Here is a 72,089-nt window from a genome sequence, read left to right as displayed (position 1 = left end):
TTGTTCAAAACTTTAAACACTGTTGATACATAATCGAGACAAGGGGATCACTTAGCTTGAATGAGCTGATAAAATAAAAATAAAAAAAGCAAATTTCCACTGCCGGTCCGTGTTTATACATATGCCTTTCGCTCAAATACACCTGTATCAGTATCTGTTTAAAAATTAAAGAACCGAAAAGGAGGACATGTCCGGGAAAAAGAGGACGTTTGGCAAACCTAGGCAACATCTACCCAAAAGAAGAGACAACCGCGAAATACCCTAATCTGAACAAGATATTTATTTTAATTCAATGAGCATAAGAAATGTCCTATTTAAAAAAAAAAAAAGGCTTACACTCACTTCCACAGGCAAATCACACTGAAAAGAGTTCCATCGCGCTGACGGAGAAGTCGAAATAGTTAATTTGCTGTTGTAGGTGGTGATAGTAACAGTGGTTTTCAGTAGCAGAAGTGAAGGCAAACTGTACAACATGACTGACCGGCCAATTACACGGATAGATGCACTCCTTTCCCTGTATGGTGTTTTTTTTTTTGTTTTGTTTTTTTCTTCAGTTCATGTCAAGGCATACTTTGGTCTGCTCTATTTTAAATAAAAGAAACTTAAAATGCAACAAACTTACATTTTTTTAATGTTGTCAGAAAGTGTCCTTTTTAACCTTTTTATAATAATTAAATTCCTCTATGTGTGCTTGAAGCAGTTGTTTAGTGCACGGGTTTTATTTAATTTATCTGATTAGATCATGAAAATATTAGAATAATTGAAAGACCCCCAAAAATATGTTTCCAGTCGGCCGACGTTCCCTGTTTTTCTTTGCCGAACCTAGCACTCCCACCTCTCGCCAGGTAATTTAAAAAAAAAATAATTAAGAAATTGATTTGTGCATTTAACTGAGCTGGTTAGCCCAGTACTTGAAGTGCTTAGCACATTATAGATACTAATCATTATAACATATTTGTTTTTTTAAAAAATGAAAAAGAAACAAATTCCCGCAATTCATGTTAGCATCATATTGAGCTGGCATATCCCAATATTTGAAGTTATTAGTACTTAGTACATAATATATATGAAGTTAAAAACTACCTACCTATCCTAATTTTATAAAAAAGTGCAATAGCAAATACATATTCGTTTTGACCCATAGAGAACAGTCCTTTGTAGATAATGTGTCTCTTAATTTTCTTCAAATATTCCAGTATTTTCAAACTCATGATGCATTTTAGAAGGTCCGGTACGATTCACTCGCGGACACATGACACATATACAGAAGATGGTCTGGGTACGAGAGACAAAATATATCTGTATCTGTTTTAGCTGAACCTGACCGTGGACACATTAAAACAGATGCCTTGCCACAACCTAATGTTTGCGCATCATTAATTACGTATGCAAAATAAAAAAGAACTAAGTGTATGTTTGCTCCTTAACATTAATCCCCGCAGCAACGAGAACATATTTCGGGTAGTGGACTTGAAGATAAAACTGATATAGAGGAAAATACCAGTCACGCCTGAAAATTAGGTTAGAGTGACTACCGTTTGGTCTAGTTAAATTATACCAGTGGAGATGCCAAGTTTCACGAGTGTGGACGGAGTAGGATCCAAGAAAGTGAGAGTGTAACAAATGAATAGCTGAAAATACAAAAGTCACTCAAGCATGATCTATTTTTGTACTGTCGAGTCACTGTCGTCGAGATGTATTCACATACCGGTTGTCGTCAGTGTATTTTGAATACGGTTCAATAACATTAGCGTGTAACGAACGAACAAATAAAAATGCCAAAGTCACTCAAGAATGCAAATTAGGTCACACCGACCTGTTTTATGTATCGTTCAGTTACGTTCCTCTCAATGTCTATCTTTTCCAAGATCCATGTGGGTGAAATAGGGTCAAGATACTGAGGGTGTAACAAAACTAACAACTCAAACTTCTTTCTAGAGTACATATTAGGTCACACTTTCCCATATTTTTTTAAGTACAACTGAGTTTTTTTCTCTCCCTGATATGCATCCATATACCACTTTTCATAATTGTAAGTCAAATTTGGGCCCGATATATTGAGAGTCCAACGAACAAAACAAACGAACTAAGAAGAGGCAAAACGCTTCATCTCCTCCAAACTTCATTGGTACGGGGATAAGAACAAAGACACGTGATACGAAGATCACTGTTTTATTCCTTATACAAGTGTTTCCAAAGTATTATATACGGTACGCTCTTCGACTGTTTCATGCACTATGCCACGCAATAGTATGGATCTTAACAAACACTCCTACATGGGTAACAAATTGTTTTTTTGTGTGTTCCGTTTCCATTTTGCATGCTATGCTTTTCAGCACAGCGTGGCAGACCTGTCGAATGGTGAGCTGCGGGAAAATTAGTACATATACAGTATAAATAACGTACAGTTAGAGGACCTGAATTTACGAAGAGGAGGGAGACTTGGGGTGGGGTGAGAAATCTAAATGGCTGCCAGCCTGTTTAGCGACAAGAATGTTGATTTCAAGTAATGATAAAATGCTTTCTTTGCAAATATCCACAAAACTGGGACTTTTAGTCGTCAAACCTAGAATAATGTACAAACCACATGACATTACATCTACCGACAATCTTATCACAAGACTTCTTTTTTGTACTAAATTAGTACGTCTGCGTGCATAACTATTTAATCTCATTAATGATGATGCCACAATTCACAAACGAAACTCATTTTCCTCAAAATAATACTACCAATAATAATCTGCAGCCAGAAGTGCTTGATATCTTTATGCAACGTAATACAGCTAGTTCTCATTTTCCTCGGGGGAAAAAAAAAAACATAGTATATCTGTGGGCAGAAGAAGAAAAAAAAAACACTACATAGTAAATCTGTGGGCAGAAGAAAAAAAAAACACTACATAGTAAATCTGTGGCAGAAGAAGAAAAACATACATATTAAATCTGTGGGCAAGAAAAATCACTACATAGTAAATTTGTGGGCAGAAGAATAACACCACATAGTAAATCTGGGGGCAGAAGAATAACACCACATAGTAAAGATGTGGGCAGGAAATGAAACATTACATAGTAAATGTGTGGTCAGAAAAAAGAAATACTTGGTTTCTTTATGCTACAATTTAAAGGAGGTGCATATTTCATTCGAGTTTAAAAACACTGATAATTTTTAAAACGAAATCCCCAAAACACCAATAAAAATCATATCCATTTTATCATTAGTTACATGTTTGACAACTTGTAAAAAGCGTTTTCGAAGACAAAAATTGTAGCAGGAGGCTTGCCGTCGCATCAAGCGAAGGTGGAGGAGAGGTCTTCACTTCCCACACCGTCGTCAAAATGGTCCAAAATGACGTCGAATAATCCGATTCAAGAAACACCACTGAGTAGTCCAAAGAACATGTACAAATGACGGTGTTGATGATATGACGTGACACTAGTATAAATCAACTGAACAATCGAGAACGACCAGCTACCTTTAGCATAACTTGATGATGCAAGATCAGGACAGAAATAGCTCCTGGGGGAAGGGGCGCATACAGAAAACTTAGTGGCTCGGGTCATTAAAAAGAACCGGTGTTCTACAAATTCGTAACGAAACCGCAGTTAAACAATAAATCAGTTGACAATGTATTCTCGTGCGATACACATGAGGCGCCATAGCGGACAAAAACAAAAGCTGGTCCAAAGATAAAGCTGCAGTTGAAATTTCGATGTCGCATGTCGAGAAATTCAATATCACGTGTTGGATCAAATTGCATGACCATAACATTCCATTTTCCAGATCGACATTTTAGGTTTTATATGTTGAATTATATAGTGGTGGTTTAAAGTTTTATTTCCTATGTCGACGTTTTACAGTATATATTTTGAATTACACAGTGGTGGTCGAAATTACAATATCATATGTCGAGAATCTCTATTTCACACGTTGTATGTAACTGTTTGTGATGAAGGTTCCTTTTCATATGGCGAATATTTAGATTTCATCTGTTGAATTTCACGGCAACGAGAAGCAGCCACCCTGTTTAACAATAACACGGTCCGTTCACGAAAGCGACCTGTAGCTAAGAAATTTATAGTAATTCTCAACCTGTAAATGGTAACTTTCAAACTGTAAATGCAAGAAATGTAATGGCGCCTCATAATTGAATACACCAATGATGTATCTTAATACTCGATATTATTTTGAATTGTTAAAGTGGACATTCTGTAATGTTACTTTTAACACCAACACATCATTTCACCATATAAAAATAGTAATTCTCACAAGCACAATAAAATATCCAATCACCGCTGTGTAATTCAACAGATACAATTGAAAAACTCAAAATACGAAATGGAAAATTTCATCACAATCAATGTGATTCAACATGTTAAATTGAAACTCTCGACATATGACATTAAGATTTCAACAACCGCCATGTAATTCAGAAGATACAATCTAAAAACTCGACATTGGACATAGAATTTTCAACCAGCGCTGTAAAATTTAACAGATGAAATCTAAATACTCAACATTTGAAACGGAACTTTCAACATAAACTCTTTGAACCAATAAATAAATTTGGAATTCTCGACGTATGACATTGCAATTTTAACCACCGTCGTGTAATTCAAACGACAGAATCTAAAACCTCGACATTGAAAATGGAACTTTAAGGACAAGCATTTTTGATGAACATGTGAAATTGGAATTCTAAACATATGACATTTAAATTTCAACGGCAACGTTCTGATTGGACCAGTTTTTGTCCACTGCGGCGCCTCATAGATACCAGTTACATTGTAAAGTGGGGGATTCAAAGGGTATTGGCTAAAACGGCTTCGATTTCTTTACCATTTTCGTCGCCTCACCTTACGATATATATTGTAACATATGGTCTAATACATATACTATGACATATTTGCCATAACACATATCGTATGGTGTATTTACGATAGTACATTTGTAGATACAGAATGAAAACAAAAACCGTGGATGACCACCATTATACATGCTGTAACCCATGATCAAACACATATCTGAAGAGATACAAAACAACTTTGACGGGGCGATGTCAATGCTGTTTAAAGTAACTGTTATTTTGCAAATGGATGCGTGTCACGTTCAAAGGAGAAAAGGGCCCGCCCCATTCGTTCAATAAGGAAGACTCGACATTATAAATCTAAAGAAAGTAAATTCTGTAATTATGTTTACGTGTGTGTGTGTGTGTGTGTGTGTATACACACACACACACACACACACACCGGGGGGGGGGGGGCTTCACGTTCTGCTAAATGAAACAAAATTATTTGGGAAATGCTCAGACAGGTCACGCTATTCTAATGAATGTTATGTACAAGTATTATAAAACAGGAAAAGGTGTATGCATATATGGACATTTATGCACAGATATTGACTGAATATTCTGTATGCATCTGAACATCTATGGACAGTCAATAATTATTGGTCATGTGTTCGTGTCCCTTCAGTAAGAAAATGCCACTTACACTACACACAGAATGAGGTCCCTAACTTGACACGGCCATGTTTAAGTAGCCAAACCATTAACACTTCGTTTAATTTGAGATTCAGTACAACCTTAGTTATCTCCTTCATTCATATGCATCGAACTATTAGTTAACGAGATAGAGATCGAATAATGGCCCTGAGTAAGGAACCTCATTAACGGACTACAATACGTAGGCCTTTGTTAACTTAAAAAAAAAAAAAACACACAACACAAATTTTCGCGTTGTTCTAACGAGTTCTCATCATTTTAGCATTTGATAAATTAAGTATATACCACGCTGCGTATTTTTTTCTGACATTTTAGTATAAAAGTATTGCCTATTGAGATCAGATTTCTCTACCGACCATCAACTTGTTCATATTGTGCAATTATTTTGTGTGCTAATTTAACTGTCTATCCTACGTAAAATCTCTCCGTTTTCTGTAAGAAATCACTTTTGGGAAATAACATGTCGTTTCTGCTTTCGAAAGACAAGTTACGACATGTGGTAGTTTAGACGGTATAAGTATAAATAATTTTAAAAAATCAACTCGATATAAAGAAAAAGAAAAGTTGTGCATCACAAGTAACATAGCCATGCCGATCGGAACATCGTTCTGCTATTTCCATCAGGTCGTGAATAATCACACACACACACACACACACGCATAATTCATTTCCTACTCACAAAGACAATGTTGTATTCATCTTCGTATTCGAGCCCAAATGCAAACAACGCAGACTCTGATCTGCAGAATGCACCGGCAGTTCAGGGTCTGTATTGTATGTTCTACTGCGTACTCCTAACAATTGCATAGAGCCAGATCAGCCGGCACATTAATCGACGACAGATATGAGTCTGCGAAGTTTCAAGTTGAACTCGATTTAAGGCGAGTATGTACGATAATAACAAAATTTACACATGTCGGTTAGGATATTCGCGTAATTGTCAAGAATGTTTTCTTGCGACAAGAATCTATTTTCATTGGTAACAATGTCCCAATTCCCCCTCAGTACTAAAATAATCTCGTTTATCCTGATCTCTTTCCTAGTTTCGTATGTACATGGTATATATTTCTACCGACGGGATAAATAACTTGGCAGTATTACAACATGCATGTACAACACTATTGTTTTTCCTCTGTTAACAGAGTGAGATCAGGCATTGAGTACGAAAACCAATGGCATCGAGCCATAAACAGAAATCCCACATGGCAATATGTTTTAATATTCAAATCTATCTAGATTTAAGGAAAATACTTAGTCAATATTTTTATCTTCGAAATAATTAAGCTTAAAATCTTACATTGGTTGTTTTCTTTGGGGTTTTTTTGAGGGCTGTTGGGGTGGAGTAAAAGAAATATGAATTCATTAATTGGTCTTCAACCGACACATAACCTGAAATGAGTTATGAAGATGATGACGCAAATGAAGACGACGATGCAAAACTTTCAAATTGCACGGTTTCACATATGATTACGAACAAGGTAGTAAAATCAAAACTTTTCTTAAAAGGGTTGCTTAGTATCGTATGGATACTATGCAATCCCGCAAACAGTCGTTCTTGGTGATGCAATAATAAGCACTATTTACGATACTAGAACTCCACAGCTCATGTGAAGAGAAAGTTCTCCTTACAGTAAGTAAACAAGACGGAGAACAACTTCTTGGTCTATAGGTCTTTTAGATAACAGTAAGAGGATGATGGGAAGACAGGTTCTGATGATGCGTGTTAATACGAGCTGGTAGAAAATTAGCATGTCAACGAATAAAACGACGATTATGATCAAATGGTATTCAATTAATTCATGCAATTATACTTACTTTTTCAGTCAACAATCAACGACGCTAGCTTATTAAACCAAAATAAATGCTTTGATTTTGAAAATTTACATTTTAAAAAAATACCCGTAACATATATGAAATGTGGTTGAGATTTAATTTTTTTTTTTTTAATTTAAAAAAAAAAAAACGCGTCAAAACAAATTTTACAGATCTGATAGATCTAAAGAATATATTTTAAAATAAGACAGTTGTATGAATATCAATTTGACGTCTTTGGTAATGCGCCTCCGGCGGAATGCACCACATATGTTACGACTGTAAAGTCCCATACGCTTCCGATTGTATCTTTTGTTATCTTCCGCTGTCTTTTTTTGCATATGACCGAAAGCGAGAATTTCTAAGCCTCTGGGTACAATACTGATGCACATAGCTCTTTTTACAAACCCTTAACAAAATCACACTTGTCCTCTTGTGAACCTATGTGCCATTTTCACCTAACTTGTTAAAAAAAACACTTGCGCTATGTGGACACACCTATTTAAACTACACCTTGGAGAAAAGTTGAGACAAAACATGTCTGTACATTTTTCTTGCTGACTGAAAGACCTATAATTTCGTAACCTTTTCCTATGCTCAGTCATCCATTGTGCACTTAGCAGCTGTGTGAATAATCTTGTATCCATTACACGAATACTTTCCATGCAGAAAAAAGTTAGTATCTCGTAATGTTTAGTATTGAATTGCCAGTTGCTGTAAATTAATATCGAAATTATCAGTTTTAGGATGGTACTTTTGATAAGACCCACTGGCAGGTGCAACGAGAAGGCCAGGAGGTATAATTAATCAATTACGATATTGTTTCCGATCAGTTCATCATTACTCCCTAAATGAACATCACTAACAGCAGGAGTTTTGTCCTACTGCATCCATCTAATAAGAACGATGTTGGCATTTTTTATTTTTATATATATATTTTTATCGATACATTAAAAATATTGGCAAACTCATGCAGAGAAAATGGAAGCTAAGTGCCTTTCCAAAGGAAACACGGAGTCAGTCTGGGCTGACCTGGGACACAGGGGCTCGTATCTTTACTTACAATTTACCTGTCATACATGTACTATATAATAACTACGAAGTACATGAATGACAAATAAATTGTAAGCAACAACACCAGCCCCTGTGCTCTATAGTGCCTATTTTTTCCTATGATTCAAATATGCATCGAGTAAACACAACATGCAAGCCCTATTGTTTTGTTTATATACATAAAATGTATCACTTATTTGTATATTTGTTTCATAACAGTCATTATATAATAAAATTACTTAAAAGTCCCATCGTGAATGATATAGCTAATATGGTCAAAATAATTCCAAAACCAGGTGTAAAATTTAAACCTGTATGACTATCAATTATGGACGCTTGGTAGGCCTACACTAGTTCTACAATGTAAGACATAGCAAATGTTTTTGTTTTAGTGCCATCATCCCCAGAACAAAAGCATCGGGTAATGTGTCTTACGTTGCAGGACTAGGCCTACACGGCCGTGAATTACAATGTATGCAGAAGAAAAACTGACAACAACAAAATAAAAATGAATATTATTGATTTCATAAATAACTCAAACTTAATTGCAACTATGAAAGAGCAAACGACATGAAACTTAATTTTTTTTTAAAACTTGAAATCTCAAATCCATATATCAAACGCTGTAGACTTGTTAAAGTTCTTTAAAGTGTCCGACTCCAAGTGACCTTCCAAGATTCTGGTGTATACCAGAATTGAGAAACAAAACAAAACAACAAAACAAACAAGAAAAAATCATAAAATGCGTGTCCCGCTTCGTCAGTAGTTTTAGACTGGCTTTTGGCAACTTTATATGTCCATAGTTATTTATAAAAAACATATCTAAATGATATGGACCTAAAATTTAAAACCCCAAAATAAATACTAAATACATCACATTACTAGCGGAAAAACAAGGTACTAAAAAATTAGATTGAAAGTACGGATCTCCAAAACGTTAAAGTCTAATTTGAAACGGATACAAATACTTACTAGATTTTTATCGCAGTCAAGTTTGCATTTTTCTTCGATATTATTAAAAAAATATCCGTCAACAAAAGAATCAAGCACAAACAAAGAAATTACACAAAATAATTGTCCTAACTTATAGTGTCTCAACATTGTGTCTGTCCGTAACACTCCATGATGTGTAAATGAGTAGTGTGGGAATGATCTGGCACTAAGTCAAGCTTCCCTCCTATTGGTTGAAAAGTGGTACGGCCAGAGACACTGGCTGCGGGTGTTGCAATGGACCCGTTACTAGAGCTTTACTGTCAGTACAAGCACACGACACTGCATGCGTTAGCATTGGCAACAGCTATGTGGCGCGAACAGAAATATGCGAACTCTTACGTGAAACGTACACCAGTCCAATTTTTTACTTTCTGCGGCTCGTTTAGTGATTTGGTTTTCTTCTGCACTGTTGGTCTATTTCTACAGGAGCATTCATTACGTCAATCAGTGTCTATGTGTTCACCCTTTTTATTAGAAAGAATAGTTATCTTGTTCAATAATGTCGATAAACACAAATGAATTTACTTTTCCTTTCTTCTTTTGTCCCATTAGATTTGTAAATATTGCACTTGTTCTACTTTCTCCCATGATTCCCCACCTGCAATCGCTAATGATTTTGTCCTCTCTCTCTCTCTCTCTCTCTCTCTCTCTCTCTCTGTACGTGTGCAGTCTAATTAAAATCAGATTGTGTATGTGTGTGGCCACTCCCTGTACATTATTCGCCTTTTTTAAAAATAAATCTGAGGGATAGTTCCCTATTCACTAGTGTCTAAAAAAAAAAAACGTAATTTTTCTCAGGTTTTTCTTCATTTTTAAGAGAGAAAGATATTTTCCAGGTATATATCTGACCAAAGTAATTATTAAAGATATTCCCCACCCCTTCTCTCTAAGTACAGACCAGTTAAAATACTTCGAATTGATATAGTGATTGATAAGGTGAACATACCCAGTACAATATAATTAACATTCATGTACCTTGTACAATAAACTGCCAGCTGCAGACTAGCAAACATACTTGTATATAAACGGATACTTTCCCCTCGTAAATGTAAAACGTAAAAAAGCTGTACTTAAATTCTTGTATTCAATCTACCTTGATATTGTTACTAACGCTTTGTTTCGCAGCCTTCATTTGCTCACTAGTCAATAACGTGCCTGCCTTCTTCATCAGCCAAGAGCAAGAAGGTTCCTTGTATTACTACTATATATTAATTTGTGAAGATAAAGTTCAGTATGCCGTACTTGCACTTAGTTTTGAGCGGGTTTCCGCTTTGTCAGACCGCTATCAAACTCAGATACTCACCATCCAACTGATTTGTTGTTGCTGTTTTTGTTTTTTTGGGAAGTGGTGGTGGGGTTGTTTTTTATGATGAGGTAAAGATCAAAGGTTTATGTACTACAGTATCATTAGTGTTTAGTGTCATGCAGAAATGTGTAATTCCTGTGTCATTTAAAAAAAAAATATGTAGCGGAAATACCCCATATTTTACGCTCACACCCCCGGTATACAATCAGTTATACAGGTTCCATCATTCATGTTCATTTCGAGTTAAACACACACACACACACACACACGCGTACACACGCCCACCTCTGTTTATAACGACTAAAATACAGAAATGTCCCAACTTTTCGAGCTAAATAAGCTCGTCATAAGGGGAAAACGTCAGAGGAATACACAATTTATATGTACCAAACAAATACTGAACAGAAAGACCAAGATAAATTCTTGACTTATAAATATAAGAGTGATACATAAACAAGAGTAAAATGGAGAAATATATCAACAAGAGTAAAGAAAAATGTATATAAAAACAAGAAGAAATATAAAAATGGTCCCAAAGTGGGTAAATTAAATGTATTTTATGCTGCCATCAGCCTAAACATTTTTTTATAGCACAATTTAAAGAAGGAAGGCTTAAAGAAAATACATTATAAACTACTTTCAAGTGAAACCAATATTGAAAGCCAATGGCGCCGCAAAGGCTTGAGTCGCTCAGGAATAATATTCTTTACTGGCGCCCCAATTTTACTACTGAGAACAGTTGTCTTTTTAATGTTACTTGCCCCTTCCCCCCAAAAAACTTTGTCAAGAATTGACCAAAGTGAACACGAAACAGGATAAAATTTTCAGTTTCCGTAAGTAAGGGGAAAAATCAAAACGGAGCCCAGTTCGCCTGAAATCAGGAGGAAATCCAACATCCCCTACCCTACCCCCATACCGTTAACGTCAAAATATGTAACTTTATAAAACACTACAATGAAGGGTTTGGGTCCAGTATCTAGCCAGTAAATTTGGTTTTCTCCCTGAAATGGTAAGACCACATTACACACAGCACTATCATGAACGATCTGCACGAACCTGAAATTGTTCACGAGATTGAAAACGCATTTTCTGACTTCTCTTTGGGGTATTGAAGTTTACCAACATTTTTTTCCTTGGACATTAATTCGAAACAATTCCCTTTTTAAGAAGGTTGTGGTCAATATAATTAATGCCTATATATCAATTAAAAAATAAAATGGACGACACGAATAAAGTTGGTTCAGGGAATTATTACAAACGACGTAGGCCGTACAAGCGAACAAACTAGCATATGTATCAGGGGAGGTAAGAACCACTCTAATAGACTGGTTCTAAACCCGGAGATTTAATTAGTTATGAGAAAAAAATCTTCTGAAATCCAGTATAGATGTAATGTAGACGTAAACAGCGAAAATGGCTGCTACTGTATCATTTCGGTGGCTGGAATTGTTAGAAAAAGAATTTGACAAAGCTTTTGTTGATTTGGACATATTGCTCGGAGAAATTGATCCAGACCAATGTGATCTTACTTACGATGGGAGACAAAAGATGACAGCCCTCAGCGCTGCATTTGCGCAACTGTGTCACAAAGCACAAACAATTTTTCAGAGCAATGCAAAACTTGAAGTGAGCATCTAGTATATACATTAGATTTAATTTTCTTTTGATGACACGGAGGTAACACTTATATTGATCCGACACGCATATTTTTATACTAATTTAACTGGATTAAGTCTAATAAATGTACAACTTAGCATGCGTATATCTGCAGCCTCCCCCCCCCCTTTCATGTGGGTGGGTGGATCAGTTTTCAAGAAAAGTATCTACCATCATGTCGGGTAATTCTGCGCAACGTTACGACATTCCTGTAGGCATTGGATCATGTGTTGTTTTTGGTCAAATATCCAATTTGTATCAAGAAAAAACGACCGTCCTTTAAGGAAGTAATATTCACAAAGTGTCCAAAAATAACCTACATTTCTACCCTAAATGCTAGTCCTACATGTAAGACATAGCACATTTTGATTTTGTTGAGGTGCTATGTCTTACTGTCCAAATAACGGCCTTGTATAGTGTGTTCCGATGTCGTTGACATCGGAATGAGTAATCAAAGTTTCAGAAACATCTCACACATTTGGCAGCCTATATCGACATTTTCTTACTAATTTATGTGTAATTAATATACTTACTGTACTGTCTTTATCCTGGTGGAATGAAAATATGACACTAGCAAAAGGGTGCATTTTCATGTTCCGTTGACATACATTTGAATTTGTTGCAATGCGACGGTAGTCGAGGTATGCCGAAGTAAGTTCAGGTAGGTTGATGTTTGGGATTTGTTTCTTGAACGAAACGAACCGTTGCTTATAGTTCCAATAGGCATAATATATTTTTTATTCATTTCGTTAAAAAATAATGTTTCAACTTTATCCGATTTCAGCATTCTCGGCTTTCATCGCTTTCCAGCCAACTGAAAAGTAGGCCAAAGAAACTTGAAAACGGGTCCATTTCTTTTGTGAGAATTTGAATTTATTAGAGAAAAGGCATCATAATAAGTAAAGTCTGATAAAACATTATAACTTTACTCTGTAGAAAAGCGTCATTATTTTAGTTGTCAGTTGTGTGAAATATTCCTGAAAAATTTACTTTCGATACGATGTTAGTCGACATCAAATCACACTACACAGCGCCATTATTTAGGCTGTAAGACCCTGACGCCCACAACATAAATATCAGCGTCGGGTCTTACAGGTAGGACAACACTAAATGCATATGAAAATGTGATTCTAAATGTCAACATGAAGACCCAAGGCATGACCTTCTAGAACTTGTAACCCAGAAAATCCTATTACTATGTATCTTTTAGAATCATACGAACGAATAAAATACATTATATATAAGATGGAAATTTATACCTTAAAACAATACTGCATTTTAATCCAAGTTTCCAATTTTGCAAGAAGTTGTCCCACACGTATAAAATTGTCTGCTATCTAAAATGTAAACTTACTGCTTGAATGGGAATCTCAAGAAATTCCCTGACGTATAGTATGTTTCTAACTTCTTTAGTAATTTTTTTCCAATAAATGAGACATTGTAAACACATTACATCCTATTCATTACTGTTTCTCTTCAATGGAATAGCTTTTTTTATATATAAAATGTTGGACTTTGCTAAAAAAAGTTTTACAAGATTGGTTTAGTTTGCTTAATATCTCTTGCCATTTATTGGCATTGTTACATTGAATTTTGTAAAACTAGCTATAAACCTGACCTAATTATTTGACTGAAATGCTGACAGAATGAGACCAAAGTAATGTATTTTACTTCCATAGCCTGAGGAACAAACATTGCATCTTTTCAAAGCTATGCACAGAATAGGCTGACGTATTGCGAGTCATGAAAACATAAGGGTGTTATCTTGGGTGTCAAAAATCAATATTATTTTGAAGAGAATATTCAGGTGACAATCGCCTCTTTTCAGTTGGTAAGCATTGTTGAATTTTATTTTAGTCTGTCAAATTCGGTGTGTGTTTTGCTTCAGTATTGGTGACAGAAACCTTACATGTGCAGAAATGCCCAATAGCAGTGTATACCATCACGTCAGCCAATTCTGTGTGTCAGGTAATTCTTCACAGTGATGCATCATTTCTATAAACATTGGATCTCATATTGTTTTTGGTAAAACAACCCAATTTGTATCACGAAAGAACAATTATCCTTTAATTAACGAAGTGATATTCATAAAGTGTACAAAAATATCCCACATTTCTACTCTAAATGCATATGAAAATGTGATTTCTAAATATCAGCATGAAGACCCACTCCATGACCTTCTTGTTCTTGTAAACCAGAAAAACATTTGATATTTATATTTTAGAATCGTGCAGATAAATACTGTAATTAAAATATGGAAATGTTTACCTAGAACAATTCTGCATCTTAATCCAATTTCTAGTTTTGGAAGAAGTTGTCCCACACTTACTTTATTGTCTGCTATCCAAACTTCAGCTTGCAGCTAGAACAGGATTCCCAAGAAAGTTCCCATTTTATAGCCTGTTTCTTAATTCATTAGTAATTTTTCCGCATAAACAAGATGTTGTAAACACATTACATCCTATTCATTGTCGTTTCTCTTCCACATAATAGCTTATTTTTTCAGAAATGTTGAACTGTTACTAAAATATTTTTACAAGATCGGCCTAATTTGCTTAATATCTCCTGGCATTTAGTGGCAATGTTACGTTGAATTTTTGTAAAACCAGATATAAACCTGACCTAATTACTTGACTGAAATACTGACAAAAAGAGTCCAATGTAATGTATTTCATTTCTATAGCCCAATGCATATACATTATATTTTTTCAGAGCCATGTGCAGAAAAGGCCAACATGTTGCGAGTCATGAAAACATGGGTGGTATCCCATGTGTCCAAAATTAATATTATTTTTGAACAGAATGTTCTGGTTACAGTTGCCTCTTTTCAAATGTTAAGCATTGCAGTCTTTTATTTTTGTCATTTGGTTGAATTCAGTATGCGTTTTGCTTCGATATTTGTGATGGAAATCTTATGTGTGCAGAAAAGCCTGACAGTGGTATACAGTTGAATGGAATTAAATTTTGAATGGGTACTTAATATGATGAGTTGAAGTATGACAGTTGTTTTACCCCAAGATCAATATTAAGAGATATTTTGTCCATCCAAATTTCTTGGTTATCTCCATCACTTTTCAAATGGTTCATTGTTTTTTTAATTTAGAAAAAACGCTTTATGTAGGAAGGTGGGTTATTAGCCCATCAACAGGTGCCCATAGTTCTCAAATGTAAGACGCCTCCCTTGATATTTGTGTTGTTTAAGTTGCAAACTTACTGCCTAAATAATGGTGCTGTATAGTGTGTTCAAAGTCAACTAACACTGGAACAAGAAGTCAGATTTTCAGGAGTATCTCACAGACTTGGCAGCCCATATTGACACATATGTACAATTAAAGTCATCTTGCTTTTGATGGACTTTACTTACTCCTATTTCATGAATGTTTCATATTAATTCTAGGGTCATTGCAAATATTTTCAGTCTGTTCATTTTGATTATTACAGAAATACTGTATTTTAAACAGGTTAGTACCTGGATACCCACTGGCATCTGTACTAATTGCATAAATTCTTTTTTAAATACAAAAATTATTACTGAGCAGAAATTTTCTTTTTAACTTAATGAATAAAGAGCAGTACTAAAATTTTATTTGTACATGTAGTCTGTATATTAAGTCCGACAAGAAGATAATTGAAGCACATTCCAAAAATGTATACTGACTAATGATAATTGACATTTTCCAAGGAAGCAAAAAACATCACTGGTTATATCAATCTCTCTGTATAATATGTAAACTCATTATTACAAAGAATGATGTATATAAAAAAATTGTTTTATTTTTTTATAGTTTGTACTATAGAACAGTTTTCATTAAAGATGTCATAGGTACCGGTATATGGTGCTAAGATAGACTTCTGTTCTAGGCACTGTTTCATATGGTTTGCTTTATATACTGCTAGAAACCAATTTTATGTCAAAGTATTTAAAATTTACCTCATTGTATTTCTCAGTCCATATTATAAATCCAAAATTTGGAATGTTTCTTTTGAGACATTATTGTTAAAAATAGCATCAAAGCTCAACACCTTCCAGACTGACTGTTGTCAACAAGTGTTGCAACTGACCCTGAGTTTCCATTAGGATTTGAAAGTGAAGGGTCATGGACTCTTGGGCTGAAAATTCCAGATGAAAAAGAACAAGAGAACAGCATGGAGAAAGAAAATACAGTATTAAAAAACTAGTTTACATTTATTGATAAACTCAGAAATCATCAGAGTTTTGTTTACTACACAGATAATGCAATTACAACAAAATATCAAGAGGAGACCATAAGGATATTTGAACAACACATATTACATTGTTATGCAGTATTTATAAGCCTTAATAGACAAATATTACAGTTACTTCATGAAATGAATTACATAATCGTTTTGGCATTCAGATTGTTTCAGAACTATGTTTACATTGAAGTTACTCGTGTCCAGACCGCCCTCCATTGTTCAGATCAATTTGCATAATTTGGCATGATCCCTTCATAATCTAGATTTGGTTTTTATGCACATATTAGCTTCCCATTGAATTCATTCAGCTACACAATAGCAGCAGGTAACGTATTACTGATATTAAAATGTATGTTTTTTTTTTTTGTGGGGGGGACGGGGGTAAACTAATTTTAATGATGTAATAATTAAATGATGCTATTGCCAGATTCCCTCTTCCCACCCAGCACTGGTGTCGTGCTAGTGGTCTCCATTCTTGGAAAAGGATGAGGATTACTGGGCATGTGCTGGGTCATTTTGGAAGTCACCCTATGAGAGGATGAATTGTCATCATACAAATGAGGATAACATCTGTTTTAGAAAGGGGTAACCTATCTGGCAACAGGTAAGTACTACATCATTAACATAAGTTTACCTCCCCTTTTAAAAACAAAACAGCAACAAAGTTCTTTAATGTTCCACTAGTGTTTGGATGTAACCCTTCATTTTTAATTACTAGTGAGGTCACTCATGAGGTATGTGTAGATTTAATATTTTTGTTTGAGTTGAGCAGTTAAAGTAGTTATAGAGAGTATTACAAGTTAATTTTACATGGAAACAATATGTCTGACACTTTTTTCAAGAAGACATTTTAGGAAGATGGTTGTTGTGGGGTTTAACGCCATTTTTCAGCATACGATAGGCTATGCATGGCGGCTAGTATTAATGGTGGAGGAAGAACCTGGGAAGAACCACCAACCCACGAAAAGCTACTGGCAAGCTTTCTCACATACCCACATTGTCAGAATCCTAGACTCGATCCCATGCAGACAGGTGAGATGGCAGTGATCCGTAACGGAGAATTCTTTAGACCACTCGGCCACTCAGGGCCACTTAGGAAGATGGTACTAAGAAAATATAAACGCATGACCATTGCAATTTTGTCAGCAACCTTTTCAGTAGAAAACCAAATATGTTTACATAGATTGAGACAATTTGAACATGAGACAAGAATGAGATTTTTAGATTTGTAAATTGTGATTTTATTTGCTGTTGTTCAGCTTTTATTTGATTCATTGGAAGATATAGAAGATATGAATCCAGACTGATTTTATGTGAATTTTGTACAGAATTTCATGCAAGATTCCCACCATTGTTTTATTAACTATACTGATTTTGTTGCTTGTAAAGAGAATAGGAATCCAGCCTCGTCTTATGTGCCTTTTTATAGAGAATCAAATGCAAGATTTTCAAATTTGTTTCATTATCTACTGCCCTGGGCCCAGGTGGCAGAGTGGTCTGAGGTGCTCATGATTAGAGATCACTGACATATCACCTCTGTTTGCATGGGTTCAAGTCTCAGCTTGGCCAGTGTGGGTATGTGAGAAAGTTTACCAGTAGCTTCCCATGTGTCTTAGGTTCTTTCTGCATTCTTCCTCCACCAAATATACTGGCCACAATGTATAGCCTATCCTGTGCTGCAAAATGCTGTTAAACTTACAAAACCGAGATCCGCCACCAAATTTGATCTAGGTTTGTTCTAGGTATGGTCATGGCAAGATTTGTAAAAAGATTTTGTTTGAATGCTAGCAACTGTTTATTTGTCTAACATTTCTTTGTAACAATCCTTTTTCTTAAAAGAATTGTAGAAGTTTGTCATGCAGCTTTTGATCCTGTTTATTGAAAATGGCCCCTGTAATAAGTTCAGAGACTTTCTGAGTCTTTTACTTGTACCAGTAACAATATTGCATTCAAGGAAATATTCTAAAGTTTACCCCCTTCCACTCTTAACTGCCATGCAGTGTAATATATTAAATACATTAAAAAAAACTGAAAAGAAAAGAAGAGATTTAGAAGAGAAAGGGATATATATCTGCCACTCTACTTACGTAAACCAGCTTTTAGTGTCAAACTTGATCATGTTAAACACTTTTCTCAGATTCCTTGGCACAAAAGTCAGGTATAACTTCCATCTCATCTCTCTTGAACACCAAGAGTACCACAGTGCAAGATCATTGGCCAAACTGTTAGATGAGGATACCGACCTACAGCATTGGAGAAGAGGAAACATAGTAGTTTTTTTAATATACTGTTCTTACCATACATACTCAGTCACTTATAAGTCAAGTCAAACTGCAAGCAACAATATCCTGATGTGCCATAGCATAATGCTCCAGCAGATCAGGGTCTGTGTAGTTTTGTTAATTACTCCTATCAAACTGCACAGGTACAGATCTGCCTGTGCAATTTGCAGTTTGCAGTTGTATAATATATATAAGGTATGTTGTAACAACTATCATTTGACAAACTTCTATCCTGCATGTAATCAATCATGTCATGTCAGGTTCCTTCGTACAATAATGTCAATTGTAATAATCTGATTGGTTTTACATTTGTTATGCATATTTGATATAATTATATCTGATTTAATATATATTTATTTCAGTTTAATTGTTTGTTTGTCAGTTTTAAATTTTATTTATTTTTCATTACATGCTATTGTAATGTAAATTTATTCACTAGAGATGATACCTTTTTCAGAAAATAGTTTGACCTTGACTGTTCATTTTGTAAACACCAGGTGTTGATCTAGATCCTGACCTTGATTCAGAATTAGTAGCAACCATGTAAATAAGTTCTATTTTTTGTTTTAAAATGATTGGTTGTTGTCGAGGTCATGATGGGACTACTGATTTAAGATGTAAACAACTTTTTTATTTTTTAGAGTAAAATTAGTGTTTTTCCTCAGGACCACACTGGGTGTACATGATCTTTAACAAGTATATAATTTTGACGAGGTTCTGGAAGATGATCACGTGACCCCCTTTTTACTTTTTAGAATACAATATAAACGTTGTTTTTGAGAGATATTCTCAATATTAATAGGGCTATTGCACTGGATGGTGACTGTTGTGCCGTTTGGTGTTATTTCACATTACTTGGATTCAAAAATATTCATTTCTTTTCCCTGGAAAATACATGTGCTTATATTAAATTCCTGAGGAAAGACAGCTCTTATATATTTCTTGTTTTCTACAAGTAATTATATACTTCAACACTACAGATTACAGCATAAGTCATCATCTTCCATCTTGGATTTTTCATCGGGACTTGAACTTGAAATCATTAGAACATTTTGTTATTAGGACTTCTAAAATTGTATTTGTGGCTTATTCTTGGATTATTTTTGGATTTGATTCTGTCAAACCCTAAGTTTATATTTGTTCATTTTTACAGAATTTCTCCAGGGAAATAAATTATTATATTTTTCAAAGCTTGTTGTTTTCTCTTGTGTTACTGTTTATTCGAGCCTAAACACATAAGACATTGGTATGTCAGTTGTAATCTGATCTGTTTTACATTAGTATGTCAATTGTAATAATCTGATCAATTTTACATTGGTATGTCAATTGTAATAATCTAATTGGTTTTACAATGGTATGTCAGTTGCAATAATCTAATTAGTTTTACGTTGGTATGTCAGTTGTAATTGATTTGTTTTACATTGGTATGTCAGTTGTAATAATCTGATTGGTTTTACAATGGTATGTCAGTTGCAATAATCTAATTAGTTTTACATTGGTATGTCAATTGTAATTGATTTGTTTTACATTGGTATGCCAGTTGTAATAATCTGATTGGTTTTACATTGGTATGTCAGTTGTAATAATCTAATTGGTTTTACATTGGTATGTCAGTTGTAGTGATCTAATTGGTTTTACATTGGTATGTCAATTGTAATAATCTAATTGGTTTTAATTGGGGTGTCAGTTGTAATAATCTAATTGGTTTTACATTGGTATGTCAGTTGTAGTAATCTAATTGGTTTTACATTGGTATGTCAATTGTAATAATCTAATTGGTTTTACATTGGCATGTCAATTGTAATAATCTAATTGGTTTTACACTGATATGTCACTTGTAATAGTCTAATTGGTTTTACATTGGTATATCTAGTATAATAATCTAATTGATTTTATATTGGTATTTCAATTGTATTCATCTAATTGGTTTTATATTGGTATGTCAGTTCTAATAATCTAATTGGATTTACACTAGTAGGTCAGTTGTAATAATATAATTGATTTTACACTAGTATGTCAGTTGTAATAATTGGTTTTACATTGGTATGTCAATTGTAATAATCTGATTGGTTTTACACTAGTATGTCAATTGTAATAATCAAATTGGTTTTACATTGGTATGTCAGTTGTAATAATTGGTTTTTACATTGGTATGTCAACTGTAATAATTTGATTGATTTTACACTAGTATGTCAATTGTAATAATCTAATTGGTTTTACATTAGTATGTCAGTTGTAATAATCTAATCTACTTAATCTAATTGGTTTTACATTGGTTACATGCATAATAATGATAACCTTTTTATACAGTTACTTATGAACTTTCAGTTAAGAAATTCATCTTACAGCATTTTCCTTTTTGTCACTGTCAACATTTTCACAGAAAGAAAAGAATGTAACCCACATGACCTTTTCTGCTTCTAATAGAGACTAGAATGTGTTCATGTAACACAGATGCCCCACTAATTTGCTGCATTGCAAACCATAAAAATAGAGTGACAAGATGGATAAAGTCAGTGCTGTATTATCATTATTATTAGTGACATGGTGGCATTGTGAATGATCCCTTTATTATCCAGTCATTTTGATAGAAAACATTTGGTCTGAATTTTCTCACAGTTTGAAATCTAGCTACAATTAGATCGCATTCTTCAAACATCTGTTCATGTAACTGCTATGGTCCCTCAATATAAACCCCTCAGTATAACACTACCCTTCTTATAACACAAGTCTTGTCATAGCCGCCCATTAAATTGTTTCTTGCTTTATAATTGCTACTTAATATATTTCTCTTTGCTGATGAAAACCATTTATAATGTGGTTGCACATTACTCTGTACAGCTAGCTATTCACTCAGTTACTACTAGGTGGCTGAGTGGTTTATAGCACTTGCCCTTACAGATTATTAGCCAGCTTGCCATTAGCTTTCCATAAGTCTGTGTTTCTTCCCAGGGATTTTTGGGTTCTCCATCCACCAAATATACTGGCTGCCACATATATCTTGTATACCTACTCTTGTTTCAGAAATTTACTTTAAATATTACTTGCACTCTCGAACCACAAATTTGTCCTGGCAGCCCCAACATTTTTGCTGTTTATTATTGTTGTTTCAGTGCACTAGAAGGAAACACATGTCAGAACATTTCAGTACAAAGCTTTCTCACTTATAATTTGAGTTTCTTTTATGACTTTATTGAACAGAGAATAAATGGAAGCATTATAATCATATACCATGAAGAAAAACATTTTCTGAAGATCATTCAGAATTCAACTTGTGTATCTGTGAATTAGTTTTATCCCCTTTTCATACCATATAGAATCAGTTAAAACTGCATGGTCTCAGATCTTCTCTTGCATAACATGCCAGCAGATCTGGGTGTATGCAGTTTGTTAAGAATAATCAGTACAACTAACGACATGGACCCTGATCTGCTGGGTATTATGCAGTGGGAGTTCAGTCTCTATGTTTGCAGTTAATCTTGACTTGCCAGGGGATATATATGGTATGCCATCTCATAAGTCGTAAGTATTATATTGTGATGCCTGTCTGCCAAGTTCTTCACTACATATTAGTTACCAAATCTTGATGTATAGCACCCTTTTGGTGTAAGGAAGAAACCTAGAATTTCAGGGTCTATAAAAAAAGAAAAATGTTTTCCGCACAATATTAGTTCTGTATCACAGACCTCGGCTAAACTTTGTGGATAGCTTGCAAATCAGGAACGGTAAAATTCTTTTCATTTTGGGATTGAAAGGTCAAGGATACTATGACTGAAAGAAGAAAACGTTTCCTGTCTTATAACATTAGTTCTACGTCACAGACCTAGACCAAACTTAATAGAAGACTTACACTTGGGGTATGGAGGAAGCCTATTGATCTTGGGATTATAAGGTCAAATGTGAAGTTAATTATGACTGAAAGGAGAAAAATCTGAATGAAAATGATGCAGATCTGATCATGAACATATCTGCACTTTGGTGAAGGAGTTCTGAAAACCAGACCTAAATGACCCTGGGATCAAGTTAGAGATTGGTGCTTGCAGATTGCGTAATGATCTTATGTGTGATTTGTATAAGTGTATTTTGAACATTCTTTCAACTTAGATATTTGTTTAGTGTCCAAGTTGATAATTAGCACTTTTTCATTGATTTCAAGGTCATAGTTTTTGACTCCATTTTTGAACTGTTATGGCTTGTAAGCATAAGAACACAAATAAGCATAAATGATTTTTTAAAATCATTTAACCTATTTTAAAAAAAAATCTCAAGAATACCTTGAATGATATCACTTGAATAACTTTTTTCCCCTAAAAAATCTACCTGTATATCAATGCATATTGTTAAAAATTTAGTAGTCTTGTATCCATGATATCAGGTTCCAGGAGAAAGGTCATAGAAGAATTATTTTTAATGCACTTGTAGTTATCTTATGAATTTGTTAACTCAGATGTGAGAAAATATTTTTTTTAAAACCAAATTTAGTGAGGTTGGAGTTTCTGAAGTATGTCATGTTTTCAGTACTCAGCAATTACTGTTAAAAAGAATAGACTTGTTTTGGATTCTAGGAGATTCTTTTTGGCTAGTTAAGTCTTAGTTCCTTTAGGGGACTCTTGTTCCATCTTTATTTTAGTGATAAAATTTGATAATTATGCATTTGTTTTTGCTTTTTAAAATTTCAAATGATTATGCAAGTGAACAAAAGCATATAAATGAGCAGATATAATTTTTTAAAAACAGTAATTTAAAAAAAAAGAACCTTGTCTGATCTCACTCCTATGTGTTATAATTCACCTCTAGCTAGCTCATATTTTCCTAAAGAAAATAATTTGTGAAGGAGAGTTGCAGGTATGTTTTAACATGTATTTTTTATTATATTTATTTTGATGTCACCAAAAAAAAGTCAGGAGTGGTACACAAAGATAAAACAAAAATGTAAATCTTAAAGATTGAACATTTTTGTCATACCAGACACTATTGGATTTTGAAAGATCCTCTGCTGGTGTTGCTTTGAAAGAACCATTCATTTTTTTTAAAAAACTCAATAGAATGTGGTTTTGTTTTGTAATTTTGTGAGATAATATTTAAAGTAGCCATCAGAATTTAAATTTTATAAACTTCCTCTGCTGGAATATTAGCTGTATCACCATGAGTTCAGTTGACAGTCAATGCTAGTGCAACTAGCAAACAATAAACTAATCAATAATACATGTACCTCAAGAAACCAACTTTGTTACTTACCAACACCCCTGTTGGTTTATAGTCTGCAGGTGAGCAAAATAAATTGTGCTTACCTGGTACAGATTACTCGTAGCTTTTAACCAGCAGATTGAAAAAGTGGTTGAGATATTGCATTTATAATTTTGCTAGTCCAACATTCACTCTGTCTTTTCTTTAAATAAAGTTTAAGAATGTTTTACTCTACTTGCATAATTGTAAATAGCATTATCACCTTAGCACATACTTACTGTTCACAAAAGCAAAAGTATATTATACTGAAAAGTGATACATGATTCAAAGATCAGAAGTCCCAGGGTAAATTTTATTGGATGGCATTATTGTTGGTGAGTTGTTTTGGTGGCTTACTTCCCTGTCAACATGTAGTTGGCTTTTGCTGTAGGTGTCCCTGGGTGGTTGAGTTGTTGAAGGCACATTCCATTACAGATCAGTCACACATCCCATTTCAGTCCACAAGAGTTAAAGTCTTGTTTGATCTGCATGGGTATGTGAGAAAGCTTGCTTGTAGCTTCCATTGGGTCAGTGGTTCTTCCTTCAGCAAATACATGTATACTGGCCACTATGTACAAAAATTATCTTGTCTTGCAAAATGGTATTAAACCCACAAAACCAAAACTTGAGAAAAAGTCCTAAGCTGTACCAGTGACCCACACCCCCTTTTTATTTTCTCCCCAAGAGGTGTAATTTGACTAGTGTTGTGTCCTAAATACCCCATGAGGCACCTTTTGTTCCTCTTTCTGCCACATTATGGCTGGCTGGTTGAAACTATTGGTCCCATGGAGTCACCAAATGTGACAGAGGAGACTGAATTGCTTTCCCCTCAGGACCTAACCTCAAACCCCGTACCCATATATATCCATCCAAACTTATTGACCTTAAATGCTCACTCAGTACCACTACCCAATGCAATAACACAAATATTTTCATTTTCATTTAACTTGTGTTTTTCAGGCCCAGCTATTGAATATAAAGCAAGAGATGGTGGAGTGTGAAGCCTCGAAGGCAGTTTTGGAAAAGGAGTTGCACAATATGTTACTCCAGCTTCACTCCTCACAGCTTCAGCTTCAGGCCCAAAAAGGGGTTGAAGTGGACTCGGGGGCAATCAAAAGAAAGCTGGTGGGTACCATAAGTACAGGTGTGGCATAGCAGCATTGATTATACTTTACTCAGCATTTTCAGACAAGATGTCCCGATTCTTTGTTGCTTATGAATTTATGACCTAATTAGAAACAAATGCCTACCCTGAACTTTTAGCAGGATGGTGATGTACTGTATTCCTGACACAAACTTTCAGTTTTAATGCTCCTTCAGCAATTTATGTCTCACCTGCAAAGCAAATAGTTGTCACTTATATATCTTATTTTTGTACTCCTGCCTTTTGGTAGATTGTGTAATGCTGTGACTCTTTTGACTTTTCTGCATGATAACTTCAGTTCCCCATATCCACAGTTGCCATATTTTGTAGATGAATGGCACATAGATTCAGAAAAAAAAGCCTATTAATTTCAGACTTCAAAAGGTCATAGGTCAAGATCACTGTGTCTGAAAGAAAAAATATGGTTAATAATAACAATAGCTAAGTATCACATACCTGGACCAGACTTTGTGAATAGCTTGCATAATGGGGAAGAACTTATTAATTGGTGAGTAAAATGACTTGAGATCTGAGCAGTTTTTTTTATATCTATGATGGTTTTGTTTTTAAAATCAGTGGGGTGGGTGGGTAAAAAGAAACGGGAGGGTTTGCATATATTATAGTTGCCATGTTTAATTGTTGGTTTGGAAGAAACGTACTCCCTATACATGTCACTAAATTCAGCAAATCATGGAACATACAGTATTGACAATTTTTGTTTTCCAATATCCTCACTAGTAACAAAAGGTAATGTTTTCCTTTACATTCAGTCTTGATGAGCATTTAGGTTTTGAGTTTGATACCTTTATCCATGCTCTTGATACTATAATGGTGACCTGCCAATTATGCCAAATGTATGCTCTTTCAACCTAGTTACCAACAAAGTAAAAAAATAAATCACAACCTTTCAGGCAAACTGAGACAATATACCATGTTGTGGGTTGGTGTTTTAGGGCATGGCAATCAAAGGAGGTTATTTGTAAGGTTCCCATGCTACCAGGGAATTGGGAAAAAGACAGGAAAAATTAATTATTTTTCTTTCAACCATGAAAAGTCCTTGAAATGTGCAAATATTGACGAAAGTCTGGAAAAGACCGGGAATTTTCCTCCACAACTTGACGCACGAAACAATTACTTAATTGAGTCGTAACTGAACTGATTGTGAGTTTAATTTATCAATTTCTAACCAGAATATTAGGAGGTTGCAGTATGGATCAATTGGGTGCTTGCCATAAACATATTTGTTGAGACAATCCAAATGCTTAGTGGATTAGATTCATCCAGTATACTTTTTGTTTCACAGACAGCTCGATAGCCGTATTTTTTTAAAAAAATTATGGAAGGTATGAAAACCAGTCTAGCATCACGAGCGGCCACCATGGTGGCATTAAAGCATATCCCCTTAGCGGATGGGCTAGCAAACTTAAACATTGTTAAATCGAGTTATACCTGCATGAAATCGATATGAAAATTATTTATTTTCTCAGAAATTGCGAGAGTATTAAAATCGTTATGTCTTTAATCTGCTGAAAGACTATGAAACTAATGCATTGATGAAATTTGGGCTGGTACTAGCAATTTCAATAGCATGTCGCATGAGCACACAGAATCTCACAACTGTCATTTTGAAATATTGTAGAAAAAAATATTAAATCAAAGCCGTATACTGGTTGTAATAAAATACAAAAACGAAAAAGCACAAAATTCTCTATATTTATTCCGAGACCAACTTTAAATGCCAATTTGTGGGAATATAGTCAAATTTGTTTCGTGTGACTCATTTTGTGGTTTTGTACATGATCATCGTTTCTGACATATATGTTTTGGAGAGTCTTGAAAGAGAAACAGCATCAGATTTGGAAAATGCATGTTTTATAATCCAGAATGTTCTTTAATTCCATTCAGTAATGGTCATATGTTAACCTTGAAAAAATTAATTTCATCGTGGAAAAGACCTGGAAATTTATATTTAGAAAAGCGTGGGAACCATGTATTTGGTGCCATGGCTATTGGATGACCCAAGGACACAAAAACATTAGCTGACCTAGTTGGGATTCAAACCTGCACTCTTTTAGATGCTAGTGCAGTATGCTAACTTTTGAGCAGCCATAGCACTCTGGGTGGAAGCAGAATGATGGGTTCATTGGGAGTGAGCCAGTCCCTGTTTTAGGTCCATGTTTACTCTTAGCTCTTCCAATAAAAATGGAAGCTTTGCCGGATAGTCTTTATGTTCCTTCAGATCAGTGGTATAAATTGTTACCTTTAACTGTCTAGAGTTTTTCCTGCTTGTGCTTTTTGTTTAGGGTATTTTTCAGGCACTATGATAGGGTATCTATGTACTATGTACACATTTTTCTTGTTTGTAGACTGCATATAATGCTAAAGCTAAGTACACTTTTTTCAAGAGTTAATTCTATTTAGTTACCTCAGTAGTGGCCACTTCCTTAATGTCTTCAAAATCTGGTAAATCATTTTGTTGATACAGATTTGTTGTGGCCTGCTGTCCGTCTTGTTAGATAACGATTTTAGTAACTTTTGAAGGGTTCACTGATGTTTCTCATATTACTGTAGGAAAATGAAATGGAAGAGCGAAAGGCTGAATCAATGAATGTAGCTTGCCTTGAAGCAGAGGTGAAACAGCTGAGGACAGAAAACACAGATCTCCGGCAATATGTTTTAGCCTTACAGAGTGAAGTATATGGTGCAAGACTGGCTGCCAAATACCTTGACAAAGAGCTTGCGGGGAGGTAAGATATGATACACTCTATTAATGTAAAGCGGATTATTTAATAATTAGTACTAATATGTTACCTGTTGCTGTTGCACAGCTTACCCTTTCTGGGACATAAATTATCCTCAACGGTATCATAAGAAGCTGTGACTTTAAGAAATTAGTGGAAGTCAGGCTGGCAGAACACAGACTAAGTCTGTTCCTACATCACAGACCAATGCATATTAGTCTTCTCTTTTTTCCTAGATTGTGACATTTGCAGTTGGTGAATTCAACACTAAAATTTGCCTTTGTCATCAGACTACATCATATATTTTTGTCAAGTGTCATACCCCCAGTCCATTATTTAAATTGTTTGTTCAGTTAGCTCTCTTGAGAGTATAGTTATTTGTTGCTTACGAATTTCAGTATTGCATTTTTTTATGTGTCTGCTTCCTCATCTCACATGCCTCCCCCACCCCTCCATTCCTGAGGTGTTATAGTACCTTATTCTTGTAGTGAATTATTTTATTCATTATTCTCGACCTTTGGGTAGGGTATTATATCCCAGTCTTTTTTCAAAATTAATTGTGACCTCCATTTCATTATTTTTATTCAGACCAATTTTGGCATTGAGGTTTCTTTCATTGATAATATATGTTGAGTTTTAGACTTGCAGAAGGGAGATGTACACTGTTATAATCAGTTTATATGTTCAGTTGGTCATACACTTTTCAATTCCTTTATAGCCAGTAACAAGAGAGTACATGTTGGATTTCAGCTCTATCTATTATCTTCAATACTCAGTTCAATATTGTTGATGTTAATTGTGCTTACTTAGGTAGTACACCATTCTGAATATAAGACCTAGAGTGAGTCAGCTCACACTTCCTCTGTGATCATTGTACTAGCTAGTGTTTGCTTGAATCCACACAGTTTCATTGGTTTTAAAGCTTAATAACTGGGCAGGTAAGATATTGCTGCTGTTACTTTGCACTAATATCTTGAAATTCAAAGTAGTTCAAGTGCATTATAATCCTAGTGATAATAGCTCATCATTGGAGAATCCTTTTACAGCAATATGCCAATGCAGAGTGGAATTAAATGCAGGCGAAAGAAAGCCCACTGTGACACACCTCTGCTTTGCATGCTCAAATTGCAAACAGATGGGCAGATGTCCATCTTTTTCCCTTTTGCCCGATGAAGTATAAGACCCTGCAGACACACCTATAAGGGGAAGAGGAAAGGGCTTTCCTCATCTTGATCTAGATTCCACAAGATTTCCATCTTCTGAGTCCCTTAGGTCTCCCTTAGGTCTCAGAGAAGGCTGATTAGCTCTGCAGTGTAGAAGGGCACTCCAGGATACAAGGAGCAGATATGACCAGTCTTTATGGAGACACATAAGGCCCCTGATGGTGTACCGAGTTAGCTAGTTATGGCCAGGCCATGGTCCCGTCCTTAGGGAAGATCTTAGAGTGCATAGAGCAGGTTATGTCCCCATATCACAAGAGGAGAAGCACCCTCTCCAAGCCCACAAGGCATCCATGACCCTCTTTGAGGGAAAAAGAGCACTGTCTACATGCAAACAGCTTGGTGATAGCATAGAGTAAATTGCAATTCCTTTGAGGGTGGTGCAGAAAGCCATTGTTGATGACAGAGATGAAACCATCCTGGAAATTTAAGAAGCAGTTTTATATGATTTGAGGAGGGTTCTCCTATAGATCACAGTCGCCTGACCAGTTGTTGTCTGGGCACCAGTAATTGGTCACTGTTCAGTTTGTACTGGTCACTGGTCAGTGTTCACCAGGTCACAGATGCTCACACCAGTCTGAGTACTCTTTGATCAGGCTACTCGTAAATCTCACTGGGGAAAGGAAGTTTGTGTACATTGCCATATTTGGAAAGAGGATTGGTTCGGCATACCCCCCTCTCCCCTATAATCCCACTTAAACCTTTTGGGATATGGGAATATCCATGGCTCTCCCCTTTTATGCTCCCATAGACTCCATTTCTTTGGCCTCATACTTGGGTTGATGTTGCAGGCCGTTGGTAGACATCACCCTCTCATGGAGTCATATAGGAAGGAGGGAGCCTGGTCTTCTTTCTCCCACTGCTCTAGGAAGGTTGAACATCATTCTCATTCCCCAGTTGAGTCTGCCACCAGGGAAAATCACCTCAGTCTGCGGAAGTTACCAGACATGGTTGCCATTACTCACAGGTCTCACCTGTATCAGGGAGACAAAGGATTGCAAAGTGCATGAGCAGGATAGACATTTTGTCAGTTCTAGTAGGCTTGCACAAATTTGAGACTGAGATTGTGCATCCTTCTCCATTTTTGATTCCCTGCCCTCTCCTAGCCATCAGTTTGGATGACAGGGGAAGATGTTGTTGTTCTAGGGTTTAACGCCATTTTTCAGCACAAGATAGGCTATATATGGCGGCCAGTATAACTGGTGGAGGAAGAACCCTGGAAAACCCAGGGAAGAACCACCGACCCACGAAAAGCTACTAGCAGGCTTTCCCATGTACCCATGCTAGCCGAGCCTTGGACTCGAACCCACGCAGACAGAGGTGAGATGGCAGTGATCCAGAACGGTGAGCGCTTTAGACCACTCGGCCACTCAGGGCCCCTGACAGGGGAAGAGGAGATCTGGTCCTTTGTTAAGATGGTGATCAGAGTTTACAAACTTTTATCCCAGGATTTGTGTCCCATGCTATCAATATCAGAGGACAGAAAAATTCTCTCCAGATTAGAGAGACTTTTGGGAGCTATATCACAAGATCTCCTTTTGTCCCCCATTTGGCTCTGGTCAGAGTGCTTTCGAAGAGGTTCTGTAAGGGCCAGGACTTTGCTAGGCAGCATAGTGGATGGTCAGTTTCCCACCCAATGTTGAAACCTCTGGTCTCTTTATCTAACTGGAGGATGCATTTCCTTACCCGACCCCTTAAGAAGCCATCATAGACAATGAGGTGTTGCATGCTGGCATTTCCACAGGGAACTGTGTCTGCTTAGGAGTTAATACACTGGAGGCATTGGAACTAGTTTGCTTGTAACCATAACCTCACATTTTGATCTTTTATTGACAGCATCATTCAGTCTGCTGAAGGATATATATGTCCCCTTGCTGGAGGATGTTGCCAAAACAAATAGGCATGCCTTATCATTGTTCATGGCTTTGTCAGTGGAGCTGCTCCTCGTTTGCATGGATGTTGATCTGGAACCTAAGATCCTTACTGGAGCACAGTAAGAACCTTGTGCAGGCTTCTGCTCTGGAGGCAGAGACCCTCTTCAGAGGGCTCATTCCCTCCATAGCACCTTAAGATCAAAATATCAAGAGCAACTGTCCCTTGTATCCACTCACTGCACATCAGAGTAAGCCAGGAATTGCAGTCATCCTGTTTTTCCGTCTTGCAAAGTGCACAGGAATCCACCTGTAACTCAGATTTCTCTGAGACTGCATTTTTACCATCACTTGAATTGGTGGACAAATTGGAACTAGTTTCTAACTGGAATCCAGATGTATGCCTCAGAAGCCCCACTCCTGTCTGTTCACAGACATGTCATATTCAGAATGGGGCCAGAAGTGCTAGTTCTTCAGGCTTTTTGACCTGAAAAGAATGTGTGTTTATGTAGTCTCTGTGTGATGGACTACTTCAACTGTACTTTGTAGCATGCCTCAGGTACAAATGACCCTTCTCATTGCGTGGAGGTTTATAACTGCTAATGCTATTCTGGGCAGAAAGAATATTTTAGTGGACAGTCTGTCCAGGAGAGGCAAGTGACCACTGTCAAGCTATTTGATGTCCAGATGGAATTTCTTGTGTATCTTGTGGTCTTTAAGAAAAAATTAACCTATGAACTTGGATTAAAACTTCTTCTGAGAACCTTACCCTTTAGATTGTTTTCTTGCTGTCCTTGACATCTGCAAGACAAAGAGGTGAGCTTCATGCCCTCTGAACAGAGCAGGGTTGTCTGTGGCTCAGTGGCAATTATGAGCTGGTTTCTCTCCTTTGCCAACTGGTTTCTAAGCAAAAAACAAGCTTCCATCAGTCACTCCATTCCCTATAGAGATCATCAGTCTCAGTTGTATCTGTGCTGTGGATAATCAAGATTCACTCTTATACCCGTTAGGGCTTTATGATCCTTTTTGACCACTTGAGAAGATGAAGAAAGGGTAGGAATTATTTTTTTCTTTCACAGTAGGGCACAGCAGATATTTTGGCAATTACTGTTTCTAGGTGGATTGACATAACAATCAAGGGAGCATATCAATCCCTTACCAAGAGGGACATTTCTTTCATAAAGGTTAAAGCTGATGAAGATTGAGCCATTGCTACTTCATGGGAATGTCTAACTTATTTGTTTTTGGAGGATGTGATGATGCTGTGTTTTGGCATTCTCACAGTACTTTCTCCTCATTTTGCCTTCGATCCTTGGTGCACGAGTCTGAAGGCTTATTTTCTCTAGGGCGCATAGTCTTGGCACAAAAGTGGCTAGAGTGGATTCAATTGTACAGTAGTTGACATTACTGCCTTAAAAGTGAGTATTTCCTTGGGGTTTTTTAGGCCATTTTTCTACCACCAAACTGGCAATTTCAGCTACACAGTAATGACTGGTAATATATTTACTGATATTAAAATATATTTATAGGAGGGTGAGGGAAAAGCTAATGTTAATGATGTAATACTTACCTTTTGCTATTGCCTGGTTCCCTCCTCACATCCAATTCTGATGTCCTAGAAGTAGTCTGCATCCTTTGACAGAAGATTCGGGATACTGCACAATGACATATGACATAGGGGAAGAGACTGGGTCTGTGTTCTGCTTGTCTCACTTCAGGAATTTTTGAAAGTCACCGTATGGGAGGATGGTTTCTAATTAATTGAACACGAGTAATTTCCATCCTGAGAAAGATAGCTATGCAGTAATGACAGGTAATTATTACATCATTAAATTAGTTTAAACACACCCTCCCCCCAAAAAACAAAATCTCCACTACTTTTTAAGAGCAATTAATGAAATTGAAATTTTTGCAGATAAATGATTAGTCTAAATGTGGCATATTTGTTTTAAAAAATTTCCTACTAATATATGGTCCAATAAGTGTATTTTATTTTTTGTCATGTCCTTCACTGTGAAAAGTATTGTTGGAATTTGAGTTGTTTGCTCATCGTAATTGCTATTTACAATATACATAAATTTACATAATTAGGGGATTGGGAAATCACACCAGAAAGCTGCAATAGTTAAAAGCTGAAATTTTAAGTTTACCACCCACATGTTAAGTAAATTCTTTATATGTATGAGTATAGGATAGGATAATCTCACCTGAGGATTAGAATTTTATGTTCTAATTAAGAATTTTTATCCCATGGGTGGGAATTTCCTCTGACATAATATACTTGAAGGATAAGTTTTCACATTTATGAATGAAAAATGTGGCTCAATGTGAAAAAAAAACATGTTTTGATTACAGTATTGACTTTATAGACAAAAATATTATGTTTATCTCTACTTGGAGTGAATTATTTCAGTACCAGAAAAGTCCAATGTCTACAAGTTGAAAAATCTGCTAGTCAGAAGCACCTCATCTTGAACATCTCTAGAAATATTCTTTTTGTGCATTCTTTCTTGACAACATCTGTCAGTGTCAGTACTCTTAGGATGGTTGTTAGATGTTTTAATAGCGATGAATGCTAAAATAAACAGTTTAGAGTCAATTACCCGAATCGGAATTGTCAGGACGATATATATATACCAAACAATTTCACTCAGCATCACATTAATACTGAAAAATGGACATTTATTACATCATATATTCTGGGAAGACATTTTCATCATTGGAATATTTGACAATTCAGCCTTTTTTGGTAGAAAAACCATTTTGGTACCTGTGACAGAACTGTGAGGTTACCTTGGACAGATCAAGAGATTTGCAAAATTTGGTTACGCTTTGTGACTTCAGATCAGGAGGATTTTCATTGACCCAATTTTTAGCATGCAAATGGACCAAACAAATAAATAAATAAATAAATAAATATGCACATTATCTCTCACATCAGCAGTGTTTTATCTACCCATGTATCAAATACGCAGACTTTTCTGATTTGACGTGCAAAAATAGTCATCAGTACGTAAATTGACACACCTCAATGTTACGTTTTACTCATTAACAAAAAACAAAGGTTCGGTCTAAAAATCGTCACTGGTAGGTAAATTGATACACCCCAGTGTTATGTTTTGCTGATTAAAACAAAGTTAAGGTTTAGTCTAACTACTTTAATGACTAGATTACAACTCTCCCAAATGGAAAACATGCGCATATCAGTTTACGCTAATGTTATCATAACACATAGGGTTAAAACTGAGTGTGGAGCTGACCTTGTGTGACCCGTAACTGTCACATCATTTGTAGCAACAGGATGTTAGAACCATACCATACCCAAGAAAGAGGCGGAAAATAAACACATGATTTTAAAGTGATTCTCACGAGAAACTGTTATTTTATGCACCTTTGTCATGCAATGAAGCAACAGTTTCCATTCACTCAATTTTAGACCGCTCCATTGACATGGTGGTTACAGCATCCGTCTCGGATGTAGGAGGTCGTGGGTTTGATCCTTGGTCGAGTCTAACCAAAGACTAAAAAAAATGGTACTAACAGTTGCCTCGCTTGGCGCTCATCATTAAGAAGTTAGTGTTAGGACTGGTCGCCCTGGTGTCAGGAAAATGTGACTGGGTGGGACATCATGCTACATGTTTGCGGCATGATGCCCCAGTGCTAGACATCACTATAAACTGTTACACTACAGACATCGTAGTGATATGACTGAAAAAGTTAAATCTGTGTTAAAAATCCAAAACACACACATACACAATCAGCAAATTGAAGGAAAACTATAACAACAATAACAACAGTAATAATAATAATAATAATAATAATAATAATAGCAGTTATAATTACCACAACCAGTGGAATAAAATAAGCTGTTAGTAATCATACTAATACTCATGCTGTTATGGGCAAGGTAATGTTGTATTCCTCGTATTTACTACAGCTACCATTTATATTCTCTTGTAAGTCAAGTCAAACTGCAAGCAGCTGTTACATATATTTAATTTGTATTGTTTCTTAGGTGTTTTTTTCTCCATAGTTATATGTTATGCATAATTGTATTAAGTACTTGATCTTGTCCAAAATCAAGTTCATTTATTTTTTAAACGACAATACATATTAATATTTCTCTATGTTCAGTTGATTATCAGTCGATGTAAACTTTTTTATATGGGTCTGGGTCTAGGACATTGGAATTCCCCCATAAAAAAATACTTGGTCTACCTGATGTTTGCCTTGTTTTTCATTGTAATTTTAGTAAAAGATTTTGTTTGGTTGACAGCTTAGAATTTTCTAGAAAGGAACTTGTGATCCTCATCCTGGTTCTATTTTTGTCCTATTTTTTTTAATTTATATAATTTTATTTACTTGAGAAATTACTCATTCTTTCTCTAACGTCTTTAGCAGAATCATTCATAATTATTGTTGTGGTGGGTCTTTGATTTGGATTTATTCAAATTATTATTCACTGGAATTGCAAGGTGCTCAGTAATATTCTTGGACAGAGACATTAACTTGAAATTATAGTGAATTCAGACATCTTGGATTATGTTATTGTGATTCATCAAAAGACTGCTGGCACATCTCTACATTACAGGCCACTACTTGCACATCAGTACATTCAGAGTTAAAGTTTTATTGGAAACACCACTGGAGTTTAATTAGAACTTTATTTGATGGGACTGGTGATAAAACTTTTCGACGATGTGGGATTTAATTCACAATACTGTAAGTTATTTTTAAATTTTCAATTTGTATTCTAGGGAAATAAATTATTTGTTGAATTTTACAAAACTTATTGGTTTTCATGCTTTTCTGTTACTTAGTTTAACACATTAACTCCTAGCGACGACTTAACAGGGCAGGAGGTAGTAGCCTACTGCCAAGCTCTGTAGCGTCATGGTCATGCATAATACACTAAAGTGGGTGCTACTGTATAAAGGTAGACAGATGTAGCTCTACAATGATACCAAATAATCTGGAATATCTAGTTGCACTAGAAAATACAGAAAAAAAAAACGCAATGTTTGGACCCGACTTTTTTCTACCCAAAATTCCCCCTTTGGTCGGAATCCAAGTTTGTGTCCGGATTTTAGACTTTTCGGTCTCAGATCTAAGGCAAACTGGTATGAACTGCAAACAGACAGATGAGCCTTTGCAAAAAGTAGGATAAGATGGTCATTTGGAATAAAGAGTGGTCTCCATACAAAAAAAAATGGCCCCGTTTAGCAGAAAAACAAAAAACAAAAAGAACTCCAACTTTTACCCTTCTACTCATGCGTGAGTCAAATAGCCAATGAAAAATGATGTTTCTAACACAGTTAGGCAGTATGCTATTGAAATATCATCGGGGATTCGGTGTTTTCGTATCTGTTCAGAAATAGCTTTCAAAATGTGTTTCCTACTCGATTTTCAGGCAAAAATGTCAAAAACCTCCAGGGATTAATGTGTTAAGACCACTGAGTTGTACTACAGCAAAGATCCTGATCTGCCATAGCATAATGTGTTGTTTGTTCTTCTGACTATTAACAAACTGTATACACTCAGATCTGCGAATATATACAGCAAACAATTGCTCTTTTTTCAGCATCTTAATTTGAAATCATGTAAACTTGGTGCCTTGTGCCTACATGTAAAGGCGCTCCCAATTGAACAGTAAGGACAATTGTTTTTTATTGCATGAAAAAATGTCATTATATACAGAGATCATTTTGGTTGGTTAGTTGATTTTGTTGCTGGGCAAGTAAAATTCTAATTTTTAATTTTTTATAGACAAGTTGAAAAAAAAGACATTTTTCTAGCCCTGCTGTTGCGGTTTGAATCACCATCTATATATGCTTACATGTCGTGTCAAACTGTAAACAGCATAGACCCTAGTCTGCTATCAAATAATGCTCCAGCAGATAAGGGTCTGTGTTCTAGTGATTACTATTAGCAAACTTCAGAGATCCAGATCTGCTAGCACATTATGCATTAGCAGATCTGGGTCTATGCAATTTGCACTTGGATCTGGCTTGTAAGCAAGTAAATACATCATGTACTTTAAGTTACATTCCTGCATTTAAAAAAATCGCTACAAAATATGATAAATATTATATAATTATAAATGAATTTCCACCTAACAGACATACAGACAGAAAGAGAGTATTATCATATCCCACTCTTGATGTTAACATATAGGGATAACAAAAACCTCAAAAGCAAACAAATGAGGTTATCAGCATACCAGTATTTTTTTTTTGGATCTGTCTGCAAGAAAATGCCACCTTATATCAAAATTTTAATTGCACTTCTTGAAAAGTCTGGACTTTTTTGACAATCAGCAAAATGAAAGTAATTCTCTTTAGTGAAAGAAGAAGACAGTTTGTCAGGTGAAGTCAGAATTAATGAGAACAAATAAATACTTGTACTGAAACGGACAAGTAATTACCAGTAGTTGGTTTGGCACAGCATACTGAAATGGACAAGGAATTACTATTATTTGGTTTGGCACAGCATACTGAAATGGACAAGGAATTACTATTATTTGGTTTGGCACAGCCTACTGAAATGGACAAGGAATTACTATTATTTGGTTTGGCACAGCCTACTGAAATGGACAAGTAATTACCAGTAGTTGGTTTGGCACAGCCTACTGAAATGGACAAGTAATTACCAGTAGTTGGTTTGGCACAGCCTACTGAAATGGACAAGGAATTACCAGTAGTTGGTTTGGCACAGCATACTGAAATGGACAAGGAATTACTATTATTTGGTTTGGCACAGCATCAGATAAAAATAGTGCACTTGATGACTCCCAGGTCTTATTGTTTGACTCATTCTGAACCTTGCCAATAACTGTTTTCTTAAGTGCATCTTATGTTCTCCTCATCACTTAGTATACATACCCCTGAGAACATTGTAATGTCTCATAATAAAATAGACTGAACATGCAGCAGAAAGCAGTTTTGAATCCCAAACAGACCTGGGATTAATTGCTTTTAAATGCATTAAATTACAATTTCAAAATTTTTTGTTAGTTATAATTGCAAAAGCCATTAGGGAGAGAAGTAGATTAAATGAGGTTACTTTTTATAATTGATTATGTTATGATTAATCATAATTGATGAATTATGTTATAACTATGCAGTTATGTAATTGGTTCTGTTATAATTAATCACTTATACAATAATTAATACATTATCAAGGTTCTCAATAGGGTTTTGAAAGTTACTCTTTTTGTTGAAAAAAGGTTGGAATCCATATCTAACAATAGAAGTTACAATCATAATTAAAAAAATTCCTTGCAGTATTTCAGATTTAGTGTGTATATTGTTCTATCACTGATATAAATATAATACAATTGCTAGTGCTCATTTCATTGTGAAATATTTAGTATTATTAAAAAGAAGGAATTTCTAAGGCAACTAAGAAACGGATAAAAGAGATTCTTTATGTTGTATAACCAGATAATAATTCTAAGTTTCATTATTTTATCATTATTAAATTTTGTGTGGGCTGGAGGGAAGTAAAGAAGAGATTGAAGTTTCTTTTTTTATACATTAATTTATTTAATTAGTTTAAATAAATCCATCTTGAATTAAATAAATTTGCCAACAAACTAGGGTAAAGAAACAGGAAGATATTCCATTCACTTTTTTCATTGCATCTTTGCGCAACCCAGTATACTCTATTTCCCTTTTTGTTAAAAAAACGTAACTCCACTGCAGGGTGAGGATAAAAATGGCAAATTCATGATTCTTTGAGTCCTCACGCCTAGTTAATGTTCAGCTTTCCACGTTTGTTGTACCATAGCTTACCACTGAATGTTTCCTTGCACAGTTGTGACACCATGCACATAAAGCTAATAATATCCTGTTGCTTTTCTTGTTTTTCGGGGAAATGTCTGATAATTTATTCCATTATTCCTTCCTCAGATCCCTCTGTCTCTTAGGCGTTGTTTTCTCTATCAGAATTAGATGCATCAGCTGCCTTCTTTTGGCAGATCTCATGAAAGTATGTAAAGTACTTTTGCAAACATACTTATAATTTCTCAAAAACGAATGTATATCTGCACAGGACACTAAAATGCTGATTTTATGACAATTTGTGATGATTAAATTTAGAGTTCTTATTTCTCCAACATAAAGAAAGTCACAAAATCATAGTGCTATTTTTCTGAATATGGCATCTGTCTGGTATAAGGCAACTTTTAGGTTCATAGAGAATGTATCAAATCTTGCACATATACTTTAAATCAATACATTATATTTTAGTGTTATGCAGCTTTAGCCTATTTAAAATTTTTGCATATTAGTGATATAAAATTTTAGTGATTTAACATGATTTGGTAGCAGTATAAAGGTCTCGTAGACTACCTTAGGTTGGGGTGGGGTGCTCCCAGTATTATCTTTAATTATTACAGAAGACCCACTCTGGCTCGTTTTTGTTAGAAATTGAAGTAGTGATAGAGATGCAAAGCTCCAAGCCCCCAGTCAGTGATGCCGACAATTAAATTATTGAATACACAAAAGGTGAAATTCAAATAACAACAAATTTAATGCCATTCAATAACAGAGTCCTTCCTCAAATGAAATTCAATATTCAAAACCCTATCACTCATCTTCCGCTCGACCAAGTGACAGCCTATTTCATCATCTGACTTAGTGTGATAGATTTTCCTCCAGTCCTGTGTTCTACTCATCTATAGTATTTCTTGACTGGTACCCAGTACCCCTTTAGTCCAACAACCACGTCCTTCACCCTTCCACTTCCGTTCTCTCCTTTTCTTGTCTCCCAGAGACTCTGGACCAACTGTACCAGGGTATTTCCCTTCTGTCTCCTACAGCTCCTCCAGTCCCTGAAAGCTTCCTGTCCGAAGCTCCTTTGTAATTCCTAGAATAACAGTGTTTCCCGTCAGTTTCGAATGACGTCGGAGTAGCTTATAACTTCCTTTTGTAATTCCCGCTTGATGGTTTAGCGATTACTGACGTTTAGCTTCAAGACACTAGTTTTAAACTTGCGATTCCAATGGTGGCCACGTCTTGCTCAATTCCGAGTGGATGTCGATTCACCCATGGTCTACATAATTAGCAGACATTACCCCCTCCCCGGCAGTCTGTCAAGGGTGGATTTATGACCCCCACTTGATGTTCCTTTGAGCCCAACACCGGCAATTCATGCCACTTACCTGTGAATTGCACGCAACCAAATATGGTGCCAGTAAGAAGTTCCTATGGCCATGTTATATACAACTGGCTTCCCACCCGTCCTTTTGATGTTGGCTTACACTATCGTAACATAAGCCGGCCGGCTAGCTTTGTACACATCGCTTTGACATTCATTGTCTGCAAGGCTGACACTCGCAACATTTATGAAGCCAATAATTAGCCTCAGGGTCTAGCATATACATGTTGCAATCTGTCTATTGTTCCTTACTTATAACGTGACAAGTAGATTTACCCTGCCTTATTGACAACAATATGTGTCAGCACAGACAAAATGGACTCACTTTATCCCAAAATGACAGATCATAGAATCCAGCATACTGTAATGTAAAACTGCTGCTAACAATAAGGGCGGTTAAAATTTAATTTTATGCTTTATGAGTTATTGATGATTCAGATTTTCTTGCAGATCTCAAAAAGAATCATCGATTTGAATGTAAGGTGTATGTAAGTAATCCACTTAATAGCACATCAACCATGGTTGCTCAAACCAGTGAGAGCTAGCACCATTCATGGGACTCTTGTTTTTTTGTCAGAATTCAGCAGATCCAGCTGTTGGGGAGGGACATGAAGGGAGCAGAACATGACAAACTGTGGAACCAGTTGGAGGCAGAAATACATCTTCATCGTCACAAAACTGTTATACGAGCATGCAGAGGAAAAAACAATCGACACAAACCTCTTCCCATACCTCCTGGTCATGTAAGAATATTTGCTAAGATTTACATAATTGTTGTCAGTATACCATAGGCATTGTATTTGATAATTTTCCTGTGTAGAAATGTCTTGCATGGTTCAACATGCATAATCAAAAGTTCTGTTAATAATACTGTCTAAAGAAAGTTTTATTAGCATTACTAGTAAATCAGCCTGAAGAGTCATGGTGAGTAATTTGTACTACAACTAATTCCTGTCAACTTGTGATTTTTACTGGTGATGCCATATTAGACATTAAAATCATACATACATTAAAAAAAGAATTTTAAAAAGATCAACTAGACTATCCTTTTAAAAAGAGATGTGGAAATGTATAATATAATAGGAATGGGTAATTTCTGTGTCCAGATATCCACATGCATGATTCTTGACAGGTTTACAGATTTTGTAAATGTTTACAGGCGTTAAACTAAACTAAGACTTAGTGACCTGCAAGATATTTTTCCAAAAACCAATCCAGGTGTCTGGCTGGCTTGGTTCTTGAGCCTGAATTTGCTTTTGTTTCATAGAAATCATTCACAGCATTTTAAACATTCAAAATGGAGATTAATTGATTGGATTCACATTTCCAGAGTTCTTGGGTTTTCTCTTGCACAGTTTCTTTGAAATTCTTACATGCCAGATATTCACACTTAGAAGAAACATTCTTGTCATGAATAGACAATGCAAGGGTCCAAGGGAAGTAATATGTTTCAACTTACTTGATGTCAAAGTGCAAGTATTGTAGAGAAACATTATTAAACAAAGTAAAATAATTTATTATAAAATCAAAACAACATTGTCATGAATAGACAATGCAAGGGTCCAAGGGAATTAATATGTTTCAACTTACATGATGTCAAAGTGCAAGTATTGTAGAGAAACATCATTAAACAAAGTAAAATAATTTATTATAAAATCAAAACATGTTCATTAAACAAAGTAAAATAATTTATTATAAAATCAAAACAACATTGTCATGAATAAACAATGTAAGGGTCCAAGGGAATTAATATGTTTCAACTTACATGATGTCAAAGTGCAAGTATTGTAGAGAAACATCATTAAACAAAGTAAAATAATTTATCATAAAATCAAAACAGCACGTTTCTTGGTTTGTTTACTGAATCTCTTCCCAAATGTTTGAAGTGTGAGATCATATGCTGTCATTGGAAATGTGCCTATAAGCCAATAGTTTATGTATGTGTGTATATGGTTCAAATTGTACATCAACACAATGCTGACTATATGGTGCCAATTAAAAGGTAAGTTCTAAAAGTGCACAGATAAAGAATTGCAACAAAACAAGAAAATTTTAGGAAGACAGAACCCTTCTAAATAAATGCCAACTTTCACATCAAGATAAATGAGAAATGGTAAAAATGTTAAAATTCTGTGACAGGTATATTCAGTCAAGGGTAAAAAATAAATATATATATATAACATCCTTCAGATATAGAGAAAACCAATCATTTACCATGATATAGATAATATGGAGAGTGCCAGATGACATAAATTTGTATGAACTTGTCAGAATCTTTCATGTGAAAAGGCCACTGTGTAAGTCATGCTGTCTGGGTACATTTTCCTTAGTGCAAACACTTTAGATAAATGTAAGAAAAATAGATACACAAGTGATCTGTTTTCTTCTATAATGGATGCCTGGAGGAAATTATGCACAAAAAAAGAGTCACAGAAATTGAATGCTTGTGTATGTGAACACTGATGAATCAATATAAATGTACTATATGTGTGAGGCAAAGTTTTTCTCTTTAATTTTCAGGATTTTCTGTCACTGAGGAAGCGCCATGGTCTTGGCGATGTCAGAAAGGTCAAACTAGTCAAGGAACCAGATGAAGGCTTGGGAATGTCTATTACAGTAAGTAACCCGACTGAAATTGATCATGTAGACCTTGTAACAACAGTTTATGACCTCAAAGAAAAGCACTTGTTTAGAAGCAGCATTTTGTAAATTTCATCTTGATTGTTTTGATACTGGCATCAGTTTGAGCTTGACAGGGTTGAAATAATAATTTAAAGTAGTTCAGATTATCTGTTTCTGGAAATATTTAGATCTCTGTTAACTTGAAAGGAACTATCGTGTTGCGATACTTTTTATTCTATCACCAGTGAGCCAACTGCAGGCTCAGTGATGTAAAATAGGCTTGATGTGCCCTCCTGCATGTTGTAGGAGGCAACTAACTGATGTGGGAACCACATTGGTTTGTTCGTTAGCCTGCCAGAGTTGCAACCGAGTGGGTGCAAGTTTGAATCTTAAAATTTGATCACTAATGTTGGCTACTGTGGTGTCCGTGGGCAAGAGACTTTACTCCAAGTGCTTCTACACTAAATAATCTACTTGTGTTGCCATGCTATAAAATGCCATACCAAAGCCCATGCCAGTGAAGTTGGGAGAGGATACAGAATTTTAGTCATTTGTAGATGTGTTCTTTCATGGATCCTATTTTACCTTCTTTCATTGAAATTAGTATATTAATGCATCACAAGGAGAGCAACTCAGCCATGTCTGAAGTAGGTCACTGTGACCCAGTTTACACACTCAGAAGCAATGGATCATAGTTTGAATGTTGTCAAGACTGCCTTTGTTGGCTACTGTGGCATATATCTGTGTAAAACACTTTTAACCCCCAATGCTTCAATATCAAACCAGTCTGTATATTGTTGATATAACCAAATGTGCTTCAGATAGCAAGATATGTAAACACCTTGTCTAAAAAATATGATCATCTTGTATGTAATTGTTTGAATTACCTTTTCAACTGTGAACATCTTGCATGTAATCCTATGAATTACCTTTTCAAAACCTGAACACCTTGCATGTAATTCTATGAATGTTTCAAAATCTGAACATCTTATTATGTAGTTCTTTGAATTACCTTTCCTTTGTTTTATACTGGAGGCATCAGCTATCAGGTGGGCCTCTTTATCCTTCCCAGTTTAGCATAACCCCAACAGATTTAATGCTCAAAAGATTTTGATAAAATACTGCAATTTATTCACTGTACTCTTGAAACTTCAAATAAAAATAAACTACTAGTTCCAACTTGTACACCATTAACCTTGTTTTCATTGTCATGAAATTTATCATCATCATTGCTGCCATTATTATTTGTAGCATCACTGGTCATAGACAAGAAGAGCCTGTTGTCCATTGCCCATTGTGTATATAGTATGTTGTCCAGCCATTAGCACAGGTTTGTTATTGCTACACAACTTGGAGAACTGCCATTAAATTTGACACATACATTTATCCCATGGTCCAGTTGGTCCTTAATGAAAATTGGACTGCTCTGACTTTTAATATAACCACCACAGCAGCTATCTTGAAAATTTTATAATTGTTAGTCAAGAGGAATGGATGGTCATATCAGCATTGGGTTTTCACTAAAAGACTTCATATTATTTTCTAGTTGATGAAATATGGTCACCTTGGCAGCCATCTTATTGATAGTCCTCCTGAACAGTGCACTGCCATATTGATGAGGGCATTTTTGTAAAATGGTGCCACATGGACATCCAATATGGCCATTATAGTGGCCATCTTAAATAGCTTGGTATGCATACTTATGTTCAATAGATGGTCATGTCAAGATAGAGTTTTCACTAAGAGACTTCTTGTCAGGATAGAGTGTTCACTAAGAGACTTCTTGTCAAGATAGAGTTTTCACTAAGAGACATCTTTTCAAGATAGAGTTTTCACTAAGAGACTTCTTATGGCTGGTCCTAAAGAAAATGATGTCAATCTAATTTTGAGCATTGCCACCGTGGCAGAATCTGTAATAATTGTGTTATTTCTTTTCTGCCCGAACGGAAAATGATTTTGACATGGGGTTTTCATCAGAAGACTTCCATTGATGTTTGTTGATATTAAACGAAAATGGTGCTGCTCAGACATCCAACTGGAACATCACCGCAGCTGTCTTGAAAACTGTTTGATTGTTGCTCCTCCCGAATGGAAGGTCTTATCAATATGAGGTCACTAAAATATTTCCTGTGATGTATACATGGTGTTTAATGAAAAAGTGCCAATCTCAAATTCGATACAGCCACCATGGCAGCCATGTTGAAATTTCTTATTTATTACTACTCCTGATGAAGAGAAAGTCACATCAACATGATTTTTTTTCAACAGAAGACTTCTTATAATGTCTGTTTGGTTCCACATGAAAATGGTGCTAATCCAACCTCCAGTATGGCCACCACATTGGTCCTTTTGAAAATGCTACTTCTTGAGATTGGTGGTCATATTGATATTCGGTTTTCACCAAAGACTTCTTATGATGTCTAATTTGTCCTAAATGAAAATTGTGCCCATCTAAAATCTAATATGGCTGCCAAGGTTGCTATATTGAAAATCATGTTATCGCTACATATACTAAATGGAATGTCTTGTTGACTTGGGGTTTTCACCAGTAGACTTTTTATGGCATCTAGTCGAGTCTAAATGAAAATGATGCTGATCTGACATTCACTAGGGCCACTTTGGCAGCCATCTTAAAAATCTTGTTACCATTACGTGTCCATCATGGAATGTCTTATTTAAAAGGGGTTTTAGCAAGGCAACTTCTTATGTGTCTAGTTAGGCCTAAATAAAAATGCTGCTGCTCCAACATCCAATATGGTCACCATTGTGGCCATCTTGAAAATCATGACATTACTCCTGGTTGGATGGTCATATTCACGTGTGGTTTTCATCAAAACACTTTTAATTATATTTAGTTGGTCCTGAAATGAAAATAGTGCTGATATTACATCTAACATGGCCACCACAGGAGCAAGTGGAAAAATCTTGTTATTAATCCAAAGTGTTAGAGATGGTTTCCGCACTCCACAGTCAAAAAGAGATATGGCTTCATCTTGAAGTCAGGAATATTCTTTTAAGGCAATAGTGTCAGTCCCTTTGAGGGACTCTTTTTTTCTAAATAATTGAACCAACATATTGACCACTATCATCATTATCATCATCACCACAGAGAATATCATCACCACCACCATCATCATCATTTTTTTATCTTCATCTCCACCACCAATACCATATCATTTAAGGGAGGTAAAGAGCATGGAGTGCCAATCTTGATATCAGAAATCCATGAGGGTCAACCTGCAGATCGATGTAATGCCCTGTTTGTGGGAGATGCCATCTTTTCAGTCAATGGGATCGATCTTAGAAATGCCAAACACACAGAGGCCGTAAGGATCCTGTCCCAGATGGTAAGAGCCTATTTGTGTGGCACTGCAGTACTTGACCATAAGAAGGTTGCCACACATGGTAAAGGTCTGTTTTCAGTAAAGCATGTTTTCATTCAAATTTAGGTAGGATTCTTAGTTGTTATTTTTTTATATTTTGTTTGATATTGAGACTAATTTTCAAAAACAAAAGTTTAGAAAGCAAGAATGGCAGTGTCAAAAGAAAGATATTAAAACATATTAAAGGGTTATATACCATAGGCATCCATTTAAAAAGGGTTCTTTGTCAAATATATCACTTTAAAAGGTATTATATACAGTGGACATCCATTTTAAAAGGGTTATGTACCATAGGCATCCATTTGAAAAGGTTATTTGCCATAAGCATCCATTTTGAAAAGGGTATATGTCATAGGTATCCATTTTATAAAGGTTATATGCCATATGCATCTATTTTATAAAGGTTATATGCCATATGCATCCATTTTATAAAGGTTATATGCCATATGCATCCATTTTATAAAGGTTATATGCCATATGCATCCATTTTATAAAGGTTATATGCCATATGCATCCATTTTATAAAGGTTATATGCCATATGCATCCATTTTATAAAGGTTATATGCCATATGCATCCATTTTATAAAGGTTTTATGTCAGATGCTTCCATTTAAAGACATTATATGCAGATTATGCATCAGTTATCACAACCTATGAAAGTTTGCTAATGCTGTTGCATATATATCAGTTGTCTCAAGCACATGGCCTTTGGAGTTATTTCATGCAGCCCACAACACCTGCAATTTGTAAAATAATTAATAATGCAAATGAAAAAGCTTCAGTGATGCATCCCTCAGGTCAGTGTACTAGACTGCGTTAACTTTTTGATACAGTATTTCGGATTTAGGTTAGCTATGCAATAGATGCAAGAAGGGGTCCTTACAAATAACATACAAGTGTCATGACTTAAACCGTCTTCTTTAGCATGTGATAAGAATGGCAAAAAATACACTTAAGTTTTACATACTGAATTCCTCAAAATGTGCTTTCTTAGTTCTGCAAATCTGAATTACATTAGCCATGTCATAGGTTCTCAATCTTGATTACATATTTCGAAATTGTACTGTAATTTCGAATAAAAGTGCAATTACATCCTAATTACTGCATTCAAAATGAAATAAGCATTAAATTCCATAGCATCTCTTTGATAATTGCAATTGAAAGACTTCATATTTTCCCCACATTATGATTTCAAACATTCAGTGACAGAAACAGAAACACATCTGCAGACGTCAACATGCTTCTTCCTCACTTCATCAGGCCATTATATTTCATGTGGAATTGTCATATAAATCCAGTCCATAATCATGAAATTTCGTAGAATAAAAAAATACCAAAATTTATTCATTCCAGATCAGATGGGAAAGTTGTTGCCATGCGCATTCATTCACAACATGACTACAAATTTCAATTTTAACTTGACATGCCATTTTCTTTCGAAAGTTATGTTGAGCTCACGACTGAGTTCAAATTTATCAGGGTGGAGTTATGTGCACATTAATAATGTTGTTATTGTGTAATGATGAATCTGTGCATGTGTATTTAGTTTTGAATACAGCATACATTCAGTTAATTTATTTCTTTTTGTATATTTTGTTAATATAATTAAGCATTAGGTAGAATTTTAAAAAAATTAGCGTATAATAAAAAGGTTACTGCATATGTATGGGAAAATATGAACTCATTTTGTCAGATGAATATACTGCACTCCCAAGGTTGTGCAGTATTTACATCTGAAAAAACACATTCATATTTTCCCATACAAATGCAGTAACCTATAATTATATATTTTGGGAGCTTGTTGAACAGTGCAAATGAAATAGCTTGATTGTTAATACATGGTTAGCTGGTTTGAGCCCAGTGGTGAAGCTCAAAGCATTCAGATTTATTCTTGATTGGTCTGAAAATCCTATGAGCTATAGCTACCATATGGGACTATATAGTATGAACTATTGCTGCATTATTTGACTGTCTAGTTTGAGCTATAGGTAACATATGGGACTATCTAGTCTGAGCTATAGCTACCTTATAGGACTATATAGTCTGAGCTATAGCTACTATATGGGACTATCTAGTCTGAGCTATTGCTACATTATGGGACTATCTAGTCTGAGCTATAGCTACCTTATGGGACTATCTAGTCTGAGCTATAGCTACCTTATGGGACTATCTAGTCTGAGCTATTGCTACATTATGGGACTATCTAGTCTGAGCTATAGCTACCTTATGGGACTATCTAGTCTGAGCTTTCACTGAAAAGAGCCATTGATGCTTTTTAAGGCATATGCTGCTGTTATGTCCAATATGGTATATTAATGAGTAAATATTAGTATTTAAATATTGAGACCCACTTTTTGGTATGACTGAACCTGTGCTCGAGCCCAGGAGCTATGAAAATTCTTGATCTTATCTACCATATATTGAACTGAGGCAGTCCTGGGTCTTCCAGAATTCTTGATCTTGGTTACCATATGTTGAACCTAGGTAGCCCAGCAGCTGCCAGAATTCTGGATACTGGTTACAATTGGTTGAATCCAGGTAGCCCAGTGGGTCCCAGAATTCTGGATATTGGTTATCATATAATAAATCCAGGTAGCCCATGGACAACAATGTAATGCCATGACATTTCTTATAACACAGCAATAAAAATATTTCACAAAGAGAATGTTGATGAATTTAACAATGTAAAAAGAGAAGTCTTAAGCTAACAGTTTTGCATTAAGGTGCCTGAATTGGGCAACTAAATGTAAGCAGGGCTACCATATTTTTTCTTGGTAGCTCACCTGCTTATCATTTAATCTTGGATCCTTTGCAAAGACACTTTGCATGATTTGCTTGATTCTTTGGATTCCATGGCTATGGAATGTTAGGTAAGGAATCAGTTTGGGAAAGGGCTTTAACATGTGCTGGAATTCCTAATTGTTGAAAACATAAGATTGGCTGTGGTTAAAAAATAAATGTTTGGTGAATACAGACTTTATGTATTGTTACATTTCTTCCATTAGTGTATAACAGATCTTTATAGAAAACTTGCAAGTATTAATCACTGCAAATTGACTAGATGGAATTCCGTCTTCTACCTTTAAAAATATTTACTCTTGATTTGACTTGCAGCAAGGAGAAATAGAGATGGAAGTAATGTTTGTGGCACCAGATGAAGACAGTGATGGGGAAAAACAGGACTATGAAGATGAACAAAACTTCAGGTTGGTATTTTTGTGTGTGCACTAAGCAGAAGACTTTTTAAAAATGAAATTATAAAATCAGATTAAAAATAGGTAATAGGAAGATTTGAATTTAATTTTATTTTACTGACACTTGACAAATTCCTAGGTCTATAATGTCTTCAAAAAGTAGTACCATGAATGTTTGTATGTACTATGCAAGTGACTGCGAATAGTATAGACTATGATCTACAGTTGCATAGTGCACCATCAGATAGGGGTTGACGAAAGGTTTGTGATTTCAAACCACCAACATTGACCCAGATATGGAGTCCATAGCTGTCTGCAGTTGTGTGTGTTATACTTGAGCACATGAGATATACTTTTGAATTTGATGCTTTTAATAAGTGCACTGCACACACACTTTAGTAAAAACTGTCACAGAAATCCCGTCATTAGCTTATATATTTAATTCCTGGCATGCCATGTGGGAAGGCAATTGATGATAAAACATAACCAGAAACTGTACTATCCTGTATGCCTATTAGTCCCCATGCCGTAAATCAATATCTGAAACAAATGTTGTCTGTTTTAGGCAGAGTACAACCAAGTTTGCAGAGAGAATGCACCACCGAGTGCAGAGTTCACAACACAACCAAAGGGAGCTAACTCTTATTTTTTGTACATGTACTAGATCGGAACATTTTTGGACAGCATCATGTTTTTCTTTTATGATCAGCATTAACCTCGCAAAAGTTTCTCGGATAACAACTTCTGTAAAGTTCATAGTGGAGATGTATTGCTTCAAACACATTATGAGCACTCCAAGTATAACTAAAATGGCTATATTTTGACTAAATATTGAAAACTTGTGACTAAGAATTGTCAATTGTGAGATGCTAAATGTATTTGGCAGATGCAATTTAATTCATAGCATTACTCCTTTTTCATTGTCATTTCTTACAAAAAAGTCGCCATCTTTACATGTGTCTAGTCAGGTATACAGACTAAGTAACTGGGTCTAATACATGATATGTGCATTCATTGTTGACTAATGGTACGGATCTGGAAATAAGCAGACATGGAAATAAATATGACAATTGAATCAGCAGTAAAACTACTGTAAGTTAAAGTACAATGAAAATACAGACATGAAAACAAATACAGGAAATTTAATCAGCTGTAAAACTACTGTTAGTTGAACATATCATAATAATGCAGACATAGAAACGAATACAGAAATCAGCATTAAAACTACTATTTCTTAGACTAGCATAAAAATACAGATATAACTAAGGCTTTTTGATGTCAATAATCTTCAGAAGAAAATGAAGGGCATGTCCCATTTCAGTGAATTTGAGATCAGGCAGAAAGTAGAGATGGTGGTTGACATTGAAGCAGGAGATGACTGTTTACAGTTCTGTCAGGTACATCTTAGCATACTAATAAGTAACCTTTTTTTTAATTATAAATCCTAATTAATTTTCTTTAACTAAAACCTTCAGTTGTTGTCATTTTAATTCTCTCATCCATTTATTCTGAACTTGTACCCTCTGTTCAGAGTTGTGAATAGGTATTGAATTAGACGGAGAGGCTACATTATGCTTTTCATCTGTATATGCCACTTGTTTGTTAAAATGTTTCAGGTACAGAATATATGATGAGGAAGTTTTAAGCAATAGTAGTGATGCAAGTAGGAAAGAGGTCTTCTGTGAGCAACACCTCAGTCCAGTCTCTCAAAATGGCAGTGTCTTGTCGGACCTGTCTTCACAAGCCTCACCATCTCATCACCTAGTCAGGTGAGAAATATCAGAATTTTAGACATTTAATGACTGTGTTGTCGACCTTCATATTTCTGCCTGCAGGTTTTTAATTGGTCATTTTTTGAAAAGGAAATTTCCCATGCACTCGTCCCTGGGATCAGTGAGTTGCAGGAGTTACTCCTCCATGTCATCATCATAATACTTGATGCAACACACTTCTCCTCTACACCGCTTATGCTTTACCAAAGATTCATATGTACCTGATGCAAGTTTGATACTAAAATGGGTAAAAGATCATGGAGATATTATTCTCCATTATATTGTCTATTTGATAAACATATGAGACAAGGTTTATAACTCAGGATATTGAAGTTGCACATACAGCCTTTAATTTGTTAGTTGTATTAAAACATTTTGTAATCTAGATAACATAATTTGCCTTTTCAGCAAACTAAATCATGTCTTTAAGAGTTAGATTTGATAATGTCAGAATTTTATCATTTTTGTCATAGTTATGCTTTCCCCAGATCACTAGTATATTCAAGACTGTGTCTTTATCAGTACTTGTCATGGCAAAGTAAAGACACCAGCAAATCTTTATACAGATATGAAGTTACTTCAGACAGGATAAATGACAGTAATTTGCATTTAAAAGAATTCCAACTGTCTCAAGTTCCACCAACTTTCATACTAAATGACCCATTTTGTCAAACCTCCATTATAGAGCGCTAAACATGAGCACCATAAAAGGTAGATTTCTGATTGGCCAAAAGAATTAGAACATTGCTAGGTCATTACCCTAACTGGATTTCATCCAGTCAGCCACAGCAGCCATCTTGAAAATCTTTTTAATCTCCTGAACAGATGGTTATATCAACATGAAGCTTTCACTGAAAGGTTTCGAATGATGTCTATTTAGTTATAAATGAACATGTGCCCAATCTGATGCCCATTATGGTCACCATGGTGCCATCTTAAAAATGTTGTTATTGTACTCCTGAACAAAAGTATATTGCCATGAGGTTTTCACTGGGGGACTTCTTATGATGTCTTGTTAGTTCTAAATATAAATCGTGACTCTTGCACATCCAGTGACCACCTCAGTGGTCATCTTCAAAATCTTATTATTGCTTATTCTCCAGAATAGTTGGTTGTATCAACATGGCTTTTTTTACTAAATGATTTCTTATGATATCTAGTTAGTCCTGAATAAAAGTGGTGCTCCTCAGATATCCAATATGGCTACAAAAAGTGGCCATCATAACAATGTCAGGGTTGCATCTAGGATGCGCAATAGTGCAAATCCCCCCCCCCCCATTTAAGATTTCCCACAAGATTTTTAATCTTATGCAGGCAGAATCATGCAAAAAATAAGAATTGTGCACATTTTTTTGTTAAGAATGTTTTTTTTAATTAATTTTTTTTGCTGTAAAATTCCCAGTTGTCGCTGCGAATATGTTGTACTTGTATAGTTGTAAATACTTCACATACTTTTTTGCATTATGTGCTCAATTCTGATTGGTTAATAGCACATTTGATACAAAGGCTGGCTTGGTGGGACGAAGTTTTAAATGGCTAAGTCAGTTAAAACTTGGATACTTTTTCATTATTTTAGCAGTAACACTTCTAAGAACAGTCAGGGTGCAGAAGTTTCTATCAATAGGCACAATGACAGCGAACAAACACTTCCTCAGGCGAATCCCATATTGGACGATGCTAATGATTATGTGCTTAAAGATGGCAGTGATGAAACTAAGGGTCCATCTAATGCCAAGAAAAAAGTACTCTTTCAGTTCAGACTGGAAACAAAATCAACCATGGCTGGAAATGAATGAAAAAAATTGAGATACTTTGCAGATGGTGTGTAAAATCTGGCCAAAAAAAATTCTTTTACACATGGAAATGCTAATTTCAGGACATCAACCCTTGACAGACATGTTGAACTACCAGTTCACAAATAGACAATTCAGGATTTGAAACTAGTGAAAATCTTAAAACTAAATGCATGGCAGCTATCAGCAAGAAATCTAAATCAATTATTCATGCTATGTCAGTTGCCTATTACTTGGCAAAGGAGAATATTGCTTCTCTAAAGTATGGCTTACTGTTGGATTTTGTTGACTTTCTGGGTGTTGGTGTTGGCAACATGAGAGTGGTCAGGAAATGCAGCATATTTGTCAAGGGCTTCTTTAGAGGAATTTCAGGTAAGTTCTTTTATATTATTTACATTTTTTCTGTTGAAATTTAGATGGAAAAATTATGTATAACAACAAGCAACCAAAACATGATCATTTCGGTTCCAATCAGTGCATATCTTGTAGATACCCATCAGTGATGTATATAATACCAACTTTTTTATGTTTTTAAAATCATCGTATACAGACAGGCATAATCACTTCCTTCATTACTATAGTTGAATGACTTTAATTAACAGAGAGAGAGAGAGAGGGAGAGAGAGAGAGTGACTGTAGTGCCATATTATTTTAGCATTTAAATACCTTGATGGGATTTCTTAAAACAACCAAATTATCACAAGGTGACATCATTGTACACTCCATGGTCTTAGGTTAAGCTTCTTGCACAATTTGCATCTGATTTTGATCGTTTTACTTTGGTTTTTTTATAATATACTTGTTTTACATTTCTCAAATACTTTAATAATAATAAAATAATAATAATAATGATAATAAAATACTTTTATACTTTGATTTATCATCGAGCTTTATTTTTTCCAGGATTGCCTAGCAACAGTGATAGAATCTGAGTTAATGCAGAAAGTAAGATGTAGTCCATTCATTAGCATCTTAATTGATGAGAGTACAGACATTTCAGATACCAAGAAGCTGGTCATTTATGTCAGAATCATTGAACCAACCATGTTTGTTTCTACAACTCATTTTCTTGGTAATGTGTCAGTGGAAGGCCAATCACACACTGCTGAAGTTCTTTTCAAAGAAGTTGTCCCATTCTTGGAAAAGAAGGAGATTTCTTTTGAAAAAGTTGTTGGTTTTGGTAATAATGGGGCATCAGTGATGACAGGTCCCAAATGTGGTATAACAACATGGTTCAATAAGGGAAAAGCCCTCACTTGATCGGCATTCATTGTATGGCTCATAGATTGAATTTGTTTACCTCTCATGCATCAAGAAATATTCTGTACCTCATGGAAACCTTTGAAGGAACAGTTAAAGACCTGTACTAATTTTTTAATAAATCTGCCAACAGAACAACTGAATTGAAGGAAATCCAGAACGTTCTGGACAGTCCTCAGCTGAAAGTCAGAGAGGTGCATGAAATAAGATGGCTGGCATTTTATGATGCACTATATGCAATTTTTCACAGCTGGGAGGCTCTCGTGAATTATTTCAAAAAGAATAACAAAACAAAAGAGTGTCAGGACTTGTTGAATAAACTCATAGACTCCAGATTTGTGGCATGCCTGAATATTATGATGGATATCATACCTCACTTAGCACATCTAAATATGCTTTTACAGAATCTGACTTGGATATAGCAGCTGTGTCACCAGCACTTGTTAGTTTGAATTCTACATTACAGAAAACAGACACAGGAAAATCCTATCACCAGACCTGTATGTCTGAAAAATTGAAATCATCTAAGGATGGAGAAAAAACTAAAATCACTTACAATGGTGTTGAACTCAAATTACAAAGGAGCACATTGAGAAAAGCTTCAGATGATGTGTCTGACTTTAGCCATGAATTTGTTACAAATTTGCAGGTAGAGATGGCTTCAAGATTTCCAAAGTGCAGCACACAGGAGGCAACAGCATTTGAGGTTCTTGGTTTATGTAACATCACATTCCTATCTTCTGAAGAACAAGAAATGTATGGTTATGACCAGATAAAAATTCTCTGTGATCATTTTGGTCAGGAGAAGAAATCAAAAGAAGCCATCAGTTTGTGTGACCCAAAACATGTTTTGACAGAGTGGTCTCTTGCTAAGACTATCTTTAAAAGAGAAATGTACCCGAGAGACAAAATGTACGGACTCTGGCAGATTGTACATCAACGTCATGCAGACACATTGCCAAATCTTCTTCAGTTAGCATCAGTGGCCATGGTTATGCCATACCAAACCACTGACTGTGAGACAGGATTCAGCAATCAAAATCAAACCAAAACTGCAGGAAGAAGCCATCTAGAAGAAAGGGTTCTCAACAGACTCATGATGATTTCAATTGAAGGACCTCCTCTGAGAGACTTCAACTTTAACAAGGCATTGGTAGAGTGAAGGATGAGGAAGGACAGGAGGCTATTTAGGAAATAGTGATCATATTTGCAGAATAATGCAGTCACAATTGCAGTCTGTCTGGATTCAGATGTATATATGTTTCAGTAAAGTGTTAACACATTAACCCCTAGCGACAACTTTACGGGGCAGGAGGTAGTAGCCTACTGCCGAGCTCTGAAGCATCATGGTCATGCATGATACACTAAAGTGGGTGGTATTATAGAAAGGTAGACAGATATAGCTCTTCAATGATACCAAATAATCTGGAATATCTAGTTGTACTACAAAATACAGATAGAAAAACCTCATTTTTTGGACCCGACCTTTTTTTTACCCAAAATTTGCCCGTGGTCGGAATCCGATTCTGTGTCTGGATTTTAGACTTTTTGGTCTCAGATCTAAGGCAAACCAGTATGAACTGCAAACAGACAGATGATCCTTTGCAAAAAGTAGGATAAGATGATAAGATGGGCATTTGGAATAAAGAGTGGTCTCCATACATAAATAATGGCTCCGTTTAGCAAACAAAAAAAAAAAAAAAAAAAAAAGAAGTCCAACTTTTTCCCTTCTGCTCATGTGCGAGTCAAATAACCAATGAAAAACAATGTTTCTAACACAACTAGGCAGTATGTTATTGAAAGATGATCGGGGATTTGGTGTTTTCGAGTCTATTCAGAAATAGCTTTCAAAACGTGTTTCCTACTCAATTTTCAGGTGAAAATGTCAAAAAGCTCCAGGGGTTAATGTGTTAACTGTTATAGAACTGTATATATACTTTCCCTAATCCATTTTGAGCTTTGGACTTTTCCTTAAAAATTATTTTTTGTCATCCATGAAGGAAAATATGTGCTGTTCTGATCTTTCTTAGTATGGAATTGAGCATGTGACATGCAGGAAGTACTTGACATTTTTTTAAGACTGGCCAGAGGAGTGACACTATCTGCAGTCTATGGTTTGATTCTTTAATGGTTAGTGTGTAGATAGAATATTGTTATTAGAAAACATAAGACTTTGATTTCAGTTTTAAGTGTTATACTACAATATACAGAAGACATGATATGCATTTAATGCACTTATTATACTTGCTATTGCTCGTTTTGAATACATTGAGGATTTTTTACACCATACTGGAAGACACCCCCCCCACCCACTTATGGCTATGTTGCTCCCCCCTATTTTTTCAGATTCAGTTGGGGCAAGTGCCCACTTTTATCAAATCCTAGATGCAACCCTGGAATGTTTTCACCACTTCTGCTAAATGAACAGTCATAGCTTGGGGTTATTGCTGAAAGACTTCTTATGATATCTAGGCTGTAGTTAATGAAAATGGAGCTGATGTGACTATAGTCTGACTCTACATCCCCGTTTGTTTGTACCTGCCTTCCGATTTAAAAAATGAGAACATTTAATGTGATAAAAAGTGCACAGAACTAAGTCAATTGAATCATTGATTTATAATTTCTAACCTGACTGACCAGAATGGCACTAATGCTGCCATCCTCTGCACCATTTCATGCTTAACGGACTTTCCATACTAACACGGCGCCATATTGCATACACTATAAGCTAGTTTATTTCCTTCAGACAACTTAATGATGTAGTTCATCCTGTTCAGCAAATGCTGAATAATTGCGTAAATTACATAACGTTGAGAGCTTGGAATTATATCCCTCTGCATACATGAACATAGAAATTAAACCACTTGTTAAATCCACATGAAAAGCATAGTTGTCATTTTCCTTTGCTTGATTCGACATTGTAAATATCGGAAGCAGACGACTTATGTATGTACGTCTGTAGTCGTAATACACCCCTTTGCTGAAAATGGACTTGTCCAGAAACTGGAAATGGATCCGAGCATGTCTGCCTGTTGCACTGAAAACTTCCGTTAAGCATGAAACGCACATAAGATGATGGTGTTTGGGCAACTCTACTCAGAGTCAGGTTAGAAACTATAAATCAATGAATGAATTGACTAAGTTCCTTGCACTTTTAATCACATTAAAGGTTTCCATTATTTAAATCGGTAGGGGGATACAAACAAGCGAATTTGTATTATCAGACTATACTATAATGGCAAATTTGAGTTTGTTACCACTCTGGTATCCATATATGTGTCCCAGTTTTGATCATCAAACTCTTGGACTGTTTGAATAAATGAGATCATTGCATATTGGGCAGTTTTCGACAATATGCAAGATAAGTCCATACAAAAGAGGTGGTCTTGAATCTGAATGTCTGAGCCTTTTAACTCTCTTGAAGTTATTGATATGTTGGGTTTATTATCGTCAAGATCTTGGATGACTTTGTTTATGAAGAAGAGACTATAAATATTAATTATGCCTTCGTCTTAGGAAAGAATTTTATTAGGATATAGTAATAGTTTACATAGGTTGTGTTCTTACTATACTACATGAGTGAAATGGTCAGTTGTTAAGTTATGTATGAAGCCCACTTTGGTGTCTTGTTAAATTAGCAGTTATATTTCATTTGTTATATGATGTCAAAATCTTCTCCAATAATACCTTAATTACTAGCTAATATCAGTTCATTTCTAGATTTCATTGTTTTTGCTATGGATGACAGTGGGACAGAAATCAAAAATATGCCATATATATTCACTCATAAGTTGAGTCCAACTGCAAACAACAAAGACCTTGCTTAATGTACTCACAAATCAGGGTCTATGTTGTTTGTTTTACTGATTGCTCCTATTGAACTGCATTGACTGTTGATGCATTATGCAATGGCAGAGCTGGTTCTGGGCAGTTTGCAACTGGACTCATTTTATAAGTGGGTATACCAGATAATGAAAATTTGCCATTTACTGTATGCACAGGAATCTTCAAGTAAATGCCAAATTCCAGAAATAACTATTACTTGAGGTATGTAAAATTTGTTTTTCTTCTTTTTTTTAGTCCAGAAATGAAACCTAGCCAAAAGCCAGCACAAGGAAATCCATCCCAGGACAATGCATCTAAAACAAAAGGGAATAAGCCTCTAAATGTAGGCTTATTACAAACCAACAATATACAAGAGTCCACGGAAGTAGGTGGTGGAGCATTTAACAGTGAATTTCAGTGAGCACAGCAGTAATAAAGCAATATATTCTGTAGGAAAACTTCAGTATGGACGATGATTGTGGGATGAAATTTTATATTTGAGAAGTTGTGCTAAGGTATATTTGTTTTTGTTTACTCATTATCATTTGGCAGCCAGCTACAAAGTTGCAGCTTCACAATTGGAAGAGTTTATTTATGCAAAATGGTAACAATTGTTACAGTTATAAATTTGTCAAATTTTATACATGTTAATGTTGGATTGCCATTTTGCAGCATAATGAAAGGTTGAGGTTTGCACATTTTGCCCTGCATTTTTAGTCAGATTTCTCAGTTTATTATTATTTATAGATATAGCAATGGTTTTCTAAATATCTGAAATAATATGGCAGATAATTCTACCATACTGTGAAATCTTGATTTTGTAATGTAAACAAATCCATGAATTTGAAAAGTTGTGTTTGTGTGTGTTTATGTGTGTTTATGTATGCATATGCGTGTTTATGCTGTATTGGTTTGTATATATCTGCACCCAGCAGTTACAAACAGAGACTAAGATCTGCCAGTATATTATGTGGTAGCAGATCAGGGTCTATGCAGTTATGATTTCAGTCAAACAGGATAGACCATTATCTGCTGTGGCGATCCATCTAGGCCACATTTTAAAAATATTGCTTGATCTCAAGGCTTGATTTCACAACTGAGCCAATCAGAAGATACTTTTCAATCACAGTAGTGTGCATAAATGAGCTTTCCATTAGGTATTGCTAAGTTCTTCTGTACATGTAATCCATTTGATATAATCAAGCTAATGTAAAGCTAACAGGGTCATAACATTTAACACTTCACATTCTTGAGGCCTTGAAAAACGGAATACTTGTTTACATTCTTGAGGCCCTGAAAAACATAATACATTTTGCATTCTTGAGGCCTTGAAAAATGTAATATTTGTTTGCATTCTTTAGGCCTTGAAAAACATTAAACATGTTTGTATTATTGAGGCCTTGAAAAACATAATACAAGTGTGCATTCTTTAGGTCTTGAAAAATGTAATACATGTTTACATTCTTGAGGCCTTGAAAAATGAACTACATGTTTGCATTATTGAGGCCTTGAAAAACATAATACATGTTTGCATTCTTTAGGCCTTGAAAAATGTAATATTTGTTTGCATTCTTGAGGCCTTGAAAAACATAAAACATGTTTGCATTCTTGAGGCCTTGAAAAACATAATACATGTTTGCATTCTTTAGGTCTTGAAAAATGTAATACATGTTCACATTTTGGAGACCTTGAAAATGTAATGTTCGCATATATTAGATGGCAGCCATCCACATTCTCAAGGCTAGAATACTTGATTTAGAGAAAGCTATGAGCTTTCTCATAGGAAATTTGCTTTTAATAACATGATTTCTCTCAAAGTCACTTATTTGAGACTTTGATACATAATCTCAAAAACAACCATGTGATTGAACTTATATATCCCATCAGGCCTAAAAAATATGAAATGCTCTTATCTTTAGTAATATATATTTTAGTGAGAAATCTGATTAAATTGAGTTTTCTGGTTGGTTTTCTCAAGATTGTATATGTCAGCTTTAAGAATGCAGATTCAGGCCTCAAAAAAGTGAAATGTTTTCTGGATATGGCTCTAGTTTGATTACATCTACTGGAAATTTAGATTCCATGTAATTCCAGACTCCCCCCCAGTGATCATAAAAGAGAATTTGGTTATGTGCATTGCAGAGATCATGTGATTGAAAATTATCTTCTGATTAGCTCTCATTATTTTGAGTAATTGAGCCTTAAAATAGTTGAATATTTTCAAGTTATGGCCTTGCTGGCTTCTCATATATGTTAGATTTTTATATGGTGTTTCATGTAAATGTCAGACACAGTTGTACCTTTCTTTTTATGTGGTTATAAAGTTACACAGCAAAGTTTTAAATCTACTTGTGTAAACAGAGCATAATTGGTGTTACATGTAATCTTCCAATTTTTGTTTTTGTCACTGATACATAAATTAGAAAAGATGTTTGTATTTGTGTATATTTTAAAATTATTGAGGGTGAGAGCCAGAATTTATTTAATGATATATACAGTTAGTGTGACCTTGTATAGTTTGTGGGACTTTATTGCAGTTGTTGACATGGTGGTCATGGGAGATGCATTTTGATTTTAGTAGGATGAAAACAGCATTTGGATATTACAGAGGTATTGTTCCTAACAATTGGAGTTGTTGTTGAGGCAATTTTTAGTCAGTAGCAAGACATGGGTATCATTTTTCTGGTGGGTGACTATGGGCATTAAATTGTTGTTATGAATGTTAAGATTTTGAGTGGAGATTTTTGATAGTCATTTTCAGTTGGTCAACATCATGGCTTATGTTGTAGGTGAGACATACATTCCACAGAACCCTTGTACATATAAATATGACATAAATATGATTCGTGCTGTGATAAAAGTAGAATAAGACATCAGTGTGTTGGTTGTATTATTTCAGCGTTACATTTATTTGTTTCACAACATACTGAATAAAGAGAGGTATAACAACATTGATAAAGCTCAAATATTGTATATCAGTACATATTTTAATATCTTGCAAAATACTGGGGAAATATGCTATATATATATATATATATATATATATATATATATATATATATATATATATATATATATATATATATATATCTGTGTGTGTGTGTGTGTGTGTTACTATTTTGGATTACCTTAATATACATATATACCAATACTCTTGTAGCTTCTATTCTACAACAATGTCTACATATATATGTACAGATTTTACCATTAATTTATTATACTATTATCCACAGTTGAGGGAATCATATTGATGTAGCAGAACTTAAGACTGGTGTAAATACATTTTGTTCTTCTAGTGGGTAACTATAATGTGTATTATTTGATAAATATTAACATGTTTAATTGAAATTCCAGGTATTGTTTCGTATGCGTTATATACTGTATGTAGCTGATAAGACTCCCATCCCCACCCCCATTTTAAAAATTTAAAGCAAATACATATAGTTACTAAGGATACCATATCTGATAATAGCATCCCCCTCTACTTTTTACAGATTTATTTAGGCTGTCCTGGTCTTATCCAGAGAAAATTCTGCGCTAGTTGCCCAGAGATCTTGTAATTTAGTATTCTTAATGAGATTATATATAATATGGAAGGCCTGTGACACTTTTAATGTTATTAAAATCTATAATCATTATTCAACTTGTATTAAAGATTTTATATAGGGTTGATTGATTTAGAAAAACTAGGAAGATCAAAATGGCCACCTGTCAAAAAGTAAGAAAATTTAAAGTTTAATTTTGAATTTGTTTTTTGAAGATCAGGTTTGGTCAAATTTTGGGAAATAATGCTGTAAAATAACATTATAAGTATCTTACTCTAAAATTCATTTGATTAAGTAAATTTTTTCTGGCCCCTTATTTTGTCCTAACAATTTACTTTTTGTTATTTTCTTTTTTAAGTTTTCAAAACAGAGATTAAAAAGTACAGATCTATAACTTGTTTGTTAGTTTAACATGAAACAAACCAAGGGTCCAATGTGAAACAATTTTTTGGCATATATATATATATATATATATATATATATATATATACACACACAGAGTAGTAGTAACACTGGTGTTATTAAGCAACAGCATGTCAGAATTAAATCAAAGCTGTTTATTTTTATTAGTTTAATATCATATAATTAATTACTGTGAGACCATATTCACACTTGCCCTGCCTATTGTCTGTTTTCAGTGTGTACAAAAACAGGGCAAGGATAAATTAACACCCAGTTTAGCAGAGTAACTAAAATACTAGATGTTGCATGTTGCAGATTAAATAATAACTTGTTTTATGGTCTCAGTCAAGAGTGCCATAAATTAGGGGAGATTAGTGACTTGACAGTTATGTTCAAAGTTTATTGTGTACGTTGTTGAGCAGCAAGCTAATATAATTTCTTTATTGATATGTCTAATGAAAACACTAAATCCATATTCAGAAGTAACATGTTATTTTTTAAATTTACTCCTAAAACCATTTCATTTCTTATTTATTCTCCCTTGCTCATACTTTTATGAATGTACATAATTCATGCATTTGTCTCTTTTTTTTTGTGCATTCATTAATGATAATAGTTGAAAGTAAATAAAAACCATGGCACATATTTTGATAATTAAATGTATATTCTCTTTCTCTCTCCCCAACAAGCAATATTTTCTCCATGTGAAACCCTGTCACCTATGTTTATTATAGAATTCATCAAGATATGTTTTAAACCTAGTGTCTGATACTGTCTACAGAGACACACACACACATATATATTATTTTTATCGGTTTCTTGCTATTGTCATTTTTAAAATTAGTTATTCTGGCGGTTGGGCAGAGTGAGCTCCCTTTGGTATTGGCATTGGCAGCAAAACCAAAGAATATCCCGGTTACTACTGCTAGTGCCGAGAAGCACATTCTCATCATGAGAGACCTCAGAATAACCAGAATCAACGTTTATACATTTAGTAGTAGTTCTCACTAAAAAGGAAAGTATTCTCTATCTATATTTCCAACTTTTCTTTCTCCTTTGAATATGTTCCCCAGTCACATTGCATTAGGAATATTATCCTGCTACCTCGCGAATCCAGCCTTGCTAAAAGACGAAAATTGTCTCATTGTCTATTGTTAGATAGACAAAGGGCAGTAACTCTTGCCCATTACCTCCCTTGATACCACCAGGCGTCACCGGTTTTTGGCTTCTGTGTGTCCTGAGACACACAATACAATCGCCTCCTAGATTCTGATACTCCTTCTTGAGAAGTAAAGTCTTTTATCTCATCAGCAATGGGATGTACGAAGCAAACAGCAAGGAAGTCCATTGGTGTTTAGTAAGTTCACTCTTACACCTAGCTGTAGAACTTTTGTTCTGTAGATTTTGCAGTTTTGTATTTTTTGTTTTCGTTTTTTTGATTGTGTATGTTTGCATTTTGTATTTTTGCAGTTTTTCTCTCTTTTTGGAGATCTAGTCTTTTCATTTTCATATGCTTTTCAAATTTATTTAACTTGAAATTTGCAACAAAATAGATTTTTGACTGTAATTCTAATCTGTATTGCAAAATAGTAGTTTGAGACCTGCTCACTCAAGATCATTTTCGACTTGCACAGTGAGCTTTACTCATTACAAAACCATGAGTGTACAAACCACACAAATGAGTCAAGAGGAACGACAGATAGGTACAAGACTAAAACATTATTTTAACACAAGACTTGAGGAGGGAGAGGGGCAACAAAGAATAGTTGCGTACCACCCTGAGGGGTGTCAAACCCTTGATATCGGAAAAGTGGAAAACTATCCGAAACATGCTGAAATCCTTACAGCTTTGAAAGTTCAAGGAATAGCTTATAAGTGATACTGATGGGCTGCAGAATGGGGGATATGGAAAATATGTTACATACCCAAAAAATAAGGACACCCCACGCTACTAAAAACTGAAATATTAGAGAGGTGGAGGCGAAAACGGTAGAAGTATTTTTTACAGGCCTCCCTGTAATGGGGAACTTACAGACAAAGTACAGGATAAGTTCAAAGTCTCTGTAAAGTCAAGTATAATGGCTACAGTGTACGGCTTCAGAGATGTTAAATCGGGGAGGGAGAATCCTGGCCGTACCAAAGCATGAAACTAGTAAAATACCAGCCTACTTTTACGCGATGGGCTTTCTCATCAGAAGCTGGTATAAAGGAAATGAAAAGGAAAGAGTGTGTTCCAAATGTAAACAGATAAAGCATGCCCATAAGGATTGCGTGAGCCAACCAGTGGCTATTAATGGGGGCAACAAGGCAACCTATGCCGAATAAAACAGCAATGTGCCACATTAACCTCGAAGAGGAGGATAATGAGCAAACGCAGAGACATTGCCAAAATGATATCCCAGATAAGAGAAGAAACACAAAAATTACCTGAAACATTTCGCCCAAATTTAAATGAACCCACGCTAGGGGAAAATGGTCTATCTGAGCAACCAGAAAACAACAATGCGACAAAATAGGAAGAAACTCAAAAATCGCAACAATCTGATACAATCAATGTGACAATTGAGGAGGAAGCTCAAAAATCACAAAGATGGGCAAACGTACTAACTCTAATGAAACCAGTAAGGGGGGGGGGACATACCTATTGTGGAGCAAATACCCACGCACAATAGGTTTCAACTCCTATTGGAAGAAAATAGCATTATTGAAGGGGATATGCAGGGAGAGCAAGGGATGGAAGATCTGATCGGTCTGAAACCCCTGACCTACACCCCAGTACATCTCACAAGAAAAAAAGGAAAAATAGGAAATCGGTGTCGGCATCGCCCGTAAGCGATACCACGCCGACAGAGGAGGAAATACAAACAATGGGGGCTCAAAGAAACAAAAAGAAACAAATCAGAATTTTGAGTGAGGGGGACAAGGTCACAGAAAAAGTTCTTGACGAAGGAAGTGAAATGGACTTAACAGGCCCAACAGACAATGACATAGAAGAGGGCAGTATAGAACTGATGAACATGACGAATACGGAAACGAACAGTGAGACTGAACAAGGAACTGAGAGTACGAACACGAGAGACAAATTTGAAAAGACAGGAACTGAAGTAGAAAAAAACACTAAACGATGAAAGTGAGACCGATGGGAGGTCTAGTGCCTCCACAAAAACAAATAGAATAAACATTACATTTTAATAAAATGCAAACAAATATCTTTAAATGAATAAATATATAAAATTTGCTAAAATTAGGAATAAAGAATGCGGTCACCTGAGGGAAGATTTGGAAAAAACAAAATGGAAGGAAAAAACTTGGGAATAGCATCCATCAACACAAATGGTTTAAATCGGGTTAAAATAAAAAAAATTAACGGACTAAAAAGATTATGATATCATTCTTATTGAAGAAATGCATAATAATCTTTCAAATGAATTTAAAGCAATACTAGATTTTTTTGATGCAATAGTAGTTATGAACAACTCTTAAGTATGATGATATGAAGGGTGGTGGTGTAGCAACCATAATTAAGAATAGGAGGGGAATAAACTGGAAAAGGATGGAAGAGGGTGTAGATTTTAAGGAAAGAATGATCCATATTATGTTAGAAAATATTCATGTTATCAATGCATACTTTCCTGCAACTAGATACAAAAAACAAGAATTCATTCAAATTTTGGACAAATATCTAAACGACTTTACAATGGAACCATATTGGGGGTGATTTTAATTGGGTGGGGAGCTGTATAGACAGATTTGGGGGATTAGTAACGAATGATTTTAGCGCTAAAGCTGCAATGGAGTATCTACTCCATAAACTCATAGATATTTATAGAAGAATGAACTTAGAACAGATTTTAATTATGAATTCAAAAATGGAAAGGCCAGTAGGCTGGATAAATTTTACGTGACACTTTTTGACGAGAACATATATAACAATGCAGGTTTAATATATTTTAAAATTTCTGATCATAAACTAATAAATTTAGATTTCATTTTAACAAGTAAAAAGAAATGGGGAAAATGGTTATGGAAACTCAACAATATAATTTTAGAAGAAGTAGAATTTAAGCAAAAAATTGAAAATGAAATGGGAGAGTTTAGGACTTAGGCAACAAGAACATAATTAAAGAATGGGACATTTAATTTAAAAAAAAATAGCTATATAGTACTCTAGTAAAAGGAAAAAAATTGCAAAAATGGAAAAAGAAGAGATAAAATTAGATTTTAAAAATATATAACAGAGGAAAAGAAAACTCTTCTGGCACAGTTAAACAAAATCACAGACGAGGAAAAGAAAGGAAGGGAATTAAGAGCGGGAAAATACAAAATAGAAATTAAGGAGAGGAGGGAAAAACAAATTGGAAAAATAAAGGATAATCGTCAGCAAATAACAGGGATAAAAGAGTTTGGAATTTATTTTAATATTCAGTTTTATTTAAGTCTCAAAACATAGATCCTAAAATTATAGATGAATACTTAACAAGGGATTACATGTGATGTGATATCATCTGAACATAGAGACCTATGTGATGGTTTCAAATCCTTGGATGAAATAATAACGACGATCAATCAGTTAGCGAAAGGAAAATCCCCAGGGAGAGATGGACTCACTGCGGAATTCTACAAAAAATTCCAAAGTGTCAGCGCGGATTCTAGAAAACCTATACAATAACACTTTACAAAAAAAAACACCCAAAAAACCCAACGAAATGATGTCAACTTCTACGAGAGACAGTTTAATAACCATTATATATAAAGGGAAAGGAGATAGGGAAGACCTAAAAAAAACTGGAGGCCTATCTCCCTCCTGAACATAGACTAAAAGATTGTTAAGTAGGATTTTAGCTAATAGAGTGAGAGAAACAAATACGGACAACATTTATACCTGAGGCTATATATGGACAAAAAGGATTGGGCCTGTATACAGACAATAGGAATGGAACAGGTAAGGTGACGTCACGATACTGACGATTTGCAACAATGTAGCAAGGGGCTGACCCTCAGTCGGAGCAAAGAGTGGGGAAAAAATCATAGAACGCTTGGCGGGACAGAGACAGAGCTAACTCATACAACATAAAACATATAAACAATTATACAACACAATTAAAAAAATTTGAGGCAAGAAAGCAAATCTTTTCTATGTATATGAGTGGCCCTGAAAAGGGCCTTTGGGTTTATGTTAACATCATTCCGTTAACATAGAGGGCATCGCAAACCTCTTCAGCAGCAGGGAGAGCGAATCCTACAAGTTTTTAGGCAAAAAAAGGGCGAATCCTAAGGTTCCAAATGCCGAAATAAAACCGCGAATCCTACAAGTTTTCAGGTAAATAAACCCTTTATAAAACCCGCGATTAAACACAATTGTCGCCGTCGTTGCTGCGTTTTGTTGTCGGCGCCCTCCCTGCTCCTCTCTATGAAACCAATTTATCCAAAATTCGTATCTAACCCGACTCGATACCGTGTTCGAGTATCATGTAAATTTATTGTTATAAATCCGTGTGGTGTTGACTGAGCCTTACTAAATAAATTTCTAAACTTATTTATATCCATATCGCCGCTGCACCAAGTCTGATGTATATTTCGTAACGTGTGTGTATCAACTCCATTAAACACAGCAAGAATATTACAGTTATCCCTATCACTTTCGGTATCTGCGTATATCGTTGGGTTACATAAATCACAACTGTGTTTTTGTGCCTGCCTCTGGAAAATATCCTGGCAGGATTTGATTGTTTATCCATCACATCATCACACACGACTAAATTATTAATAAATCCATCAATATCATCAATACTTGGCGCTTCATTAATGTCAGTTATAAATTCAACAACATCATCTCCGCTCTCATTTAACGATTTTGCACTTTCATTAAAATCTTTTAACACTTCGTAGCATCGTTGATCGTCTACACTTGGGGCTACCAAATACAACTTATCCCACTTCATCCACTTCATTATTAAATTAAGTAACAACTGCGTCTTACCACTCCCAGATGGGCCAATTATAATCATACGAACAGAATTTGGCAGTGCTGCATGATGCTTAACTGGTTCTCGTTTCCTTGTAGCAGAAAAGTCAGTGATTTCCATTAGATGTAATATAATATAAATATGGATTTATATTGTTTAAAATGTAGAGCACGTACCCCAACAAGTGATCTGACAACTGTTACAACAAAAAATAACATCTGCGGTTTCAGGCAAGTGTGAGCGATGCGGTACAAAAAAGTTTAAATTTATTCCCAGTGGCAAGTCAGCGCCGAAACCAAAACCAAAATCAAAGTCAAGTAAAAAAAAAGAGGAGGTGATATTGCCGCCAAGTTAGCAAAATTACCAGGAGCTCCGTGGGCTAAATACCCAGGAGAAAAACATCTCCCAGGATATAATTATTGTGGTCCTGGAACCCGACTTGATATCAGACTTGATGACCAAGATCGACCAAAACCAGGTGAGTATCCGATAAATGCTATCGATAAAGCATGTCATGTTCATGATGTGGCTTACCGAAGTAAGGATTTGCAACAGCGACATCCCGCGGATGTGAAATTAATTCACGCGTTAAATTCCATCACTGATAACTCTTTCAAAGAAAAGTTAGCTAGGTGGCTAATAAAATCCGCAATGAAATCTAAGCTTGTATTAGGCGCTGGTAATTAATTATAATGGAGTCGATTTATTATTCCCCGAGAGGATACTGGAGAGGTAGCGCAGCAGTTAGTAAACTCGCTGAAGCAGCAAAAGTTACGCGTGTTACTGCTAAAAAGTGGTTATCCAAACAGGCAATATGGCAAATTTATCTACCGCGTCCTAGAAAAATTAATTTTGCACATTTTAATGTTAGTGTGCCAAATGAAGTTCATCAGGCTGATCTATTATTTCTACCACATGATACCGTTCGTCGCAAAACATACAAGTACGCGTTAACTGTAGTTGATGTTGCAAGTAGATACAAAGAAGCAGAACCGTTAACGACTAAAACAGCGTCTGAGGTTGCTTCTGCGTTTGAACGAATTTATCAACGAAGTGGTCTGCGATGGCCAAATCTATTGCAAGTTGATCCTGGCAAAGAATTTCAGGGTGCAGTATCATCAACGATGAAGCAACATAATGTTACTATCAGACGAGGACATACTGAAATTCATCGTGATCAGGCAATTGTTGAACGATTTAATCGAACACTTGCTGAGCGGTTATTTGGATATCAGTACGCGAAAAAATTTATCCAAGACAAGAGATCTCGTGAATGGGTTCCAAGATTACCAAGTGTGATAACTGCATTAAATAATGAAATAACTAGAACAACCAACATGAAACCTATTAATGCAATTACCAAAAAACATATACCCGTACGACGTGATTTTTCAGCACAACCAATACTGGGCAACGTCACTGTGAGATATTTATATGAACCAGGTGAACTTGAAGGTGGTAAAAAAAGAGCGACTGATCCTATCTGGAGCATCACGACACACAAGATATCTAACATAACTAGATCCACTGGTAGACCAGCAATCTACAGGCTGATTCCACTGCTCCTCAACGTGGATTCACACGTGAACAACTACAGGTAATTCCCGAAGACACACAATTACCGCCCAGATCACTTAACTAGCACCCCTACGTCGATTACACTCAAGACGGGTCAGCATCACATTTTGTCGTGTATGACCAAGATTGTTATCTTTTCTGTCTACGGTAAATTGTTTTGGATTTTTATTACACCACAACATTATACAATTACAGCTCGCACAGTGATTATTCTGCTGTTGTTTCAGTGTCATGATAAATTCAAGATCGAGGTCAAAATCGCGATTATTTCTTTTGTCACTCTGTTTGTAACCGGCTAATTTTTTTCTTATTATATCACTGTTGTTTTCATTATTAATTTCATCAGCCATTGACTCTTCCAAGACAATTCTCCGTAGTTGAGATATTCTTCTGACTCTGGACACAGCTAAGTAAACTAAGTTTGACCACTCGATTCGATCATCAACAATCCAAACAACTGTATCAGAAATAGTCCTTGAGATGAATGTATCGTCATTGTGTATCCTAGCGTCCACGGGCATTTGTTCATTTTTAGTGCATCTTCAACAACATTGATATCAACTGTAACAATATCATTTAATACTAAATTCTGTTTCCTTGACTCTGTCAAGTTCCCAGGAATATCAACATCTATATTCTGTAACCGCGTATCAGCTGGTCTATAACACAATGGCACTGGCAACATTGGAAATTTTTCTCGTTGCAGTAAAAACAATTTCATCTGAAGTGTGTCTCTGACTATCTTTCTACTTGCCACTATTAAATCGCTTGGTCTCCACGTTTTCCAAATGTCGCCCATTGAAGTCTCTGAAATTATTTCGCGCATAATTTCACATTGAATTTTATTCGGTTGTAGTCTGATTAATGTTTTAAATTCCTTCAACGTTGCATCAAGAGATCTATAATCATCAGACACTTCTTCATAATAATCTGCAAAACCTTTTAACCATAAATGCGGAGATGGACCAAGAAATGGTGGTGGCTGACCATGATCGCCGCACATTATCACAGCTATTTTTTGTTAGCAGCCAATCAAGAAATGTTTTTAATATATCCAACGACACTGTGCCTATTTCATCCCAAATAATATTCCGCGGAATATATTTTGTTCCCATTCGATCTGGAGTCCACACACCACCGCTGTATTTGAAAAAGCTGTGATAAGTACAAGAATCAACTCCTAGTTGTTTCATCTCCCTGGCAAGTCTGTGTGTTGGTGTTAGCACAATCATATCTAAATTTCGAAATAATTCAATCGCTCGAGTTGTCTTACCAGAACCACCTGGTCCGTTCAAATAAACGGTTTTATGTCTGGTGATTGGATCATTTACAGATGGTGCAGAAGACATTTCTGATAATTCTGATTTACAATAATTATCTTTGATAGCCACATCAGCGGATTCACAATATCCATGTAACATTTCCTTTTTTATTCTCCACGAACTCCATGATTCATCTTTGCTTGTAAAACGAGCCAGTGATTCTGAATATCTTTTATTCAAGTAAAATGAATCCGTTGCAACTCTAACTGCAGTGTCGGGAAATCGATTTATCATTGATAGCAAATTTATAGAAACATAAGCCAGCATTGAAGATCTTAAATGTGTGTATTGAGGTGATTCTCCATTAATATAACTTACAACTGTGCCCAACCGTGTTCCGTCGGACAAGAAAGTGTCCTCCCGATTACAAAATATATTTCTCGCAGTGGCATCAGCAATTATAAAATTTAATTCAGCATCATCCATAATCAATCGTGAGTGATGTCGTTTATGATCATATGCACCACCTTGAGTAAATTTACCGATTATTCTTCTACCAAGATCTTTTGCTGTTTTTTCATTGTTGCGGATTTTAATCTTAAGAACTTTAGGAGCTTCTTTAATAATGACATCCATGGGAATATTTGGACTCTCTCGTGCATATTCTTCAATGACTTCATCGAGACTGATACGCTCCGGTGTTGGTAACCAAACCGAAGTCTGCGGTCGATATGATATGATTGCTTCACTGACAGTCAACGAGACCAGTATTCGGTTGTCAAGTATATATCGCAATAACACTATTGGTGCCCAACGCTTTTCACTAAAGTGTTTGCCAAACCAAACTTAACAAATCGGATGAAGCTTTTCAGCTAGCGCAAACGATGTCACACGAGCAAATCCTGTCAGGGAAAAATCGGGTAAAGGACCGTTTATAGCAACTCGCGTCATCGAGTTCGTGGGATGTCCAAATCTTTTAAAATATCCACTACACTCGCCCATCCCAAGAAAGCTTCCCGGATAACACGCAACCATGTCCACGGAAATCATCTCGCTGGTATTATACTTGGTATTCCACAAACCGCCATGTCCATACTCGACACAGCTCAATTGTACATCCTCGAGAAACTCACTTCGGGTTGGCTTCCATGAATTTCTTTCTCTGGCAGCGTGGGCGACAACACTCGGAACTGTAAAACAATTAGTTAATAACTGTTCAGTGTTTTCTGAATATTTCTCTGCGAGTTTTTTCATTTGTTGTTGCAGAAATTCCGTCCGGTATAATTCACCGTTAGATCTTACAAATT

At 35.4% G+C, this 72,089-nt stretch overlaps 2 protein-coding genes across 2 annotated transcripts; both read left to right on the top strand.

Annotated features, from left to right (window-relative positions):
• The first annotated feature begins 12,035 nt into the window (after positions 1-12,035).
• On the top strand, positions 12,036-62,621 carry LOC149786213 (Golgi-associated PDZ and coiled-coil motif-containing protein-like). Its single transcript, XM_089976590.1, has 9 exons — positions 12,036-12,288; positions 25,005-25,169; positions 27,760-27,935; positions 40,757-40,922; positions 42,700-42,795; positions 45,984-46,148; positions 49,300-49,391; positions 50,996-51,148; positions 58,285-62,621. Exons 1-9 carry the CDS (start codon positions 12,076-12,078, stop codon positions 58,448-58,450), a joined length of 1,392 nt encoding a protein of 463 aa, XP_089832716.1. The 5' UTR covers positions 12,036-12,075; the 3' UTR covers positions 58,451-62,621.
• LOC149786214 (uncharacterized) lies at positions 54,211-56,105 on the top strand. Its single transcript, XM_089976592.1, has one exon. The coding sequence runs from the start codon at positions 54,548-54,550 to the stop codon at positions 55,364-55,366; it is 819 nt and encodes a 272-aa protein (XP_089832718.1). The 5' UTR covers positions 54,211-54,547; the 3' UTR covers positions 55,367-56,105.
• Positions 62,622-72,089: the final 9,468 nt, after the last annotated feature.

This window comes from Sinohyriopsis cumingii, chromosome 12 (genome assembly GCF_028554795.1).
Source record: "Sinohyriopsis cumingii isolate HCF-2022 chromosome 12, ASM2855479v2, whole genome shotgun sequence".
Taxonomy (NCBI): domain Eukaryota; kingdom Metazoa; phylum Mollusca; class Bivalvia; order Unionida; family Unionidae; genus Sinohyriopsis; species Sinohyriopsis cumingii.
The sequence above is the reverse complement of the archived record's forward strand: the minus strand, read 5'-3'. Positions and strand labels throughout refer to the sequence as shown.

Bases quoted from the DNA above. Each gene is read 5' to 3' on its own strand.
- LOC149786213 (XM_089976590.1), top strand. From the start codon at position 12,076: ATGGCTGCTACTGTATCATTTCGGTGGCTGGAATTGTTAGAAAAAGAA. The intron at 42,796-45,983 runs GTAAGTAACCCG...ATATCATTTAAG, and splicing joins GCTTGGGAATGTCTATTACA to GGAGGTAAAGAGCATGGAGT. The intron at 49,392-50,995 runs GTTGGTATTTTT...AAAATGTTTCAG, and splicing joins GAAGATGAACAAAACTTCAG to GTACAGAATATATGATGAGG.
- LOC149786214 (XM_089976592.1), top strand. From the start codon at position 54,548: ATGCCTGAATATTATGATGGATATCATACCTCACTTAGCACATCTAAA.